General features: G+C 43.4%; 5 protein-coding genes and 1 long non-coding RNA gene across 6 annotated transcripts in view; 4 read left to right on the top strand and 2 right to left on the bottom strand.

Moving 5' to 3' along the window:
• Positions 1-13,696, top strand: part of col1a1b (collagen, type I, alpha 1b) — an 18,298-nt gene extending 4,602 nt beyond the window's left edge. The window contains exons 7-51 of the mRNA XM_083993949.1: positions 1-40; positions 174-227; positions 1,522-1,575; positions 1,791-1,844; positions 2,001-2,054; positions 2,156-2,209; positions 2,315-2,359; positions 2,462-2,515; positions 2,723-2,767; positions 2,941-2,994; positions 3,656-3,754; positions 3,862-3,906; positions 3,997-4,095; positions 4,191-4,244; positions 4,341-4,448; positions 4,727-4,780; positions 4,901-4,999; positions 5,126-5,179; positions 5,346-5,444; positions 5,657-5,710; positions 5,826-5,879; positions 6,001-6,054; positions 6,168-6,221; positions 6,386-6,430; positions 6,528-6,626; positions 7,624-7,731; positions 7,928-8,035; positions 8,142-8,195; positions 8,325-8,378; positions 8,505-8,612; positions 8,746-8,799; positions 8,903-8,956; positions 9,503-9,664; positions 9,771-9,878; positions 9,990-10,097; positions 10,632-10,685; positions 10,796-10,903; positions 11,026-11,079; positions 11,175-11,282; positions 11,373-11,426; positions 11,713-11,820; positions 11,918-12,200; positions 12,295-12,485; positions 12,706-12,948; positions 13,079-13,696. The exon at positions 1-40 is cut by the window's left edge and continues 5 nt beyond it. Of these exons, the coding sequence (XP_083850075.1) occupies positions 1-40; positions 174-227; positions 1,522-1,575; positions 1,791-1,844; positions 2,001-2,054; positions 2,156-2,209; positions 2,315-2,359; positions 2,462-2,515; positions 2,723-2,767; positions 2,941-2,994; positions 3,656-3,754; positions 3,862-3,906; positions 3,997-4,095; positions 4,191-4,244; positions 4,341-4,448; positions 4,727-4,780; positions 4,901-4,999; positions 5,126-5,179; positions 5,346-5,444; positions 5,657-5,710; positions 5,826-5,879; positions 6,001-6,054; positions 6,168-6,221; positions 6,386-6,430; positions 6,528-6,626; positions 7,624-7,731; positions 7,928-8,035; positions 8,142-8,195; positions 8,325-8,378; positions 8,505-8,612; positions 8,746-8,799; positions 8,903-8,956; positions 9,503-9,664; positions 9,771-9,878; positions 9,990-10,097; positions 10,632-10,685; positions 10,796-10,903; positions 11,026-11,079; positions 11,175-11,282; positions 11,373-11,426; positions 11,713-11,820; positions 11,918-12,200; positions 12,295-12,485; positions 12,706-12,948; positions 13,079-13,225 (3,847 nt within the window). The 3' untranslated portion in view covers positions 13,226-13,696. The remainder of the gene's footprint in view (positions 41-173; positions 228-1,521; positions 1,576-1,790; positions 1,845-2,000; positions 2,055-2,155; positions 2,210-2,314; positions 2,360-2,461; positions 2,516-2,722; positions 2,768-2,940; positions 2,995-3,655; positions 3,755-3,861; positions 3,907-3,996; positions 4,096-4,190; positions 4,245-4,340; positions 4,449-4,726; positions 4,781-4,900; positions 5,000-5,125; positions 5,180-5,345; positions 5,445-5,656; positions 5,711-5,825; positions 5,880-6,000; positions 6,055-6,167; positions 6,222-6,385; positions 6,431-6,527; positions 6,627-7,623; positions 7,732-7,927; positions 8,036-8,141; positions 8,196-8,324; positions 8,379-8,504; positions 8,613-8,745; positions 8,800-8,902; positions 8,957-9,502; positions 9,665-9,770; positions 9,879-9,989; positions 10,098-10,631; positions 10,686-10,795; positions 10,904-11,025; positions 11,080-11,174; positions 11,283-11,372; positions 11,427-11,712; positions 11,821-11,917; positions 12,201-12,294; positions 12,486-12,705; positions 12,949-13,078) is intronic.
• Positions 13,697-15,705: 2,009 nt separating this feature from the next.
• On the bottom strand, positions 15,706-20,705 carry sgca (sarcoglycan, alpha). Its single transcript, XM_083993850.1, has 11 exons — positions 20,622-20,705; positions 20,253-20,381; positions 19,981-20,132; positions 18,880-18,946; positions 18,564-18,762; positions 18,020-18,188; positions 17,301-17,512; positions 17,174-17,200; positions 16,813-16,989; positions 16,614-16,640; positions 15,706-15,722 (listed from the first exon to the last, which is right to left on the bottom strand). The coding sequence occupies exons 1-11, from the start codon at positions 20,656-20,658 to the stop codon at positions 15,716-15,718; spliced, it is 1,203 nt and encodes a 400-aa protein (XP_083849976.1). The 5' UTR covers positions 20,659-20,705; the 3' UTR covers positions 15,706-15,715.
• Positions 20,706-22,624: 1,919 nt separating this feature from the next.
• Positions 22,625-25,147, top strand: LOC311002285. Its single transcript, XR_014596237.1, has 5 exons — positions 22,625-22,863; positions 23,127-23,240; positions 23,463-23,551; positions 24,078-24,269; positions 24,689-25,147. It is a non-coding gene; the product is annotated as an uncharacterized lncRNA (long non-coding RNA).
• Positions 25,148-30,446: 5,299 nt separating this feature from the next.
• Positions 30,447-51,239, top strand: LOC311002293 (neurabin-2-like). The gene is made up of 11 exons (XM_083993614.1): positions 30,447-30,514; positions 30,773-32,295; positions 42,850-42,982; positions 44,290-44,410; positions 44,759-44,863; positions 46,815-46,947; positions 48,325-48,477; positions 48,587-48,640; positions 48,747-48,976; positions 49,084-49,180; positions 49,858-51,239. Exons 2-11 carry the CDS (start codon positions 30,892-30,894, stop codon positions 49,906-49,908), a joined length of 2,481 nt encoding a protein of 826 aa, XP_083849740.1. The 5' UTR covers positions 30,447-30,514; positions 30,773-30,891; the 3' UTR covers positions 49,909-51,239.
• A 254-nt stretch (positions 51,240-51,493) lies between these two features.
• Positions 51,494-56,698, bottom strand: prdm9 (PR domain containing 9). Its single transcript, XM_083993599.1, has 7 exons — positions 56,570-56,698; positions 56,088-56,195; positions 55,919-56,011; positions 54,972-55,249; positions 54,815-54,882; positions 53,902-54,092; positions 51,494-53,754 (listed from the first exon to the last, which is right to left on the bottom strand). The coding sequence occupies exons 2-7, from the start codon at positions 56,182-56,184 to the stop codon at positions 51,662-51,664; spliced, it is 2,820 nt and encodes a 939-aa protein (XP_083849725.1). The 5' UTR covers positions 56,185-56,195; positions 56,570-56,698; the 3' UTR covers positions 51,494-51,661.
• Positions 56,699-57,731: 1,033 nt separating this feature from the next.
• On the top strand, positions 57,732-64,498 carry fbxw10 (F-box and WD repeat domain containing 10; the record flags this gene model as incomplete). The annotated part of the gene is made up of 12 exons (XM_083994866.1): positions 57,732-58,275; positions 59,138-59,299; positions 59,700-59,830; positions 59,916-60,023; positions 60,109-60,215; positions 60,318-60,521; positions 60,623-60,744; positions 61,676-61,830; positions 61,959-62,101; positions 62,249-62,407; positions 63,451-63,749; positions 63,840-64,498. 12 exons carry the CDS (start codon positions 57,732-57,734, stop codon positions 64,496-64,498), a joined length of 2,793 nt encoding a protein of 930 aa, XP_083850992.1.
• Between the last annotated feature and the right edge of the window lie 4,205 nt (positions 64,499-68,703).

Below are 68,703 nucleotides of genomic sequence, written 5' to 3'. Positions count from 1 at the left end.
TATGGGTCCTCGTGGTCCTCCTGGACCCGCTGGCTCCTCTGTAAGTATCCCCTCATAAGTTATTATTAAACATAACAGTTCAGTGACTCATCTTGACACTGTAGTAAAAAATTGCAAAAAAAAAAAAAAAAAAGATGTTGTATTGATCTATTTTTCTTGTTGTCTTGTTTTAGGGTCCTCAGGGATTCACTGGACCCCCTGGAGAGCCTGGTGAGCCCGGTGCATCTGTGAGTATCCAAATCTTAATAGTGAATGTTTATCTTGGTTTGTCTGTGATGAAACTAATAGGTTTGGCAAAATAAAAAAAAAAATAAAAAAACAGTTAAAGCAATACTTACCTTTCTGGAACTTTTGCACATTTCTTTGTCTAAGTTAAAATGCTATTAATAATCTGATGATACATTAAAATGTAAGAGAAACCCAACAGGGTTAAAAACTCATCATTTTTTCATTCTCATATTATTCTGAGAAAAGTCTGACCAATAATATTATTCGGTCCGATTAATAATATTTGACGAACGACCGAACCTACTTAATATGTAATCACTTTGTGCACCCCTCTCCTCCTCTCCCCCCTCCCGACCAGGAAGAACGCTTATTGACAGAGCAGTAGCAGGAGGACATGAGCAGAGGAGACTAGAGTCACAACACACTAGAAAGAAGGTTTTTGGAAATAAATAGTTTTTTAAAAGACCAATAACTGCAGCCGCAGCTGGTCGCGGAGTTTCATGTCTGATATTGTAACGTTGATAGTGAGCAGCCCCGAGTGATACGTAAACACAAGTCACATCATGTGTATAAAAGATCCAGTGCTAACGGCTAGGGGGCTAGGCTACTGTTAGCTCCCTTAGCTCTGTGAGTTCTCAGCGGTCCGGACCCGGTTGAACTCCGGACCGGCGCGGCTCGACTCGGCTCGGTCTGGATTTATTTTCGCCCTGAACCAGCGCATCAGGTGGCGCTGGTCCGGCCGCCAGCCCGGCTCGTTGAGAACTGTAATCTGTAACAATCACTTCCCCTGTGTCTCCAGTAGCAGTAGGCTAACAACAGTTTATTATAAAACTCATCAGTCATCATCACTGAGTCCGTTTATACGGTTTAAAACTCCGGTGTTGTGTTTGTTTGTGTTGTTCCCGTTTCACTCGCGTTCCTGTTCTGTTTACCGTTGCCATGCCAACGCATGCAGCAGGGAGGGAGGGGGCTCGTGGAGATGCTGCAGGAGGGAGAGGTGGGTGGGACTTGTGAGGGAGGTGGAGCTGTTGATTTTCAAATGTTTGTGCTGTGCTGAGTGAAATGCCAGATCGGTAAGTATTGCTTTAACAAGGCACAACACTGTGCCCAGCTTTCACATCTCATTGGGAAACCACTTAAATCTGCATGATTGTTCTTCTTGTTTAGATCCAAAATATATTTTGCCATTACGCATGTTACTTCCTGTTGTCATCACAGACCCTCTGACATCACATACAGATAGGTCAGGATTGCTTTGGTGCTGATCCACTTAATTTTTTTTTATGTTTTTAGGGTCCCATGGGTCCTCGTGGTCCTTCTGGCCCCCTTGGAAAGAACGGAGATGATGTGAGTGACTTATTGATTATTTGATTCCTAATTGATCCTTGTTTATGAGGCATGTCATGATTGTTCATAACCGACAGAAAGACACAGCTACAACTGATCTTTACCACTTGATCAATGATTATATTTTCTTCTGGTGTCATTTAATGTATGAAAGAAGGATACATACTTCCTGACCCTCATCTCTTACTAACCTCCCCTCTTGTCTTCTTCAACAGGGTGAGCCCGGCAAACCTGGACGCCCTGGTGAGCGTGGAGCTGCCGGCCCTCAGGTAAGTGATTTCCACCGAGGGCAAAAGCTGGGTCTCAAAACTCATGCTCTCTGTCTTTACTGCCTGTTTGCAGAAAAAACTTCGTATTGAAAGTTGATACAGGAAAGTTGTGATGCAAAATCAGTTAATAACACATCCCTTGTTTTCCTCCCGCAGGGTGCTCGTGGATTCCCAGGAACCCCCGGACTCCCCGGAATCAAGGGACACAGAGTAAGTTTGGAGAGGAGCAATCAATACGAAAAAATAACATTTTCAGCTGCTGCCCAGTGGTGACTGGTCTTATTTATGATGCTTATTGATTCTGTCCACAGGGTTTCAGCGGTCTGGATGGAGCTAAGGGAGACGGCGGACCCGCTGGCCCCAAGGTGAGATAGCAGGATGTGCTCCTGTCTCCAAAGCAAGAATCTCATCGTATATCGCGCCAATATTTTAGCTTACAATCTCTATCTTCCTTCTGTATCCGTCAACAGGGAGAGGCTGGTGCCTCTGGTGAGAATGGTGTCCCCGGTGCCATGGTATGTTTTGTTTCATCTCAATTTGTAATACTTGCTTTGCAATACTATAAGTCGTCGTATTCCAGTTGTCTAATAAAGTTTTTTTTTCATTGTCTTCCCTAGGGTGCTCGTGGTCTCCCTGGTGAGAGAGGCCGCCCTGGACCTCCTGGCCCCGCTGTAAGTGATCTTATCCATTAACTGAAACACCTGCTTACTAGTTAAATAAAACAATAGACAGACTGGAGCATCTTCCTGTCTGTCTACTGTATACAGTAGTAGTCACAGGTTTGCTAAGGTTTGACTGGAGTTCATATTGTGAGTCATATGTTAATTCATTTTTTTCATATATGACTTTGATTGAATCTCCTCTCTCCTTCTCTGCAGGGTGCTCGTGGTAACGATGGCAACACTGGTGCAGCTGGACCTCCCGTAAGTATTTTATCTAGTTCTCCTCATTGTCAATCAGAGCACCTTCTTAAAGCTGGTCATTGACATTGTTGATTTGGTACCAGCCAGATATGGCTATAAATGGGATGATATTGGATGATTGGTTGTAAATTGACTGAATGTCGGTTGACATCATGTGTCTTTATGTTTTTTAGGGACCTACTGGATCTGCTGGTCCCGCTGGATTCCCTGGTGGTGCTGGTGCTAAGGTAAAAATCTCAAAATACACCTGACATGTTTCCTATTACATCAAAATAAACAGTTTAATTAGCTACAGGGTTTTTTCATCCGTAGACTACGTAGGTGCAGCAATACTAATCAACTCCGTGTGTAATTTGAGCAGTTATCACAGTACGCTGCATCACAAAACCTTTGAAGTTGCATGTATTTTAAACAATTGCCCCCTTACTTTATAGCCCACCTGACAAGTTCTCTCATAATCTTTCTCATTAGCAGGAGAGCTGGCTGTCCGTACACATTAAGCCCTGTCACCTTGCTTTTTTTAGTATCTGTAAAATCATCACTGGGGGAAACTTCCCTCAAACTAATGATGATGTCATGCTCCAAAGTCGGCCATGTTGTAAAACTGCATCATGTTTACTCCCAGGTGATTGCAACAGCCAGCAGATGGCATCAGTAGACCTTTAATAGCCCCCTCCCCCCCCCCCCCCCCCACACACACACACACAGACAAACAAACAGGTGTCAGTAAACAGGGACAATGTAGAACATGAAGTCTCCATATAATTCACTTGTATATCTAATGTCAGTAATCTCGGTGAAGGTGGATGTGTTATTGTATCTTTCTTTTCGTTAACGTATTCACAATATCAAAGTAGATTTCTGACACATTGCTGCTTCCCTCCACAGGGAGAGACTGGTGCTCAGGGAGGCCGTGGATCCGAGGGACCCCAGGGAGCCCGTGGTGAGCCTGGTAACCCAGGACCTGCTGGACCCGCTGGCGCTGCTGTGAGTAGCTCTTTTACACACTGTCCAATTAATAACAGATATATAGATATAGATATATATATAAAGAGTATTCATATAACACATGTAATGTTCTTCCTCTCTTTCAGGGTGCCCCCGGAACTGATGGTGCACCTGGTAACAAGGGTTCTCCTGTGAGTGTCATACACATTGACCACCCAAATCTTATTACTCCTAAATGCTGCATTTGAAGTTTTCTGACACCCCGATTCTCCATCCTACAGGGTGCTTCTGGTATTGCTGGTGCTCCTGGTTTCCCTGGACCCCGTGGTCCTGCTGGAGCTCAGGGAACTATTGGCGCCCCTGGTCCCAAGGGTAACAGTGTAAGTAGACAGTTGTGTGACTTTGTAGTTTTTGTGTCCACACATGTTGTTCTTCACTGACTGGTTAAATTAAATATGTGTGTTCCTGCCAACAGGGTGATATTGGCACTCCTGGTCCTAAGGGAGAGCCTGGTGCCAAGGGAGAGTCCGTAAGTTTCAGATATGTGTTATATGGTCATTAATTTTTTAAATTTTAAATGAAAGGCATTTGTTTTCAACTGCTTTTCCTTCCTTTCTTTTTCCAGGGCCCCGCTGGAGTTCAGGGACTTCCCGGCCCCTCTGGTGAGGAGGGAAAGAGAGGAGGCCGTGGAGAGCCCGGTGGTGCTGGAGCCCGTGGACCTCCCGGAGAGCGTGTATGTTTCTCCCTTTCTCACTTCAGCTAATTTGCATCAAAACCAAGTCACCTGTTTTAGATAATACTGGGAATAGCCATTTAGATTGTATTAAAATTATAGATCCATTCTCTGTGTAACTCAGATCAGATCTTCATGTTAAAGTCCTCTAATAGAGGCTCCCATGAAACTCTCTGCTCATTTACAGTATGTTAAATTCCCGGGGGGATTCGCCCCTGGAGTTGAGTATTTACACCACAGTTTGTGACATGGATGATGTGTCTGTTTTTTTCCATTAGGGTGCCCCTGGTGCTCGTGGTTTCCCTGGTGCTGATGGAGCTGCTGGTGGCAAGGTGACTTAGCCTTCCTCATGTCTTCTCATTCAGACACTATGATACATTAGAAAACCCATGATTGTTCTTAACAAAGATTGAAGTAGTTAAACTTAACCTACTTCCTCTTTTGTGCGACAGGGAGCCCCCGGTGAGCGTGGTGCCCCCGGCGCATTGGGAGCTCAGGGAGCCACTGGCGAGGGTGGAAGCCCCGGTGCTCCTGGCGTTCCCGGATCCAAGGTTAGTTCTTTAACATATTTTTTTCCCCTGTGCAACATGAAATTCTCTTAATTTTCTCACTCATCTTAAACTCCAAAGCAAAAATGAATGTGCTGAATCTTGAATATCATGGTCTTTTCTCCATAGGGAGTGACTGGTAGCCCTGGAAGCCCTGGCCCTGATGGCAAAGCTGGACCTTCTGTAAGTACCAATCACTAATAGAGTCAGATAATGTTCACTTTAATAACAGAACACATTATTCATTCATATACATCAAAGTCAAAAAATAATTTTAGTCATGATAACATGATAGGAGAGCCTGCTCTTCATATTTTCTCCATTCTCATTGTTTTCCCGTAATCTTTAGGGCGCTTCTGGACAAGATGGCCGCTCTGGACCTCCTGGCCCCACTGGAGCCAGAGGCCTGCCCGGAGTTATGGGATTCCCCGGACCCAAGGGAGCCGCTGTGAGTTAACTGAGCGCCTACACACATTTTTATAATTATAAATACAAAAAGACGAGATCAGGCCAGAGTCATCATCAAGTAATTTCTTTTTAAACCTTACGCATACCATTAACAAAAGTCTATAAAGTGCAAAATGGAGATATAAACTAAATAAAGTATTGATGTGAAGCAAAATCTTTAAGTAGCAAATGTAAATGTGCTCTTTTGAACAGGGTGATGGTGGCAAGCCTGGTGAGAGAGGCCCTGCTGGTGCTACTGGAGCTGTTGTAAGTACTTGTATACAGACATGAAACTCCAAACCACCGTTTTCTATAATAAAAATTCCTGTAAAAAAGCTAAAAAGCCGTTGATAAAAGGCTTGGATAATGTTTTTGTTCACAGGGTGCCCCTGGTAAAGATGGTGACATTGGTGCTACTGGACCTTCTGGCGCCGCTGTAAGTATCTCATCTGCTTTACTTAACCACATAATACAACTGATATTTCCAAGAGTATTTTTAACTTTCACTTTGCCTGTTTCAAGGTTTCTCATTTTTAAGTTTGCTTCTTTTTGTTCAGGGACCTGCTGGAGAGAAGGGAGAGCAGGGACCTGCTGGTCCTCCTGGATTCCAGGTGGGTTTCTCATCACCTTGAGCCCTGTTTTTGGTTTGGCTGATATTTTTTCAAGCTGTGTTGCAATTCTGCTCATTAAACTTATTGAATTTTCTTCCTTTTCATTTGTGCAGGGTCTTCCTGGACCCCAAGGTAGCACTGGTGAGACTGGCAAGCCTGGTGAGCAGGTAAGAGTCACAAGGAATCAGCTGTGTAACCTAACTTACCAACTTCTTCTTACTAACTAACAAGTGTTTTTTGTTTGTTTGTTTGTTTTTCTTTGTTGCACATCATATCGATGCAGTACATCAGAACTCATGGTAATCATTTCCCTGTTTCTTTTTTTCTCCAGGGAGTTCCCGGAGAGGCTGGACCCCATGGCCCATCTGGATCAAGAGTGAGTATCTCTTGCATTTTAGAAAAAAAATATTGAGCCTCATTCCTGGTCTTTACCTGAAAGTGTCGTCACTGATGCATCGTCCTCTGTCCTTCAGGGCGACAGAGGTTTCCCTGGTGAGCGCGGAGCTCCTGGCGTTGTTGGACCCACTGGAGCCCGTGGAGCCGCCGGCCCTGCTGGTAGTGATGGAGCTAAGGTAGATTCATTTTTTAAAAAGCACTGATCTTGAATATAAAATCTCACTTCTCAGTCAAGTCCGTTTTATTTATATAGCGTCAGTTCGCTACAGAAGATATTTCAAGGTCGAGACCTTCTCTTAATAATAGCATTTGTAGATACCCAGAAGATCCCACCAACAGCACCTGCAGCAGTGGTGAGGAAAAACTTGTTTTTAAGAGGCAGAAACCTCAAACAGTAGATAGAGATAGCGAGAGAGAGATGCAACAAGTACAGGAAATATCTAATAGCAATAATAAATTGCAGCAGGCAGGAGACAGGATGAGGCAGTAGAAGGTGGTCCACAGTTGCAGATCTGGACTCTCTAGCTCTGAAGATTGGAGGATAAATTACAGGAGGAGAGAAGGTGGGGGAAGTTGGGATAAAAAAAAAAGAAAGGCACACAGCCTGGGTGTTCATGTGTTTGAGAGAGAAAACAACTGTAACAACAATAAGCTAAAATTGCCTTAATATGATCATATGTCCTGGATTTGGTGACTGTTCTAGCTGCAGCCTTCTGAACCACTTGAACACATTTAATCAGCACATGTGACAGGTGATAAAACAAAACAATACAACAAATGAGTCTAGATGAAACAAGGATTTCAGCATCAGTCAAATCCTCTGTATGTTTCCCTTTTTGCCATGATAAAACACAGACAAGAGGTTGCTGCAGAACAGTGGCGTCCTCAGAACCAAACCTAGAGGGCAGGTTCTGCCATGCAGCTTTAGAGATAATGAACCATGAATTGGGCTCAAACATCTGCTCAATTATCCTTAATTATCATCCTTACTCTCATTCTCCTTTATTATAAAACAAAGATCAATGTTGTGGATTCACTTGTTGTCAAATCGGATCAGGTTTATTCACCAAAATGCAGAACTTGACAGTGTTGTCCACTGGGACGTATTCACTTTACAGCCTGTTTGATTCTACCAGTAGATGATGATGTGATTGTTTTTGTTTTTGTGTACAGGGAGAGGCCGGTGCTGGTGGTGCCCCCGGTGGTATTGGAGCCCCTGGTATGCAGGGAATGCCTGGTGAGCGCGGAGCTGGTGGTCTGCCCGGAACCAAGGGAGAGAGAGTACGTATCACTGTTGTTATTCATGATTATCAAGGCAAAAACAAATAGGAAATGGATTGATTTAGTGGGAATTAAGGGAGAGGCGCTGTCTCATTGTTACAGCCACAGTTAGTAGTTGCAGTAGTTGAATTTTTGTGACTAAGTAAAGGTTTGGTTAAACTTTAATGTGACTTTAATAACCCTTTTCTCCTCTCAGGGTGATGGTGGTGGCAAGGGAGTTGATGGTGCCCCTGGTAAGGATGGCGTGCGTGGTATGACCGGTTCTATTGGAGTGCCTGGACCTCCTGGTGCTCAGGGTGAGAAGGTGAGACCGGACACTACACTGTTGTGTACAAAATACTAGAGATCCAGGTTCACGGTGGTTTTTGTCTTGTCCTTGTCTGCTCACCTGTCCTCCTTCATCTTTTTAGGGTGAGGGCGGCCCCGTTGGAGTCTCTGGACCCACTGGTCCTCGTGGTTCCCCTGTAAGTGCTTTTCCCAACACACACCTACATGAAAACCAGAAAAGAAACACAAAAAAATATACAAAATACTGCTAAACAGAGCACAGTGAACATCTCCTTTAAGGTTCTACTTCATTATTTCTCCAACAGGGTGAGCGTGGAGAGGGTGGACCTTCCGGACCTGCCGGATTTGCTGGACCTCCTGTAAGTCCTTCAATAATTGGAGAACTTTTAAAAAAATACAAAAACAACATGAACACGCCCGCCCAGGTGAGATAAGAGTTGACTCAAGAAGGCCTGTGTTGACTTGTGTCCTCTCTTGTCCCTCAGGGTGCTGATGGTCAGCCTGGTGCCAAGGGAGAGACTGGTGACTCTGGACCCAAGGGAGACGCTGGTGCTCCTGGACCCGGCGGACCTGTTGGAGCTTCTGGACCTCAGGTAGGCCCCACATGTCGGATGAAATACACCCTGCTGTGATATTGAGTTTTTTTTTACCAGTGGTGATGAAATTGATCAGATAGCAGTTCCTCTTTAACTTCCTTGTTTTTTTTTCTCTCTCTCCTGTCATCAGGGACCTGCTGGTCCTCCTGGAAGCAAAGGTGCTCGTGGTGGTGCTGGATCTCCTGTGAGTATCCTATCGTTGTGTAAGGGTTTGCAGAATTTGGTGACGTTGTTGTTGTTTGGAGTTTTATTTTATGATCGCTTTTGTTTGTGTGTTTATTTGTTAGGGTGCTACTGGTTTCCCCGGACCCGCTGGCAGAGTTGGACCCCCTGGCCCTGCTGTGAGTATCATCATGACCAGTTAGAATAAACCGATATACATTCTTACTTTCTGTCTGTTTGTGTGTAGTAGTAGTAGTAGTAGTAGTAGTAGCAGACACACAAAATCATAATTAATTTCCTAGATCATATTGTGGCCAGTTTTAGGCATGTGATTTGGTCTCCTGAGGAAGCTATCTAAAGCTTATTATAGTAGGAGCCATTTGACATACATTAGACATACACTTGACGTTTAACATACAATGTATACTATACACATTTTACATGCACTTGACACTTACATACATTTAACATACTATATATAATACAACATACAGGATGTGCATTTATGTATATGAGTTCAGCAGTTGTTCCTTTAGATGGCATTTAAACATGGTGATGAACTGTTTCCCCGGCACACTATACTCATACTGGTTCCTACTAGTTTGTGTTTTTTTTTTTTTTTTTACCTATAATAAGGTGTTTATGTCTGGTATTGTGGGGCTGGGTGAATATAATGGTCTTCCCTGGAGTTTGACTCAATGCGTCGACTCTTCTTGTGATTCAAGGGAGCCTCTGGACCTCCTGGAGCCGTTGGCCCCGTCGGCAAAGATGGACAAAGAGGAGGCCGTGGTGAGACCGGCCCTGCTGGTCGCCCTGGTGAGGCTGGTGCTGCAGGAGCCCCAGGACCTGGCGGAGAGAAGGGATCTCTTGGTTCTGATGGCCCCCCTGTAAGTGCTCACTATTATTATTACAGAGGTGTTTGACAAATTGTTTTTTAAAAGTACTACAGTGAACTAATTGCTCACTAACTGACTGCCATATCCTTCTGTGCAGGGTGCCCCTGGTACTTCTGGACCCCAAGGTATGACTGGAGGACGTGGTCAGGTCGGTCTCCCCGGACAGCGTGGAGAGCGTGGTTTCTCTGGTCTGCCTGGAACATCTGTGAGTATTTTCTGAAAACAACACAAACGAAATCAACAAACATCATGGGGTTTCAAACGCAGTCTTGGACGTCCACTGTTCCTGAACCTCCCTGCTCTTCTGTTTCTTTAGGGTGAGCCCGGAAAGCAGGGACCTGGCGGACCTCTTGGTGAGCGTGGACCCCCCGGACCTTCTGGACCCCCTGGCATGTCTGGCGCCCCCGGAGAGGCTGGTCGTGAGGTACGCCACCTGGCTCCTCTGCAATATTTGTTGCAGAGGATCTTCTTTTTAGGGTCTTTTAGTGTCACTCTGCACTTTATAGATTCTTATCAGTACTTATTTATCCACCATATTTATTGTAGGCCTAAGTACTATTGTTATTTTCTTTTCTTTCTTGGTTGCAATCACAAGGCACAGTAAAAATGTACGGTATGAGCAGTCAAGAAAATCAAATAGGGTTCCCAGACTTTATAGAATTGGTCTGTTTTTAAATGTAATATGCATGCAAGATATTCTAATGGCACTAGATCAAACACTACTCCTTGCCAGCCTTTAACAGTTGGTACCTTTTCGTGATATGTCATGTTAGCGTACTGTTTTTATGTCTTGTTTATTTATGGAATGCAGCTGTTGGTGGCGTTGATTGTCCAAGACAAATTTCCCTTCCGGGGACAATAAAGTTTATATTGATATTGATTGATTGAATATGTAGAGTAGCTTCTCAATAATATTGCTGCTAACCATGCTAAAGTTATGATGATTGATCTGCCACAGGGATCTCAAGGTCACGATGGTGCCCCTGGTCGCGACGGAGCTTCTGGCCCCAAGGTAAGCCGCTCCTTCTGCTCTCATTTTTTAATTGTTTAATTTTTTGGTAGAAATAGAAATGATACAGTTAAGCTGCTGAGCATCTCTCACTGGAGATCTGTCCCCTATAGGGAGATCGTGGTGAGTCTGGCAATGCTGGATCCCCTGGTGCCCCTGGTGCTCCTGGACCCCCTGGCGGTGTCGGCCCCTCTGGAAAGACTGGTGACCGTGGAGAGGGTGTAAGATTCTCCCCCCCCCACACATACACACACACACACACTGCTGAAAAGTGTACACCTGAAAGATTGCTACCTTTCTGATGAGATGACTGTCTGATTTTCCCACTCTCTCTTTCCTCTAGGGCCCTGCTGGTCCCTCTGGTTCCTCTGGCCCTGCTGGTGTCCGTGGTCCTGCTGTACGTTCATCATCCCAACAAAAGAGATAATAGATATTAGCATCACTTTTTATCATAAGTAGATGGCATCATGACCTTCTGCTGCCTTTGTTCAGGGCCCCGCTGGTGCCAAGGGAGACAGAGGAGAGGCTGGTGAGGCTGGAGATAGAGGACACAAGGGACACAGAGGATTCTCTGGCATGTCGGGTCTGCCCGGACCTGCTGTAAGTAGCCGGTTCCAGCTGATAAGCAAGCAAAGGTTGGAAGATCCATCAAACATTTGATCTTACTGTAATATCTTCATTCACCTCCAGGGAGGTGCTGGAGAGAGAGGACCCGCTGGTTCCTCTGGACCCGCTGGACCTAGAGTAAGTACAACTTCTCACAGAATTGGTTGTTATCACTCAAAGCTTAATAATTCTCTACTTGAAGAGCCAGCGACTTAAAACAGCTGTGCAGAGCTCATGGCTGCTAATCCAGAACACACACAATAGTATACACAATGATGAGATAATACACTGTGATGATGCATGATGAACAGAATTAGTCGTGTTATAGTTTTGACATGTGCACGATGTTAATGAAATGAGGAGATTAACTGTTATGAGCTGATGTTTTCTTTCATTGAGTGATCATGTGGCTGTTTCTATACAGGGACCTTCCGGATCTAACGGTGCCGCCGGTAAGGACGGCATGAACGGTCTGCCCGGACCCATCGGACCCCCTGGACCTCGCGGTCGCAATGGAGAGATGGGACCTTCTGTAAGTTGCACTACTTTCTCAATAACACCCGTGTACTTGTGAATTCAGACACCTTGAATGTAGTTGTTGAATGGAAACCCCTGGCGTTTCCAAACAGGGTCCTCCCGGACCTCCCGGACCCCCAGGACCCCCCGGACCTCCCGGCGGTGGATTCGAGTTCGTCAGCCAGCCACTCCAGGAGAAGGCCCCCGATCCCTACCGTGGCGGCCACTACCGCGCCGACGACCCCAACATGATGCGCGATCGCGACATGGAGGTTGACACCACCCTCAAGACCCTGACCCAGAGGGTCGAGAAGATCCGCAGCCCCGACGGTACCCAGAAGAGCCCCGCCCGCATGTGCCGTGACCTGAGGATGTGCCACCCCGAGTGGAAGAGCGGTGAGTGCAGATCGGACACCTGCTGGAGCCGGTCGATGGAGTATAACACCAGGATGAGCGCTGACAGAAACCGTTATGTGTTCCTCCATTACAGGCACTTACTGGGTTGACCCCAACCAGGGATCTGCTCTGGACGCCATCAAGGTCCAATGCAACATGGAGACTGGTGAGACTTGCATCCACCCCAGCCAGACCAGCGTCCCCATGAAGAACTGGTACCGCAGCAAGAACATCAGAGAGAAGAAGCACGTCTGGTTCAGCGAGTCCATGACCGGTGGATTCCAGGTGAGAAGACGTTTATTTTCAAATCATTTTAAAATCCAAAATACAATTTCAATTCAGAATATACAGCAGTCATGATCTTGTAAAAAAAATAAAAAAAAGAGTCAAAAAGAAAAAACAGCTCTCCTCACCCACTCATAGACTGCAGGATATGTACAGCACTGTTGAGCCAGTGACAGTAAAAAAAACCTGTGCATCCTTCTCTTCTCCTCCACCAATGCAGTTCCAGTATGGCAGCGATGGAGCTGATGCCGAGGATGTCAACATCCAGATGACCTTCATGCGCCTGATGTCCAACCAGGCCTCTCAGAACATCACATACCACTGCAAGAACAGCGTTGCCTACATGGACTCCGCCACCGGCAACCTGAAGAAGGCCCTGCTTCTCCAGGGATCCAACGACGTCGAGATCAGAGCCGAGGGCAACAGCCGCTTCACATACAGCGTCAGCGAGGATGGCTGCACGGTGAGTTTACCTAAAATTCATCACTTCCTTAGAGAAGCGATATTTTGATCGTTGATTTTGATAGTTGTTGTTTTTTGGGGGGATTTTTTGAGCAATTTGTAATCTTTTCTTTTTTTCTTCACCTCCATAGTCACACACTGGCACATGGGGCAAGACAGTCATCGACTACAAGACATCAAAAACATCTCGCCTGCCCATCATTGACATTGCTCCTATGGATGTTGGTGCACCTGATCAGGAATTTGGCGTCGAAGTTGGCCCCGTTTGCTTCTTGTAAAAAAGAAAGAAATATGGACATGACATTGTTGTTTTTTTTCTAGCAGTCATCTCTAAATCCTTTTTTTTTTCTATGCATTCAAAACTCATTCGGCCGCCATCCATTGGCCCACATGCTTAAAACCACTCTACTGAAGACGGTGTTTGTGTTTTTTTTCCAATCATGAGAAGTTTTTGGGACTGCTACTACAACCGAAAACCAACCACAAGGACACTTTAAAAAGAATCTTTTGTTTCCACTGGCAACAAGAAAATAATATATATACTTGTGTAAAATTTCCCCCTGGAGATTGAGAAAAAAAAAGATCCACACTCGCAATGAAACACAGGTGACTTTTGCCATTTTCTACCACTGCGGAAGGACATTGAAAACAACAAATGATATGTACCATTTTTCTGGTGTTAAATAAATTGTAAAAAGTGTGAAGTGTCTTCTTGTTCTAAATTCATAATCGAAAAAAAAAAAAAACACCTGAATGTTGCTCAGACGAACGTCACCAGCAAATGAGCAATTCCAAGAAGCTCACTTTCATTGCAATACGTAGATGGCTACCTCATAACAAGAAGTCACCCCTGAAATTTTTCTTAAAGGAAAAGGGTATATTTTACACAACAAGTCTATTGAGGGGGGCAGGGGTTAGAAACATTCAAAGGTGCTATTACCAACTCATTGAGGTCCAGTTATTGGTGTTTGATGGTGAGACCATCACTGTCATACTGTAATTACTGCCACTAATGCCTGCAGAACCTTTGGTGCTACTAAATTGACTCATTGTCTTGTTGTCTATGCAGTGCAAATGTTTTCTTCTTAAGTGTTGGTTTGATGACAGAGGAACTCTGCAAAGGTGATCTCTGCAGATGTAATGCATGCAATCATGTCTTTGTAGATAAACAACAAAAAAGCAAGTAACTCTGATTCAATATCATTTCCCTGCCCCTGTGTTCAGTGTTGACCTTTTCTGTCTGTTTTGCCCCTGTGGAAAACTCACTAAAAAAAAAAAAACCAAACGGAAAAAAACAGCACACATCTCCCATCCTGTTGTTTATGTTGTTTGTTGATGTCTTTTTCGCGAAGGGTTTCTTAAAAAAGAATTTGAAGCAGACCCACTTTCATGGTTTAAAAGAGAGATTCTGTACTTATTTTGTACATGTATAATAAATTGAGATGTTTTTAATTATTTTGGGTGCTGAAATAAAGCATGTGAAGTGGTCTACTCAGTGGCGGAGTTTTCACTGTCCTGTTTTGCAACTGTTGTGAAACTGAAATCAGGTGGCAGGAGCTGGAAAGTACTCAACACACTTAGGCTACATTTCACATTTTTCACCCCACACTTACATTTTCCAACTCATGTATTGAAACAGAGATTAAGTAAGTTCAGAAACCAACTGTTCCACAACAGTTGCACTTACTGTTTCTATCAAGCAGCAGTGAAAACAAGGCCAATTTACAAGTCTCCAGCCAGGCTGTTGTTACTCTGTTTATTCATAATTGGTGCAAATTATTAATTCAATTTGCTATTTAGTTCAATTTATTTAGAATACAGGCCTAAATGTAACTGACAGACAAATTATTAACAGACCATCTAACCATTGCAGTTTCCATGTCTTGTTTTCATGTCTACACAGGGATCTGAAGTTGAATATGCAATAAGCATTTTACCGTTTGCAGGAGAGGAGATGTGTGTCAAACCCAAACACTCCCAAAACAAATTAAGTTACACCAGCGACCCCTTCTGGACATCTAGTGCAACAACAACCACCACTTTCAAGTGACAATACAGTAGCCTACATACAGACGTACAATACATAAGGAGCTTGATCAAACATGACCAGGAAACTACTGTTGGATGTTTGACCTTCTGACCTTCACAAAGATGTGACACTCTGAGAAAAGAGTGAACTTTCATTTTCACAATCTCTAGAGGCCTGAGGAGGAAAACTTAGTCCATATGTGATGACGAAAAAGAAAAGGTAAGTGAAACTTAAAAAAAAAAAAAACACACAGTTTATTAAACTAAAAATGTTTTTCATTGAATTTACGAGTCAGATCAACTGTGAGAGAGAAACACAGATAGAGCAAACACAAATGTAGTCATATATGTGAGTGTATGTCACAGATGCCCTCTGTAAATTGTTGCAATTGGAGCTGTACTCTGAAGTTAAAAAATAGAGGTTTGGCATAAATTGGCACATAAAGGTTTTGATTTGAACCAGTCTTTATATACTGCCTGTCTTATACAGTATGAACCTAAGACACCTTAGGTTTTGTTAATGGACACAAGAGTGAGAACGTGGCTTTTGATTTTTGGTTTTATTTGTAGTGAAAGATGGCGCAATACAGAAAATCAAAAAATGGTATACAAGCAACTTTGGAAACAGCACACACTTAATAAATATGAAGGAAACCTAGAGAAACAAAAACACATTCTTCACTGCAAATACACAGAGCTATACACTGAGAGCAAGAAGGACACTTTGTGCATTGTTGTTCTTATTTCCTGCAAAAAGAGACAATGCAATTAGTGTATGCTGATGATATATATATGTATATACATATTTATATACAGTCTGTGCAAAGGTTTGGACAGTTTTAGGCAGGTGTGGAAGAAATGCTTTCAAAAATGGAAGTATTAATAGAAAACACAATAATAACAGGGCGTGCCGCATAAGACATATTGCACATATAAATCAATGAACAAAATGCATTGAATGAACAGAAGAGAAATCTAAATCAAATCAATATTTTGTGTCACCACCCTTTATTCACATTTTTGAAAGCCTTCTCACAGCATATTTTCACACCTGGCTAAAAGGTTTGCAGTACACTGTATTTACTATATATAGACAGTGGCATGCAAAAGTTTAGCACCCCTGGTCAAGATTTCTGTTAATGTAAACAGTTCAGCAAGTGGAACATGAAATGGTTTACAGAAGGCATAAAGTTAAACATTAAACACTCTTTTGCAATATATTAAGCAACATCAGTGTTTTATTTTGAGACTTGAGCTCTCAGATAACTTTGACCAATGTATCAGACAAGCTATTTACACTGTTTCCAAAGGGAAGGTACTACTAGGTACTCATTTTGCAGGGTGCCCAAACCTTTGTTGAGGGCCCTTTTCCTTTTCTGTCATTTTGAATAATAATAGAAAAATACATAAATTGTTTAAAAAAATAAAAATACATATATTGTTTAAAATGTAAAGGGAATGTGTCATCTGTAACTTTATGCCTTTTGGAGATCATTTCATCTTCCACTTGCTGAACTGTTCACATTAACAGAAATTTTGACCAAGGATGCCCAAACTTTTGCATGCCACTGTACTGTAGATATACTGTATATAGTACAGTATATGGATAGACCAGTGTGCTTGCATGGGCGTGTTTACCTGGGGAGGGTGTCACTGTAGGGATCGCTATGACAAGAAGAAACAAGAAAAAAAAAAATCAGGATTGTGTTAGTTTGCATGACTCCCAGTAACAACAACAGAAATGGGGATGATGACATTAATAACAGATCTGTGAAGAGATGGTGAGAATCAGCAGGTATGTGTGTGTGTGTGTGTGTGTGTGGGGGGGGGGTCTTACTGCTGGGCCATGATGAGCGGGATGCTGGGGCTCTCAGAGTGCGGCGGAGTGCGCTCCAGAGTGCGGCTGTTGAACATGGGCAGCGTGGACAGAGGTGGAGGAGCGCCTCGGCTGCCAGCCATGCTCCTCAGTTCATCGGTGTTGTCGTGGATAGTGTAGTGGTGGTACAGCTGGATCCTGCCGCACACAAACACATCACATACAGTTTGTTTTGTCTTTTTACAACTGCCTCTCCATGAGTTTATCATATTAGATCAACAAGACTCAAATCGTCTGAAACTGTTGGTTGTTTGTCTTTATCCATTAAAAAGACCAGAAAAACACTGTGAAAGACAACAGTGAAAAACAAAAATGTACTTACTGGTTTGTCCTTGCATTCCTTTTTGCACTATAAAGAAAAAAAAGAACCATGTGTTATGCAGGACAAATGTAATTTAGCAAATCAATCCTTTGTGGAAAATAATGTTTCCTCCTCAGCAGATACATACAGTCCCTCTCGTCGGCCGTACATGATGTAGGCCAGCAGGATGCACAGGATGATGGCGAGGATCAGGGGCACGATCACTGTCACGATGTAGTCCGGGTAGTAGTCTCTACCCGGGGGAGACTCGGGGGGGTCGTAGAAGTCATCTCCGGCCTCCAGTATCCCCGAGCCCACTGTGGGAGGAGGTGGAGTGGGCTTCTTCTTTGTCAGATCAAACTACAGGGAGAGAGAGAATATTTATTATTAATATTATTATTATCATCATCATTTAATATGAACTCAGTGTTTTTCTATATTTTTCATTATATATGACAACTTGCAACTGCCTAATGACAACCAATCTGTATATAACCCAATCTACAGAGAGAGACAGCACACACACACACATGCATAGGGCATATAAACGTATATTTACTTTTTATTTTTATTTTTTATTTTTTGTTTTATTTGTATATATTTGATTCTGTGAGTTGTATTTGTTTTGTTTCATTGATTCTTAATGCTTTGGCAATATAGTTCTCGTAACATTCATGCCAATAGCAAATTTGAATTGAATTGAATAGAGAGAGAGAGAGGTGTCTCTTCCTGTGGGATATAGATGATGATTAGACTGTGTGTGTGTGTGTGTGTGTGTGTGTGTGTGTGTGTGTGTGTGTGTGTGTGTGTGTGTGTGTGTGTGTGTGTGTGTGTGTGTGTGTGTGTGTGTCCTGTGTGGACCCTCACCAGCTCCGTCTTGCACCAGGTGATGCAGTTACTGGGAATCCTGCAGAAGTTACACCCTCCAGGGACCTTGACTCTGGCCCCTGCTGTGCACTGCCTCTGGTGCTCCGGGTCCATCACCTTCTGGAGACACTCTGAGAAGTACTTGTCAGAGCCAACCTTCACGTACACACTGACACACAACACATTTTCACGAGCGTTATTATACTATTTATCCAATCCTACACCTTAGACAGGGCTCCAGACTCATTTGTTTTCCTATAGGAGCACAAGCAGAAAATTTAGGGGTGACCACCGTTAATCGACTTGAAAAGCAAATATTCACATTTACTTTTTATTCATGGTCCTTACACACATTGACCTGCCACCTGTAATGACAGATTTCAGATTTTTGAGCTGCTCCTTCAGTGTTTCACCCCCCAAAAAAAGAAAAAGAAGAAAAAGAAAAAGAAAAGAAGGGAAATTTACTCGTTGCAGTATGTGCAAGATGAAAAATGTACAGTCTGGAGCCCTGTTAAACGATGACTGCAGATGTCTCTTAGTTTACCCTTCAAAGTGTCCTGCGATGGGGAGGGGAACTCTGCCGCCCCGGTCCAGGGCGTTAGTCATATTAACAATTTCCAGTTCCTGTGTTTCCCACAGTTTCTGTAAGTCCTGCTTTATCTCATCCTGGACAGTAGAGGGCAGCACCCTCTCAATCTCCCTCAGAGGGACGAAGAACTCGGCCTGGTAGGGCAACATCCTCTCTGTGACAGGCCACATGTTACAGTAACAGCACTTTATAGTTATTCATCCTTCAGATATCCTCATTCATCATCATCATCATCATCATCATCATCATCATGTTAAACACACATACATACCTGAAGTGATTTTGATGACAAGGATGTGTCTGGCAGTTTCATAGCTCCGCTTGTTGACGGCATAGATCTGTCACAAAAACCACAAGAGTCCAATCACTTTCTAATCTGCTCTCAGATATTATTATTAGTATTTCACTATTGGTTTGTGATGCATGTACACTGACTTCCCATCAACCTGCCTTGTGCACCTCATGGATGACTGAGTTTTACTACATTTCCCAGAATGCTTTGCTTAACCCTCTGGAATCCTGAGTGAATACACAATAAGTCTTTTTGAGCTGAGAAAAACAACTGAAAGTGCTGCCGTGAGACTTTCAAACACTATTTGATTTGTATTCTTTGCCTGCAAAACTATATAAAAAAATATTTTTTAAAGAAATAATTATCAATATTTATAGTGATTCATTGATTTTCAATGAAAGAAGCACAAGAAGTAGATCAAATAAAACCTGTTTTATGTACAACTTTGAACCTTTCTATGATAATATAAAAAAATTCATGTGTTTTTTGTACCTTGCAATTCGACACTATATGAAAAATGACAATGAGAAGACAGATTAAGCTGAGTGGGCAATATTATATCATCACATACAATAAAAGGACAATTTAAAAGATGCAGAAATGGCTCAATTTAATGTCTAGTTGGCAAAAAATTAGCCAAAGCTGGAAAATGTTGCAGTTTTGTCAATATGCTGAGTCTCATTTTAAATGAGACGTATGACCATAATATGTGGTTACAACCAAACGCAGCATGTTTCCAAAGCTTTAATACATTCTCTTTGATTGAGACTAAAGGGACTCCAGAGACATTTTTCTCTTTTCTTCTTCTTCAAAGATATGTTTCCCCCTGAATTTTTAATGTTGGGTTCAAAATAGCAGCTCCAGAGAGAAACTCAAGCTTTTGTCTCAGAGGGTTCAACACCAGAAACTGACATTTGACACTGATGCTTCAGATAGCTGCATATTTTTCCAGATTCGCCTCCACTAAAGAGAAATCTCATCTGTGTTGTGGCCAATTATTTACAGACAGAAAACTGTTATCATATATTACAACTAAACAGCAAACAGAAATGCAATATGCAGCAATTGATGACTTCATACCTCAATAATACTTTTTCCTGGAGATATGGGCGTGCCGTAGAGGAAGCCGTTATCATAGGGATGCCTTTGGGTGAAGCGTAGCCACTCTGGGAGGTCTGGGTAACCCTGCTTGTTGCACTTAAAAATCATGGGATCATCATACAAGTGCCCAGCTTTTAAAGATACAAAAACAAGAGCAGAGGAATGGAAACACACAGTAAGACATTTTATAACTTGTAATTATTGTTTAATAATGGGAAAAAAAGGGGTGAATTAATGGTTCGGGTTCTTACGGTAGAGTTTTGACAGAGGTTCAAAGTCGTTCTGGAAAGTCTCCCTCAACAGCTCATATGTAAATAACTTCCCAACAGGAATGGTAACTTTGATCTCTCCATTGGCCCCAAACACACTGACAGCACAAACTGAGTAGAGGAGTAGAAAAATGTATAATATATGGGTAATATACAATATAAATCCTTAAACTTCACTTTTAAAATGTGACAACACTCAGCCCCTCAGTTTACACAGTCCTTGACAGCTGACTAAACTCAGGACCAAAGATTTCCACTAAAAGTAAAAGACCTGACGTTACAACAAGAATAAGGCCAACCGGTCAACTTCATACTAAGCCAAAAGATTATGATTATGATTATTAAACTTGCCTGTAAAGAAGAATACCCAGCTCCTGCAGCCTGCCATCTTGTTTTGGCTTTTGATTGACAGAGCCAAGCGGAGAGGAGCTTGGTCACAGCTAAAGACGCGTCCAGGCTATTTTTGCTTCACCCACCTAATAACATCCGGGAGGGGTGTCTATGAGTCTGTGAATGTGAGGCTCTGTGGGATTATTCCTCCTCTGGCTATGTTATCCTGCATTACATTTATATGAAGGCTGTAATTACTTGACAAACTCACATTTTTACAGAAAAAAACATACAAAAAGCTACACTGTAAGAAATGTCCGTAGAAATTACGGTAAAAAACTGTCAAATAGCAACAGTAAAATACCGTAAAATCAAAAATAGTATATCACTGTAGTAAATACACTGAATTACCGTAAATCAAGATACAGTAAATAACTTTAAATTTTACGGTCTTACTAAGTAGAAAATATGGAATTTTACTGTGAATGTTGTAAAAAGTTCGCAAAATTCACGGTAAAATACCATAATGTCACAAGCGTGTAATTACCGTAAAATTGACGGTATCATTCTGTCTGAATTACAGATTTTGCTGGTGTTTACGTTTAAATTTACGGTACACAACCATTAAATCATACCATCATTTCTATAGAAAGTAGAATGTTAAAAAGTATGGTATCAGGACAGGCTGTGGTCACGTGGGCATTGTTCGGGTCGATGTGAAGCACTTAAAGCAATACTTACCTTTCTGGAACTTTTGCACATTTCTTTGTCTAAGTTAAAATGCTATTAATAATCTGATGATACATTAAAATGTAAGAGAAACCCAACAGGGTTAAAAACGCATCATTTTTTCATTCTCATATAATTCTGAGAAAAGTCTGACCAATAATATTATTCGGTCCGATTAATAAGATTTGAAGAGCGACCGAACCTACTTAATATGTAATCACTTTGTGCACCCCTCTCCTCCTCTCCCCCCTCCCGACCAGGAAGAACGCTTATTGACAGAGCAGAGGAGACTAGAGTCACAACACACTAGAAAGAAGGTTTTTGGAAATAAATAGTTTTTTAAAAGACCAATAACTGCAGCCGCAGCTGGTCGCGGAGTTTCATGTCTGATATTGTAACGTTGATAGTGATCAGCCCCGAGTGATACGTAAACACAGCAAGTCACATGTGTCTATAAAGCATCCAGTGCTAACGGCTAGGGGGCTAGGCTACTGTTAGCTCTGTGAGTTCTCATCGGTCCGGACCCGGTTGAACTCCGGACCGGCGCGGCTCGACTCGGCTCGGTCTGGATTTATTTTCGGCCTGAACCAGCGCATCAGGTGGCGCTGGTCCGGCCGCCAGCCCGGCTCGTTGAGAACTGTAATCTGTAACAATCACTTCCCCTGCGTCTCCAGTAGCAGTAGGCTAACAACAGTTTATTATAAAACTCATCAGTCATCATCACCGAGTCCGTTTATACGGTTTAAAACTCCGGTGTTGTGTTTGTTTGTGTTGTTCTCGTTTCACTCGCGTTCCTGTTCTGTTTACCGTTGCCATGCCAACGCATGCAGCAGGGAGGGAGGGGGCTCGTGGAGATGCGGCAGGAGCGAGAGGTGGGTGGGACTTGTGAGGGAGGTGGAGCTGTTGATTTTCAAATGTTTGTGCTGTGCTGAGTGAAATGCCAGATCGGTAAGTATTGCTTTAATGCAATAGAAAAACTACATGTTGTCAAAACAGAATTAAGATAAGATTAAGATACTAAGTCAAAATAACATGTAATAGCCTATATGTAACATATATTTCAGAATAAATGTGCAAAAGAGTTTAGACATAAATATATATTTTTTTAAAATACAAACATCTCTATTGTACAAACATGTAGTCTCCATAACATACCTACACACAGTAAAAAAAAAAAAGAAAGAAAAAAGGAAAAAAAGAAGAAGCTTGAGTCAGCTCTGGCTTGGGTGACCTACAGGTGACCCAGCAGTAACCATAGTAACCCATTTGTTGGGTCAACGGTTGGTTTGCTGCGCGCCACCAAGATCCGTTATTTTTGGCCGGAGCGCCGTTACAACCTGGTTACAACCAAGCTGCTCTGTTGTCAGCCAAAGACGACATAAGTAAAGTGGATTAATTTTATTTTTGATGGAAATGCCCCAGCTTCAGTCTGCAAAAAAGTCTGACTGCTTCAGCAACGAGTGTCGGTGGATCGGACTGGACTTTCTCAGGTTGGATCGATACCAACTGTCCGTGGAAAAGCTACAGATGAACTGTAAGTATTTAAAAATGAGCATGGTTTGTGTTACTTTGGCCGTTTAGCACATGAGCTAGGCTAACGCTAACGATGGCTAGGCTAACGCTAACGACCGTTATGCTAATACAGCTAACGGTCTATTGTTATGCTAATAACGATAACGGTCGTTATGCTAACGATAACGGTGGATCGTTAAGCTAATAACGCTGACTACTATAGCATGAGACTAGCGTGAGAGACAGGACCTGAGAGTAACCAGAGTTTTTGTGTTTTCTAATCAGAGTAAAGTATGTGGAAGCTAACGTTAGCACATGGAGATAGACGGTCTGAAGAGGAGCCTTGCTCTCATGGAGGTGCAGAAGTTCCTAAGGGAGGCCAACATCATTACTGTTAAGGTAAAGTTATGTGTTACTGTGTTTGTGTGGAAGAGGGAAAATACACCGGCCTAAAACTGCCCTGTTCAGATATCCATGTAGCTACTTCTGTCCATTATCATTATTACTGAAGTGTTACATGAGTTCATTTTGTGTTCAACATATACTATATTTGTACAGAACCATCCCATCCTTAGTTGTACACATTTTTAACACTACAAAATCATTTTACCTTCTCCTCAGCATGGTGCAGCTGGAGAATGCAAGGCAGCCTACTTTGCAGGAATGTGGCATGGCCAGTACATCTTCAGCGTTATCAACACTCAGCTTCAGTGAGTACATTTAAATTGATAGGCTTCTGAACTGGTGCTGCCATTAGCCTAAATGTTTTTGTTTCTTCATACCTGTCAAATATTTACATGGCCACATCAATAATTATGTCTCCCATTTATGTCTACTACCCTATTATCTGGAGTTCCTTAAGGATAAATCCTCGGAACTATCCTTAAAAAAAAACATAAAAATCACTGATTTAATGTCAAATCCAAAGGATTGTGTGTTTTCAGCTGTAGCCTCCACAGTTTCTCCCTCAATCTCTCTCAATCTATTAGATCTGCTAAATCTGTTAACTGTTTTAAGCGCCTCCTGAAATCATATTTATTGGTTGGCCTTTCTATTAGATTTTTTAAACCTACTCTTCATTCACCATTTTTTTTTTCTGTTCCAACTTCTTTTATTAATGTTTTGTTTGTTGTTGTTGTTGCTGCAGGAAGCACTTTGCAACAGTGTGCTATATAATAATAATTATCATTATCATTAACAATGTTTTCTTTGTTGTCTTTCTTTGTCTGGTTGCAGAGAGGTTCATGCCAGTCCACAGTAAACACCTGATTGAAGACTGCTGGTGAATTTTCAAGCAGGAATGATGACAACACCTGCCCAAAGTTTCTTCAACATTGTACCATGTCTGTATGAGACTCTGTCCCACCTGTCTTCAGTCAAGTCTGGACCCAATGACTCAAACACCAGTCTTGTCAAGGCTAATTAGAGGTAAGCAATGGTTTATGTCAGTGTAGCAAATGAGTAGATGCAAGCACAACTCAAACTTCACTCAATCGATCTCCCACAAATGCACGGTGCCAACAGCTTCATACAAACATACAGTAGAAAAAAAATCAGTATTACGGACAGGATTCAGGATTTTGGCTGCAATTCGACAAGGGTGAAACAAATACTGATGATCATTTAGTCCTGAAAAGTGACAGTTTCTACCTTTTACACTAATACAATAAAATAAATGAAATACTCCTGATGACCTGCAAAACTATATTCCAGAGTGCTGGTTTCATTCTATGTATAGCTCATTGGAGCTCATTTTAACAACAGAAGGCTGAATTTATCTCTGTAGGCACCATGCTCAGGCACTGCATCAATCTAACCTTTGCTTTGTTTCTGTTTTCTGGCTGCAGAGAGGATCATGCCAGTCTACAGTGGACACCAAATGGACAATATATGAGTCTTCAAGCAGAACTGGTGACTGCTGGATGCTTTAAGTTCCAGTTTCTTGAACACCATGTATATGTTAAGAGCCCTCTTCAGCCAAGTCTGGACTCAGTGACTCATTAGTGTTGATCAACACAGGGCAAGTGGCTCCTTTTTTCATTATGTTTATTTCTTCTATCATGGACTATCCTTCTTCATATGTATGGACACACACTGTCTTTTCAAGATGTCAACACTGCCTTGTGAGTATACTGGACAAGTTCTGTTTTTCACAGAGAATGTGTATATGCAAAGAGAGGTTCTTAAAGTTTATCAATTATAGTCTGTACTTTGGTTTACAATGGGCTTAAAGGACAATTCCAGGCGAATTCAACTCGGGGGTGTATTTTCCTATCATTTTAGGTCTAGAAGAAGGAATCTGAAGATTTTCAGTTTAACTCATTGGCTGCCATTGACGTCTATAGACGTCAATCTAATTACAACCGTTCACTGCCATTGACGTCGATAGACGTCAATTGCGTTTTTCAACGGGAAGGGCTGGAGGAAGGTCTGGCGGAGCTTGTCCATCAATATCAGGCTTGTAAACTAGTGTAAAGATGTGTAGCGGCCTGTAGGGGGCAGCAGTGCCCTCTTTGGATGAGAGATCAGCATGTATTACGGTATGAGAAGAAGAAGCGAGATGACAAGAGATATGCTAAAGAAACTTATGCACGGAGCGTATGTGTTCCGCACGTCGGCACATTATGTACCGTGTGTGTCGCGGTAGTTCGGAGAGGAAGAGGGTCGCGATCGTGAGAAAATGACGGAGATCATTGAAAAAGACACCGACGACCGACACCGACGCTGGACACCGGCGATCAAGCCGGGCCGAGCGGCCGGTGAGAGAGTCAGCAGCTGACGGTGTCACCACAGACCAGAGCCCAGCTCAACTGACGGCTCGGTGGACGTGACCCGAGCGATTCCGTCCGGATCAACCAGGAGCAGCAGAGACCCGTCCCCACGCTCCAGAAAGACATGAAGGTAATAATATAATACATCAATGGTAAAAATAATAAAATAAACTAACTTGCTAGCGAGCTAACTTTTACTGCTTAGAGAAGGGCGGATCGCTTTGATCGGAAAGGTTAAAAAAAAAAAAAAAACTCCACATCACACTTGACTACATCTAAGAGATGTATTTTTATGGTAATTCTATATATTTCTATAATTTACAGGTGGTGGATCGAGCAGTGGTCGACCATGGGGCAGAGGTCATGTGACAGCTACAAACGTACAAAAAAGTTAATGCATTTTTACTGATATTTGTAAATAAATTATTATTTTGCCATCAAAAGTCCTTTCTCAGTGTTGTTTTTGTTGTTTTATAGAAGGAAAACACTGTTCAGATGTGTGAGGTGTCACTAAAGCAAAAAATATCAACGTCAAAGTCACTGTTCTGCTTGACATGTTTCTTTCCACAAAAAGCTCGTTTTCTCAGTGTTTTGGTCAAAAACTGCTGTTTTTGGCGAAACCAGCCTATGTTCTACTGCTGTTTACAAAAGAACGGAAAAAGGTAGAAACAAACTTTTTTTTTCCTATTGAACAAAGAGAGTCTACTTTTCTCTTGGTAGTTTCGGTGTTTATATAGTCATAGAACACAATATTCTGTGGGTCTTATAAGATCGTTCAAAATGCTCTAAAATGGCTGGCAGTATGGGGCTCTCTGCTCTGAAAATGGCTGGCAGCCAATGAGTTAATCGCTCCCGTTTTGCAGTAGTTGCGTCTGTCCCCGCATCGCCACGGCCGCGATGAATGGGAGTGGATGTAAGTTCCGCTGTTTAGGCTGTTTCCAGCCCTCAAAGCCGCAAATTTTCCCCACAGACAGCGTCAGATGGCTACTCAAACATGCACCGAGAAGTTTATTTAAGCAAGCAAGCCGACATGTTTGTAAAACTAGATCTAATTCAAAGTCTCCCGGAGTCTCGCGCGAGACCCAGTTGCCGTGCTCGGTGTGTTCAGGTGCAGTAGGAAAGCTACAGTTTGTGTCATAAACACAGGAATATCAACTCTTTACTTGCTTCAAGTAAAAAAAAACTTCTCAGCGCATGTTTGAGTAGCCACCTGACGCTGTCTGTGGAAAAAAATGTACACTTGAAGCAAGTCAAGAGTTGATATTCCTGTGTTTATGACACAAACGATAGCTCCAACTGCACCTGAATACACCAGCACTGCAACTTCGGGCTCGCGCAAGACTCTGGGAGACTTTGAATTAGATCTAGTTTTACAAACATGTCGGCTTGCTTGAAGTAAATAAACTTCTCGGTGCATGTTTGAGTCTCCATCTTACGCTGTCTGTGGAAAAAAATTGCGGCTTTGAGGGATGGAAACAGCCTAAACAGCGGAACTTACATCCACTCCCATTCATTGCTGCCGTGGCGATGCGGGGACAGACGCAACTACCGCAAAACAGGAGCGATTAAACTGAAAATCTTAAGATTCCTTCTTTTAGACCTAAAATGATAGGAAAATACACCCCCGAGTTGAATTCGCCTGGAATTGTCCTTTAATTGGTTATTTCCTTAATAATTTACCATTTGCATTTTCTGACTGTAAAATCTACGCCAACAAACTGTAATTCCATTATGTGTTGTACCGTATTTTTTACGGTGAAATTCTGGCAACCACAGCTGCCAGTATTTTACCGTGAATTTTGCAATAAAATACCGTACTATATCTTACAGTTTTACCGTGTTTTTTCACTGATGGACTGTAATTAGGTTTACAGTATATCCGTTATTTTTAAAAGAATTTACCGTAAACAGGTTTATATTATAACTGTTATTTTTACAGCAAATTACCGTAAACAAATAACAGTTCTCTACTGTGAAATTTACGGTTGCCAAAACAGCATACCGTAATGTGTAATACATTGTGACCGTATTTTCTACGGTAAAATTCTGGCAACCACAGCTGCCAGTATTTTACCGTAAATTCTACGGAATTTTTTTTACAGTGTACTAAAACATGATGCTTTGTTGTAGGATAAACCACCAATTTAGTAATAAGTTATTAATCCTGATAATGGTTTGAGTCATTTTCTTACCATGTTTGAATACCATAAACTTCATCATTTACTTTTCTCAAATGTGATAATTTGCTGCTTCCTCTTCAAATTAGTTGACTGTAACTGAAATTTATCCTAAATAATGTTGAGGTTTATGTTGCAAACAGAATGAAGATTGTGAAGGTGTCACTCTGGGTAGATTTTATGATTATGATTTTTTTTCTGGACTTTCATAAACCAATAAAACCTTCAAGAATATAACAAGGATGATGATTAAAATAATGATAATGGAAAAAACAGTCACCAATTGCAGTTTATTAGGCCTAGTTGAAAAAAAAAAGCCAATCAATTAATAATAACAATAAAATCTGTGATAGTATGACATTGGTACTTGAAATAATTGATGTATTTTTCTCATTATACAAACTTTTACTGAGATTATGTTTTCAGTGTGAGACTTTTACTTGCAACAAAGCATTTTAACTGTATGAGATTCAGCATTTACTCAAATAAAGCACCTGATTCCTTCTGTCACCACTGGAACTGCATTAGAGGGAATCATCATGGGTAACATGTTGTGTATGCAGATATCAGATGTCCTAACTTCCTAACATTTACTGTAAATATATCTTAGTCTTATACATAAAAATCATTTTTTTTTTTTTTTTAATTGACTTTATAAACTCTCAGTCAGTGGCTCACTTTCTAAAGTCACAGTTACAGTGTAATGATGGGAAAAGCTAGATGGCACTACTGCCCTACTGAGAGGAGGTGAACATCCTGTCTGACAGCACCTATAGGCCCTGTTCTGTCTTTCAGACCAGACCCTGAACTACTGTGTGATACAGTGGGTTGTGCGATAAAAGAGACAGTGGTTGACAGTTTGGTAAACATGAAACGAGTCGGTCTCTCGATATGGTTGTGTGTGTGCGTGTGAACCAGCTGCAGCTGCAGGAAGGAGGGGGTTCAGGCAGCGTCCTTGGGGCTTCATATTAGTTTTAAGAACCGAGGCGGCCGTGGGTAGGTAGACCGAGGACCTGATGTGGTGTCAACTAAAATAAAATAAGAAAAAAGACGCTTTGTCTAGGTTCAGTGATGATAACACTGGCTTTGCTGTGACTGCCAGCACAGATGCAGAATGCGGGAAGCAACAATGTGGCTGCAAAATAACGGATGTGTTATTGGACAAGGAGGTTTGACGTGAGTCAGTGAAGCGTCACTGGGTCCTAGTGCGCGTCTTCTCTCTGGACTGGACCACTACGGTTTTCTATGGGGGGCTCCCAGGCTTTGCTTTTCTCCCCCTTTTTCTTTTAAGATACTGGTAAGTAAGTGGTAAAACCCTATGGGTAAAACCTTTGATGTGATTGAAAAGAAAAAGGAAAATCTTTGTAGGATATTGTAATTAATTCTGTTGGGAAAATAGTTTTGTAGGACGTGTTAGCATTATGCTAACATTTGAAATTGTGTTGTTTACGTAGCATTACTGTTTACATTTACTGTTAGCTAACCACTACCATTAGCTAACTAAACAGAAGTAAACTGTTGATACCGGTAAAGTAGTTTTTTTTTTCCTGAAATATTATCCACCACTTTAATTTTCCCATCGTTTTAGCCTCTCATTTAACTACTTTAGCTTTTTTTCTTCCTTGTAACATGAAGCTAACTAACTTGATTTTTAAGTTAAGCTAACAGTTAGCCCATTTGATCCACTCAAATTCCATTCACCTTCCATTACCTTTGTTCAAAGACGGTTTGTTATCTTTACTTGTAAGTTAGCTAATGGTTGACAGTTTTAAAAGTATAACTTTTAAGCTTTTCAGGACTCTGACATCAGATTTCAACTGTCTCAGGTGTACACATTTTTACATAACAATTTAATCTGTCTATCCATTGCTGTTTCCAGCCAGCTTTTTCAATTGCAATAATTTGTTGAGCCTTTTCAACATTTCTTCTTTTACTGTTATCCCTTTATTTTTATTTTATTTTTATCACTTTTCCCCATTAATAGTACCCAGCTTCTCCTGATTGCTCCATCTTTTCCCAAATTACAATAGGCTGGTGATCTACTCAAAATGTAGATAGATAGATAGATAGATAGATAGATAGATAGATAGATAGATAGATAGATAGACAGACAGACAGACAGACAGACAGACAGACAGACACTTTATTAAAGACACATCCCAAAAAGAGGTCCATAGCACCATACAGGATAGTAACATAAGTAATATACAATAAAAAACAAATCAGAAGCATATATAAATTCCAACCTTTTAAACATCAATTTGATCAATTAAGTACTCGTTAAAACAAACTGTTGAGACTTTCCTGGTGGTTTCCAGATAACTGCACTGCTGAAAGACCTCCTGGCATTTAAAGTGGGGGGTCTAGACTAAAAGCCTGAGGCCACTTTAACCACCAGAGGTCTGGTTTTGGAGCCAGCCCACAGTAGCAACAAGTGCTTTTAGTTGGGGAGTCATTGCATGATTTACTGCATGTTGGAGGTGAAACACCCATCAGTCACTCACTACAACATTGCCTTATGGCTAATGCACTTGTGCTGCCTGAGGATAATGAATTAGTGTGGGCTGTGAGCCTGTCATCAGTCACTGTTGCCGGTCTGGCACTAGGACCCAGCAGCCGCCTCCTCCATGCAGCAGCACTCTGCCGCTACGAGAGGAGGACCAGAAATCTGCAGCTCACAGAATGAAGAGATCAAAATGATGCTGTCTGTAAAAAGGGATTAAACGTAAGCAATCTGTCGTCAGCTGCGGCAAATCCGCGGTCATCACTGTTCTACTTTTCCGTGCAAATGTTTTTTAATGACTGATGCAAATTATCTGTGTAGGTTTGGGTTTTTCATTGTGTGACTGCAAGCGAGCTAATGACAGATGCATCGTGCACACTTTCTCCGTAGCATTGGACGAGAATTGCAGCGGATGCAAGCAGGCCTTTAATGCGATCTGTTGTTTTTGTTTCTCCCCCCTCTTCCATCTGCCGGTTTTAGTCTGGGCGCCACCTCGCTACCATCGGCTGCTGCTGGTGGAGAAAACAGATTTGCCACCGGGGGTTGAGAAGGGAGACATGCCGTCGCTGAGCAGCATCCACTGCGACGCTTGACTGACCATGATGAAGACCGAATCCACATCCAAGAGCACCGGCTCTGGCTCTACGCTCAGGAGCCCATCCCCGCACAGGAACGCGTACGAGGCGGGGATGCAGGCCCTGAAGCCCGTCAAAGACAATGCTGCGAACGGGGACATGCAGGAGGGCCCCCGGGGGCGCAGGTACGGCTCCAACGTGCACCGTATCAAAAACATGTTCCAGCAGATGCAGACCGTACCCCCGGCGGCCGATGCGGAAGGAGAGGAAGCCGTCGACAAGAACGCCGACAAATCGGTGCGGCTCTCGCTCCCCAGAGCCGGGAGCCTGAACGAAAACGTGGACCACAGCGCGCTGCTGAAGCTCGGCTCCACCGTGTCCGAGCGCGTCAGCAAGTTCGACACGAAATCAGAAAACGGGCACCCGCGGGCATCGTCGCCCAGCTACTCCAAGCTGCAGGAGACGCGCCGCATCTTCGAGCAGCAACAGGAGAGGCTGCAGCAGCAGCAGCAGCAGTTGCAGGAGAAGCAGCAGCAGGAGAAGCAGCAGCAGCAGCAGCAACAGCAGGAGAAGCTGGCCACCACCAGAGTCCTCCTGAAGACAGACAAGGCCTCAGGCTTCCAGGACGGCAGGTTGGACGTTGTGGCTCGTTTCAATGGCAGCACAGAGTCCCTGGACAGCCTGGACACCAGCGAGGCCGTGTCCCCCACGGTCAGCCAGCTCAGTGCTGTGTTTGAACGGGCAGCCGAGCTCCGGAACAACCTCCACCGCCTCTCTTCTACCCCACCGCTCCCCTCTCGAGGGGTCAGCGCCAAGGTGGGTGTGTTGAACTCCAAAATAATCACAAAGAGGGTTAGTGCCTTTGCAGCAGGCAGCCAGGAGGAAGAGCTAAGCAATCAGAAGGGCGAGGAGAGCCCCATCGGGCGGGTGACTCCCCCATCTGAGAGCATCAACGGGGGCCGAGCTGCCACGGCTGCTGAACTTTCCAGTAATGTAGGAGAGCCGGACGAGCAGAGAGAAAAGACTGTCTCAGATGCAGGCGTTAAGGCCAAAGCTGAGGACCGCTCTGGGGCCATCGAGTCCAGCAGCAGCACATCATCACTGCAAGGTGACACCCACACCTCGGTGGAGAACGGAGAAGCCGCCGGGGAGAAGCAGAGCTTTGCAAAGGGAGGCGACACGGCGAGGGATGCAGCAGAGGAGGAGGACAGAACTCTGAGAGACGACCAGTCGGGCCGTGACTCTGTGGATATCAGTACCTACAGCGCGGTCGGGGAGGACTTCGGAGGGAGCCAGGTGGACGAGGAAGAGGACGAAATCGATGACCGCTACGAGCCAGAGTCCAGCTGTGTGGAGATCGAAGGGCTGCCCACCGAGGAGAGCCCGCCTGCTGCCAGGAAGATCCGCTTCAGCACGGATCCCATCAAGGTGAGGAGGATATAAAAAAACAGAATTAATATTAATGAATGCAGGTAGAACATGGAGACCTCCTTAATTACACCAAGGTGCTGAATCTGCTTGGGAGGGATGTCTGTATTCTAGGTGGGGGGGTGTTGTTGAACCTGACCTTAAAGCTTATCTACTGCCGTACAGTCGGCCAGTGTCCCTGTCAGCTGTTTTAATGAACTCACTCAGCTTCTGCCGGTGTCAGGATGATGCTGACATTTTGATTTTTTTTTTTTTTTTTTTACCCTGTTTCAACACGGGGCTTTGCACACACACACCGCTAACACCCTCCCCTTCCACAACAGCAGCTAATGGTTGATCCTGCATTCCTACTGTGCAGCTGACATGGGCCCCTAAAGAGCTGCAATGTAGATACTTATCTGAAATGTGGTGGGAGCTGCTCCTGTAAATGATTGCACACACTGAACACACAAAAGGCCTGGATAATTAGCCTTGTTTGTTTTAGAAAAAGTGAATCCTCTGTCATGGCCAATGAAACGTCATGGACAGTCAGTGTTAGCTGAGAGAGGAAGCGAGAAAAGAAACCGTGATCTTCTCTTGGACCAGCGAGATGAGAGAGGAGGAGAGACATGGAGAAGGAGGATGAGGAGGAGGAGGTAGAGTTGATTTAAAGTGTCTCTCTGTGTCTGGGGGTGGTGTAATGATCCGGAGAAGAGCATCGGATCCTCTGCAGCTCAGTCTCGCCGCTCTGCTCTTCTGCTCCTCTCTGCCTTGAGGTCTGAGGCGTACAGAGCCTCTGCCTGCTGAAGCGAGGCCCTGACACTGTACATCACAAACACATTCCCTCCTCACACAGAAAACGAGCCATTTCAGTGACTAAGGGCTCCTGTCCCGCATCAGGACCAGGCAAGTCGAAAGTTGCTCTTGCTCTCCTCTCATGGCTGCACATCGGTGTCCTTAAACCCTGATATTTCAAAAATAACGCACAAACGCTCATAAAATAAACATTTATAGCGATATACTTAAAAGAAATTGATCAGAATTAGATGAGTAGCTTGATGCCACTCTCATGCCTCAGTAGTAAATGGGCCACAACCTGCAGCGGTTAGGTTAGCATGCTAGTGTAGCAGAAACTCTGGCATCAGGAGAAACAGGTCACCTGGCTCTGTCCAGTATACCTAAATCAACTCTCCAGCACCTCTCTAATGCTCAAAGCATGTTTCCGAAAATGTTGTACTGCTCCTTTAATATCTAACTATCATAACTAAGATGACAGTGACAGTGGAACGTATGGAGCGCCTGAAACTTGATTTCAAATGGTCTAAAACATTTCTGACCAAACAGCTTTAGGGATTATTATTATAAGTTATTACGTAGGTTTGTTTTGAACATACTAAAACTTTTAACAGTAAACATGACATGAAATCAGTAAAAAGTAAACACCACTGACAGTTCAAGCGACCGGCCTGTGGCCTGTGTTTTTCATAATCTACTGAGAAATGTTGCAGAACATAAGATGAAGATTTTCAGACAATGTGACAATGCAACACAATGTGGGTTGCGAAATATTAGTTGAGTGTTGCAGATGATTTTTTGTGGAAGGAAATGTATTCAACACATTTGCTGTCAAGGTGTCAAGGGCAAACACAAAGTGTCTTGCTAAGACATACTGTAAACATACCCCAGCAAGGATCTTACCTTAAGTATGTCTACTACTGGATAACGTCTAGAAATAAAGAAACACAAATACATGAATTAAAAAAAAATTAGAGCTGTAGCCTAAAAAACAGACAGAAATGAGATACAGACTTATCTGTGATTAGCTATTGTTGAGCTCTAATAGCCACACAATCTAGAGGAAACAAACTGTCTCCCCTCCTGCTGCAAATCCCATTTAAATCAGGCCTGAGCTTAGCATGCCTATCATGCAAGTGTAAGCGGGAGAAACAGATTTCTGTCACATTATTTCATCCTTGTGAGATCAAAGATGGATATCAGGAGGAAGCGTCATGTATGGCGCGATAAAGAAGTCATAAAAACCCCAGAATTTGGTTGTGACCCTACAGCCGTCATCGGAGAATAACCTCCTACTGTGTCCTTTCACACTGTATCATTGTGGCCTTTGTTATGGAGATTGATGCAGGGGTGGATGAGAGTAAAAAGAGTTGAGGGGGGGGGAGGTGGGGGGTTAGTCGGGTGAGGGGTTGTTGAGGTCAAATGGGAGGGGCGTTATTATGCAGCCCAAATGTCATGCGACTGTAAAACTGCCAGCTCTTAAGTCACAGTGTCAGTTGGTTTCTCTTCCAAACAGGAAGTGCCCATTTTTAGTGCATATTTCCCTCCTCTGTGCAGCTTCTGGCCGCAGTTACGTCTTGTTGTGGCGATGGCGGTTGGATGTCTGGGCGCATGTCTTTCTTTGTCCCCGTTTTACACTGAACACTCCTCTCTCTCTCTCTCTCCCGTCTGTCTGTCTCTCTGTCTGTCTGTCCTCTCAAAACTGGCAAAAAATAGCAGTTCTGCTTCGGGTAGAGTTCACACTAGAGCCTTTGTTTGCTCCTCCTGACACTCTTCCTCTCGCTCCTTCTTTTCTCCTTTTTTCGCTCTTTGTCACCAGTCTCCTACTGTTAGTAAAAATAGCAGCATTGTTATCGTCACAGACTTGCCTCGCTTTTCAGGGGCAGCCTCCTTAGTTGAACACAGGAAGCTGCTTCTCATGTCTTATTTATTTGTTTCTGCATGTTTGTTTTGGCTTCTTCATTTTTTTTTTATCCTTCAGTATCGGGTCTACTGTAGTTCATGATGTAGTCTGCTCCGCTGGCATGTTGTGATTTTTAATTATTTATCCCATTGTTGGTGGCGAGCATTTAAAAAAAAAAAGAAGAAGGAAAAAAAGTAGAAGATAATCCACTGGATTTGCACACTGTGTTTCCTCCAAACCAAAAATAATCTGATTTATTTTTCATGCAGCAGAATCACCTTGCTCTCGCATCACCTAGCCTACTCTAACACTTTTTTTTTTTTTTTTTACCCCCCCCTCCCTGAATCAGCACCACAACACACACACATTACACACACTTTGTCGTGGGTTTCTGCTGCCTACACAGCTCTGAACAGCAGCCCTGCCAGCCGGCTCAAAGAACACCTATGATTTTCTTCCTCCCTATGTCATTAGCACAAACAATGGCTGCGCTCATGTTGTAATAAACCGAGGCTGTTGAAATTTGATAGAGACGCAGAAGGAAGTATTGCAATTTTTTTTTTTAAAGGCTGCCATCGCAATGCCCACAAAATGCAACCTTTGGTGGTTTTGTGTTCACCGTTCAGGTCAGCCAATGAGGGATCGCCTGGGGAGAGGCAATACATCACCATATGTCAAGGTATCCTCAAACTGTCTATTACTTAGACTCAGTGGGCCTGCAGTATTTCATACAGTGCATTACTCACAGCCAGGAGGGGTGGGAGAGCAGACAGATTATCAGCAAGGTCACTCTGTCCCACTTCTCAGTCCTGCAGTGGTGGTGGGTTGCAAGCGAGTTTTTTTTAACGTGATGTGCCCACTCGCTCAGGTTACTGCGACAAGCCACGTTATGCAATGTGTTGCTCATGATGTCTGAGTGCTGTTGTGTCTTGTCTAACCTGCCATCATGTTGTCAAGCCAGGGGAAAAAAACAACAACAGCAGCAGACGCTGGTTACAGTGATCTGTGAGGCTGCGCCTGTACAGTATGAGAGGTTTATACATCTTTCCTGCCAGTTAGGATAACACTTTGTTGATCCAACCAAAGGAGAGCATAAAGGATAAGACTGATATTCTACATGTTTCTTACTGTCAACAAATCCTATGCATAGATAAAAACAAAAAACATGTGCATCTGAATTCAGAGATGCTATACTTTCTCCATTTGTTGGGGACTACTTTCACATGTGGATTAATTCAAATCTGATGCTTAAAATAGACCAAAATTGCTGTATATCTATGGAATAAACACATTAAGAGAATATCTAGGCAATTGAATCGAGTCAACTGGACTTAGTTTTTGTCTTTTGAAGACGTTTAGCCCCTTATCCAAGTGGCTAGCCAGTCCAGTCCACATGAACTGATGAAGCCACTTGGATAAGGGGCGAAACATCTTCAAAGTCCTGTCAACTTGATTCAATTGACCATATTCACAGCGTCGCCATCTTTCCTTACGTCATCACTCGGCGTGGGTAAACAAACCGTATAACTGCTGCGTCCCTGGCTGCAAGCCGTACAAACGTCAGGAGTCTGATAAACTGCTTTCCTCTCATCGCTTCCCAGTTGATACAGATTTAAGGAAGGCATGGGTTGTAAAAGTCCAAAGGGACACCGGGCCATATTTCAAATTAAAACGACATTTGAGTTAAACTGATTTGAATTAAGTTAGCCGGCATTAGCTGCAACTGCTAACGTTAACATTATGTGACGGCGTTGAATCTTCCCACCCAGAGTGACGACGTAAGCAAAGATGGCGACGCTGTGAATATGGCTGATTGCCTAGAGATGCTTTTGACCTGGACAAATGAGAACTTGCACAGCCATGGAAAGAGAATATATAATATGTTTACTGTAAAGTGACCACTTAATATGATATTAAGTATAATGCAAGTAAAGAATATTCAAAAATTCATACAGTAATACTTAATGTGCAAATTAAAAAAATATATCGTTAAGTCTCTGTATCTGTCCACATATATTATAATACCATTCAGTCCTCTGTTGGTGACCTTATTCCCGTGCTGCCGTGTCTCTCCCCGGAGTCAGCGCTAAGCCTAAACATGACTGCTGACCATGGGCTGGCCTGCCAAAATAAGATGGGCTCTGGTGCCATGTAACCGTTACTATGACAAAGCCACCATATCCATTTTGTTGGCTGGGGGCGGCAGTAGCCAGGGCCACATCCCTGTTTTCAGTCTGCGTGTTGCACATCTGGGATCCAGATTACAGCCCCCCCCCCCCCCCCCCCCCCCCCCCCTCTCCCAATTTAAGGAGGATTACCAATAATTACCTGCTACTTCTGGGCATGTTTGACCCAGTGATGTCATGTTACTCCAAACAGGAGAGGCGCTTCTTTTTTTTTTTACGGCGTCGCCTAAATTTGACAGCTCGATGAAGCGTCACTTTTGTTGTTAGTTGCTTGCTTGTCTTTTTATTTTAATGCTCTTTATTTTCACTATGTGAATGGAAATCTTATGTACAAAGGGCGGGCATAATAAGCTATTGCTTCAGCTTACATCTTTTGGTTGCATGTATTACTGACCAATCTATGCATTTTGTCAGTCTCTTCTTTTTTTTTAATCGACCAAATGAATAAATAAATAAACTTAACTAACTAAACTCAAGCATTGCGACCCTCAGATGACACATATACACTGAACAGCAGGAGCAGCCATTTCACAGATCTCACGTTTTGTGCGGCATAATCACCTTAATTCACTTTGGCATTTAAAAGCAGCAGCTCACATGCCCGAAAAAACAACAACAACAAAAAAAAACTGTTTAAATAATTTGCGAAAAGAGTATGGCCTATTAAAACGATGATGGAAAGTTGGGTGCTAGAGAGTGTGGATAGACGGAGTGGAAACACACTATTTCTGTTGTGAAAAAAAAAACCCAATGGCACAACCTCCACACGTTCTATTGGCTGAATCCAAAATTAGATCTGTTTTTGGAGAGTTAAAGAGGGAAAGAAACACTGTTGACATGCTGCTGTGGGCTGTGGGGGGGAGGAGGAGGAGGGGGAGGGGGCACGGGGACGGACCTGCTAGTTACACTACCGCAGCGTTACCCAATTACATCGTGCCCGGAGGGCGATCAAGATGGAAAACCAACGCAGCAGCAGCAGCAGAGCACACAGGCCTCCAGAGCAGCTCTATCATTTAGTCATCCCTCTGTCACGGCAACTACATTATAAAATGGTAGTTGTCACTTCCTTGCTGTTTTTTTTAATACCCTTTATAGTCCCAAGTGGGTGCTCTTTATAGACACAAACACAATCTGTTAGCTGGTGAGTGGCTGGAGCTGGAGCTGCCCACAGAGCTTTTGTAGGACATCCCAGGCGGCTGGTAGCAGAGGGAGGGAGGAAGGGAGTTTCCTGGCCATCTGTTAGCTCCTCTGACCTACTATCTGCCACAACTGGAACAGTGTCCTTCTCGACCCCTCCCTTCCTCCTCTCTTCCCCCCCCCCCCCCCCTCCGCCACCCTGCCTTTAATCCCAGTGTTTGTCTTCCAAAGATAGCCACCTCACCGGTCCGAGGAGCTCATCGACTGCTCTACATGCTTAACGTGAGTGAGGTTGGTGGTGGGGTAAGAGGTTGCATCATGCAGGATCTCATTAGTCTGTCTGCCCTGTGTGGGGATCATTGTCCAATAAGGGGGAGGCGAAGGGGGGGAGGGAGAAAATCCCCCCCCCAGGAAGCGAAAGTGTTAATTCTGTGTCAGTGAGGCAAGATTGTAGCCTAGCCCTGCTGCATCATGGCGACACTGCACATGAACTCGCTCAAAGCCACGGGTCACATCACATCACACACCCAGTATTTGGCTTTTTTTTTTCTTTCTTTCTCTTTTTCTCCTCCCAGTGCCACGTTATGGGATGCTCAACTTCCTCATTTGATCCTCTGCATTATCGTTGGGCCCTAAAACGAGGGCACCACACGCCACCAGCTGTGGCCTCTTGATCTTTAAACTCAAGGAGCGAACCTGTGCTGCAGTGAGCACGCAGGCTGGGGAGTGCACTGTTGTTGTTGTTGTTGTTGTTGTTGTTGTTGTTGTTGTTGTTGTCATTATGCGCTTTGTTACTTACAGTGCGATGCAAACCGTGCATTTTGTTGTGCCTGTGTAATCCACATTCTGCTAATCCCTCTAAATACAAAGGTAACCTAAATCAAAAGCCATTAGACGTCAATGCAGCTCCCATGCTATCTGTCATCTGCAGCAGGGTGAGCTTCAATTTGATCACTTGAAACTGAAACTGTGATTTAAATAATAAACAGTAAGGCTGGAATTAATCTGTCAATATGTTTTCTGATTAATTGTATAAAAACAGAGGTGAAGGATCCAGGTCTAACTCTTCAAATTGATTGTTTTTTTTGAACAACAGCATAAAAGGAAAAGATATTCTATTTACAGATGAGGTGAAGTCCTAACATTTGATAAGATGGTAACATTTTTGTTTGATAAACTACTAATCGATGGACATTACAACTGTCAAAGGAATAGTTAAGCATTTTGGGAAATGCACCCTTTGGCTTTCTGGCCTAAAAGGGATGGTTGCATAAAAACTGGAAGTCAGGGAAACGGTTAGCCTCTCTCTGTCCGAGGGCAACAAAACTTCCCTAAAAGCACATCTGAAGCTCGCTAATTAACACATTATACTGTGTATTGTTTGTATAGTCTGTGCACAAACCAGAGCCTGGATATAATATTTGTATTATGGAGGCTAATATGTGCTGGAATTGGATTTGATTTCTTTTTTAACAGGGGCCAGTCTGCCTGTTTCCAGTCTGTATGCTAAGCTAAGCTAAATAGCTGCTGCAGGTAGCATCATATGTACATACAGGGGTGAAGGTTATCAATCTCAATAATAATAACTTTATTTATATAGCACCTTTAAAAACACAAGTTTACAAAGTGCTAAACAAAATGACATAAGAGACAAGTCACATATGCCATAAGCAAAAGCAACACATGCAATACGAGAAGCCAACAACAATTTGAGACCATGAGGACTCAAATTAAAACGCAGGATGCAGTTGATTAGATAAAATAAATAAAAAGGGGGTTATACATGATACAAAGAGATAAGATGAGATACAATAAGATAAGAAAAGATGGGATACAAGAACATCTGAGTAAAACTGTGATAGAAAGATGATAGAAAGAAGGGATGACAAGCAGCCTACATTTTTGAGTTTGATCATTTTAGTAGTTTTTAAAAGTGTATTCAAGGTAAAAGACATTCACTTTGACTGCAAATGTGAACTCTTGGATGGATTTTAATATTTAAGTGCGAGGAAAACGAGCCCTGTCATCTTTTGTGCGAACAGACAGCGATGATGAGATAGCGATAGCGATGTGGCTCAGGGTGATGATAACATTTTAGACTCTATTCTTATGGGCGAGGAAGGCTTAAAGGTAGAGGCAGGAGCTTGTACAGTGTTCAATGATGCATGAAAATACAATGATACTGAATAAATCTGAGAGAGGAGGGGCCGGTTACATTTCAAAGGCACTGTCAAAACTGACAGGCTCTTCACTGTGGGGGTTGCCAGGGAGACGAGGCCCAATATGACTGAGGGGTAGGCTACACCGAACTATACGAGATGCTACTTAAGCCAAACTAGACAAGTGAGAGATGCACTTAATAAAAGTAAACAAAGAAAGCAGCAGACGGCACAAAGGACGATGGAGAGAGAAGACTAGAAATGAAATGAAATGCACTGAAAAACGAGTGAAAGGAGAAAAGAGAAGAGAAGGTCCAGCACTGAATTAGTGTGGCTAGTGGACCATGCGAGGTGGTGCATGCATAATCACCTTGGAAGACTGAAAAGTGAGGCTTTTAAAGATTCAGCGTACTCTCTCTCCCTCTCTGTCTCTCTTTCTTCGTTTATGTGTGTGTGTGTGTGTGTGTGTGTGTGTGAGGCCTGTGAACAGCAGCTGCAGAAGGCCCTCCATTAGCATGCTGGAGGTGGTTATGTAAACTGTCATGCTGTTAGAGACCAGAGTGAATGTGGGAAGCCGGGGCCCTTGGAAAACAGAGGCCTCTGTCTGTCTGTCTTCACGGGAGCGACTTCAGCGGCGGTCGTGATTGATTTTCTCTCAGTGCGTTTTGATGCGCACATCACCGCCGTGAAATGAAGTGGCTCCGAGGGCTCTGGGCGAAAACGCTCGATAAGTTTTTATCGCGTTATGTCTGCATTAAAAGTTGTGGTGAGTTCTTATCAAACAATGAATCCGACTCGTCTATCTATCTATCTCAGCTGCACGGCCTCCGAGCTCATGCTGCCCATGCATAATTGAAGAGTTACTTCTTGATTGAATAAATCATATCCACTTTTCTGTTTGTATTGGCTTTAAGCAGAGGAATACCTCAGGAAGTAAACTGAATCACCGGATTTAAACTGTACTGCTACTTACTCATGCAAATACGCTGTAAAAATATAATCATCTTTACTTAAACCGCAGTCTGCGAGGTTTCTATGTAAGTGGATTTGCATTTTGCTCTCTCACCTGTTGATACACACACACACACAAGCGGTTCAACATTTACCAGGCTCCCCACAGTGCACAGGAAGTCACGTGTTTTTCTGTTTTCAGTAGCAGTTTCTATATTTGGAAGCGAGGCAAGAAGAACGGGGTACTAGTAGGACAAAACATTGATAAGTCTCCATGGCTGCAAAGAAAAGAAAGAAAGAGGCACCTACAGAAACGTGAACGTCAGCGCTAAAGCACGACAGGCAGGGAGGGGCGGCCGTCACAAGAGAAGAAATAGATTGGCATGTTTTTGAGAAATATGTTTTGTTTACTGGCTGAGATTTAAATGGAAAAAGTTGATAGTTACCACTCTTGTATCTTTACAGTGTTTATATGGAGCTACTGTAAAGGGACAGTGTAGCTTGGTTTAGTACAAAGAATGACAGCTAAGTGAAACAACCAACTTGGCTCTGTTTAATTATAACCTCTCCATAAAACCACAAGTTCACATTCTCACTTTTGAATAGATCCACATTAAGTGTTTCCCCTGTTTCCCGTCTTTGTGCTAAGCTAGCTGTCCCCTGGCTCTACCTTTATATTTAAAGGGATAGTTCAACATTTTGACAAATTGTCCCATTGCCATAATCCCTATAGTCTTAGCAGTAGGTTCGTTACCTTTAATTGTCGGTGCAAGCTATTTTAAGAACGGCGGATAAATGGAATATCTAATCTAATCATAATCCCTATAGTCTTAGCAGTAGGTTCGTTACCTTTAATTGTCGGTGCAAGCTATTTTAAGAACGGCGGATAAATGGAATATGGAACGTGATGAGACGGAGTTGTTTTAGAGGTAAATTCATGCAAAACCGCTGATGCACGTTCCCGTCGGGGGCAGTTTTTTGGCAAGCAGTCTTTGCATTTGCCTTGAAAACAACTCTGTCTCGTAACGTTACGTTATTATCTCATAGTGTGGTGAATGTGCAGGAATGTGCAGGTCACAACTTGTCCACCAGAGCGTTTTGGAGTTGTTGGATTGTGTATTTGATGAGTTTGATGAGGGGAACCAAGAAATCCCATTAGCCTCCGTAGCGTAGCTCTGAGCAACTCGCAGCTCTGCTCTGCCGTTCTAAAAATAGCTTGCACCGACAATTAAAGGTAACGAATTTACTCCTAAAACTATAGGGATTATGGCAATGGGCCAATTTGCCAAAATGTTGAACAATCCCTTTAGTGGATGGACATGAGTCTCACAAACGAGTCTCTGCTTTAAATTATACAACAAAATCCCAGTGCTTTTTCACAGCGCGTCTGCCTTTCTGTGTTCTAATTCTCAGTCTGACCCTGCGTCTCTGTTCCCTCCCTCAGGTATTCGCCACCTACCCCAACGAGGATTACGACAGGCGTAATGAAGACGTGGATCCCATGGCGGCGTCTGCAGAGTACGAGCTGGAGAAGAGGGTGGAGAGGCTGGACCTGTTCCCCGTGGAGCTGGAGAAAGGTACTCACCGTTACGAGAGCTGCACTCCCCCCTCAGTATTGATCCAGATTCTCATGTACAAAGCCAGGCACAGAAAAAAAATGGGTATAGTCAGAAAAAAGTATTTATTTTAACCTAGTTGTGGCAGTGTTGTTTGCACTGTTTTAGGACACAATACAAGAAAATTCACATTCTTTTAAAGGCATTTGAAAAGCAATTTTGGTTTATTGAGTAAGAAAGCCTTCGCTGTTCACACGCTGGAATCTTCCCAGCTTCCTCTTTCCCACAAGGCAAAGAAAGTGCAATGACATTAGCCCCCATCTCTCCCCAGTGAGCCACACTTCCAACATCCCTTCAACATTATGGTGCATTAATATATTTATAGAAGACTATATTTAGAGTTGTGTACAGGGCAGGTTACGCGGGATACCATATGTGACCACATTCAACTGATTTGCTGCAGAGTGCACTAGTGTCTACATTAATTTAGTCATGGAAAAACCAACAACAAACGAAACAACAGCTTGGCTCTTGTTATCAGTTCAGAAGTGTGAAGACAGAAACAACGCTCACAAATGAGGACACTATCTCAGCACATCACACCTCTGGCAGCAAATATTGGTGTCATCACAGATTCTGATCAAACTTTCAAAACGCGTATGATGAAGGCGCTTTTATTACAACTATTAATCAATGCTACGCTCATAAGGAAAACCTGCTATCATGCTATCAGCGGTGAAACCCACAAAGACACGTTTCCTGTTAGTCTGGGGATTTTTTAAAGATCCTACATCTACTACTTCAGAAATGTTTGATGTGGATTTTCCCCTCAATATACGTATGTGTTCATTTAAAATGTTTGATTGGTTTAATTGCCTTTTCTTTTCTTCTAAGCTGTGGTTTATAGATGAAAGGGCCTAATCAAATGTCCTAATTTGACAGTTTGGTATTTAATTGCAGCGTATGTGGATTATTCTCAGAAAGATCAGTAGATCAGGTAGTTATGTTCATCTGACAATCACGTAAAGGACTACTAGACTGCTATGGGGCTGTGTTTTTGTGAGATGTGAGGTAATGAAGAAGACTAATAGAAAGCAACCTTTGATGTAAACAATACACGATTGTAAAACAGTCCAAAAAGTTGGCATTGTATTTATGAGGAAGGAAATGCATTGTCAGATGTCAGCCAAACATCTAAATCTCAAGGCTGCTGGCATTCCTCACATTTGACTCACATGACAGTAAAACAGTTAAACCAAAACCTGTAAAACATGAGTTACAACAATAGCGTGGTTACATCTATTCTGGTATCACCTACTTCCCCACAGACGGTGACGGCCTGGGCATCAGTATCATCGGGATGGGTGCAGGGGCCGACATGGGCCTGGAGAAGCTGGGCATCTTCGTGAAGACAGTCACAGACGGAGGAGCGGCGCACAGGGACACCAGGTACGTTGTCCGTCCTCCTCGTTTCCTCATCCGGCGAGGAGGACGCACTTCGCAGCTGAAACAGCCAATTTCAGACTCTCTCTTCAAACTGACGAGGCCTTTCGCCTTGTACGCCATCTGTCAACCCGACAGTAGCTATTTCCAGGAGTGGATGCCTCATTGTCTCGTTTTTGATACCTGCCAACTGCAAATAGGTCTCGCTGCCAAGCACGAGGATGTAAAAAATTGAGTTTTGCTTGCGTGGGCTTAAGTATAAAGATGATGTACACAAGCCAGAGTTGAATTGTTCCTATAAATCCTCAGCCTCTCTCTCTCTCTCTCTCTCTCTCTCTTTACCGTCTCCTCCAGAATCCAGGTGAATGATCTCATCGTGGAGGTCGACGGCACCAGTTTGGTGGGCGTCACCCAGAGCTTTGCCGCCTCTGTACTCAGGAACACCTCAGGAACCGTCAAGTAAGAGTCGCTCTAACTGTCATTTCACACTCACTCTCACACCGAGGAACACACATTATCTAAACGCTGGTGTTGTCATGGCATCGCCGCTCTGATAATATTCTGGATATCTCAAATGCTATATTATGAATTTGTGTCAGATGTTGTACATTCATGGAGGACAAATCATTCTGACTTACGTGTCACTGTTTCCAACGATCTTTAAAGGGATAGTTCAACATTTTGGCAAATTGGCCCATTGCCATAATCCCTATAGTTTTAGGAGTAGGTTTGTTACCTTTAATTGTCGGTGCAAGCTATTTTTAGAATGGCGGAGCAGAGCTGTGAGCGGCTCAGAGCTATGCTACGGAGGCTAATGGGATTTCTTGGTTTCACTCATCAAACTAATAAAATACACAATCCAACAACTCCAAAACGCTCTGGTGGACAAGTTGTGACCTTCACATTCACCACGCTATGAGATAATAACGCAACGTTACGAGACAGAGTCATTTTCGAGGTAAATTCATGCAAAACCGCTGATGCGCGTTCCTGTCAGGGGCAGTTTTTCGGCAAGCAGTCTCTTCATTAGCCTCGAAAACAACAATAGCGTTGTAGCATGCTATGACTATAGGGATTATGGCAATGGGCCAATTTGCCGAAATGTTGAACTATCCCTTTAAATTTTCCTCTCAAAATTTTTATTTGACAAAAAAAAAAAAGCTACAAAACCCAAGATAACCCCACCAGCCTCAGCTGTACTTTGTTTAATGTTGAGTAGCAAATGTCTTTGGACATTTATTTGAACAGAATCCATGCTGCAGTTGCCTTGGCCTTTCTCTAGGTCTCTAGCTGACACAGCTCAGAGCGTCATTTCAGTTCACTATCACCACACCTCACTGTGACACACAGCATTCTTGCTGGAGGAGATGGTTTCCTCTTGATATATAGTCATAGCCAGCCCCACGCGCGGCACTGACGTCTACCACATCCTGCCCATTCAACTCACCAGACTGTAGATTTCTATCTCGAGAGTCTCCAAGGGTCATGATTATACCCTTCAGTTTTGAAAAAAAAAGCTCCTTCTGGAGACATCCTGAATGAGGTCCAGAGACTCGACAGAAAACCTTGGTTATCAAATACAGTTTGAATCAAAAGTATCATTTTGAAATGCCAGGGGGCTATTTGTAGTTTGGCACTGACTGTTCCTTTTGTGCTTCCTTTTTGTCGTCCAAGCTCATTCATAATTCAGGCTTTAGTGGTCAGCGTCGTCGGGGTAATTGTTAGTGTTGTGTGACTTGTGAAGATCAGAGACCTCCATAGATAGCTCATACATTATGGATCCGCTGCAGTGGTGGCGAAGGGCACTAGAGCTCAGACCTATTCATAAAAAGAAAACAAACAAAAAAACGCCATGGAGACAAATAGAAGGAGGGGAGTGGGGCAGGAAGTGTGTTTGAGAACGTTTAATTACCCGTTAGTGCAGCAGAAATTGAAAGGCTGCAGCGGCTGGCTTAACAACCGTTTGTGGCTCCATCATGATCCACTGTTCTTTTTCCATGTTTACTGTCTTGTAATTGGACAAAGATTTGTGTGAGCCTGCATCAGGAAGCATATAGCCTCTGTAATGAACTGTACAATGAGCTAAAGCAGTGGACCAACAGCACAGACACTGCCTTTGTTCACGCATAAACAGGAAGCCATTTGCTGTCATCAGAGAGCAAGCACATTCCTTACTGCATTTATACATAGAATATAACTCTACGCACTAGTGTATTATATATGAAAAACACTCTCACCGTCCTTGTGGAAACACTGTTTGGCTCCTCTGTGGTCAGGAGGAAAAAAAAAACCTCATCATGTATTATTTATCACGCACGCACAGTATCATACAGTATCTGAGTGTGGTTTGGGGTTTGGCGGTTTGCGAGAGGCGATGTTTAAACCGGACGGGTGAATTTCTAAAACGCAGGTTTGTGATCGGGCGAGAGAAGCCGGGCGAGCAGAGCGAAGTGGCCCAGCTCATCCAGCAGACCCTGGAGCAGGAGCGCTGGCAGAGGGAGATGATGGAGCAGCGCTACAACCAGTACATGGACGAACAGGAGGTCAGTCTGAGGATCCCAACGACCAAACCACTTGTTTCTTTCCGTCATTCTCGAAAAGGTCGTGGCGCAATGTCTGCACATGGAGCGAGGGTGCAGTGCTTACTAATCCATTTTCCCACATCCCCTCCCCCACCCATTCCATGCACACATGTGTTAGTGCCATGAAAAACATTTTTTTTTGAGAATTCAATGTAATATTTATGTGTATGATCTCTAAATGTTGACCATACCGTACCATACCAACTTGATTTATAAAGCACTTTAAAAACCCAGTGGACCAAAGTGCTGTACAAAATTAAACACAAAAATATACAATCGGAATAAGACATAAAATATACATAAAACAAAACAGAATAAAAACAATAAAAATAAAATAGATGAAAATAACACGATATAAAACCAATAAAACAATTTAAAGCACAGCACATAAATATATATAAAAAAAGTAAATGTGTACAATAAGATCAGCCTGTAAAACACAGAATATGTGTAGCACGATGTTACACTGCTGAGTTGTTGTCTTGTCAGTATCTAGCTGGGATCAATCTCAGTTATGTAAAATATTTTAAGTAATAATGTGAAAAATTGGGACTCTCGCAGCGGAAACATCCTCAACAAGGCCTCAGTAACTAATGTGACCTTATGAACTCGCTCAGGCACAAAATACTGTCTCCAAATGAAAAACGAGGCTGGTTTTTGCAATCATCCGTTGGTCCTGGACGTCCTTGTTTCCCCCCCCCCAGGATTATGAAATTCATCTGAGTACCATCGTCAGCAGAAGTAACTCTGTCTGGTGTGGCTGTGTTGTGTTGTGTTGTGTTGTGTTGTGTTGTGTTGTGTTGTGTTGTGTTGTGTTGTGTTGTGTGTGCGCCTCTGGCCCGAAGCCACTCTGTTGTTGTGTCCAGCGTGTAGTATCAGTCTGATTAAACGATAAGCTCAGCTCCAGAAAATGGGGACAAATCAGGACGACTCGAATGTTGTGATCTGGGACGTCCTTTTGTTTTGTTGATTTGGTGATTTTGTTTTTATCTCTGTGTTAATTTGACACAAACGAAGCAAAAAAAAAGTCTCTAGTTTCATTAAAACAACAAGAGGAAGTTGCCTCATTCATGGTGGGTGGTTCTTGAAAAGCATTAGGTTGTATAATGGAGAGTCTCTGCTCTTTTGAGTTTGGCACCATCTAGTGTCGGTTCAGTGTCATTGTCAACAGCTAAGCACTTGTTTCATTGTTTTTTTTTTCCTATTTTCCTTACTGTTCTACTCCAACATTTAACAATAAGATGAAAAGGATTTTTTGTTATTTCTCTCAGAAATCCACTTTACCTCCCAGAAAACCACAGGAAACAATAACCAAAAAAATCAATCTGGTCCCCGCAGGGAGCTGAATATGGCACAGATGAGGAGGAGGACGAGGACGAGGAGGCCAGCCCGCCGTATCCCAGCGCCATCGAGGTGTTTGACCTGGCGGAGAACGAGGACATGTCGCCCCTGGAGACGGACCCTGAGAAACTGGCCCATAAATACAAAGAGGTGAGCGGTTCATCTGCGTAACTGTGTAGTCAGTAGTCACAGTTAATTTCCTCTGATGTGTCCAATGCTTACAGATGTATTTAAAACTCTCTCTCTCTCTCCTGTGAAGCTCCAGATAAAGCACGCTGTGACCCAGGCCGAGATCCAGCAGCTGAAAAGAAAGGTGAGGTGTTGTTGAATAACCGATATGTGAGATAAGAGTCACCACTTGTCCTGAAGGAGGAAGGGGTTATTGATTGTTCTCCACCGCTCCACTTGTGTGTGTCCAGCTGCACCACGCGGAGCAGGAGAAGCAGCGCTGGCGTATGGATAAAGCTCAGCTGGAGCAGACCCTGCACGAGAACAAGGAGCGCATGGAGAAGCTGGAGGGCTACTGGATGGAGGCGCAGAGCCTGTGCCAGGCCGTGGACGAGCACCTGAAGGAGACGCAGTCGCAGTATCAGGCCCTGGAGCGCAAGTACAGCAAAGCCAAACGCCTGATCAAGGAATATCAGCAGAAGTAAGTTTTTTTTCAGCGTGCGATGTATTCCATTTGAGCTAAAACACACAGCCCCTGACACACTCAAACACACCATCATCATTATCATCTGCTGCTGTTGCCCACAGGGAGATCGAGTACCTGAAGAAGGAGACGCAGCGTTGTGCACAAGAAGGGGTTGAGGCCTCTCTTCTCAAAGAGGAGTCAGGACAACTCCAAGAACAGGTACGGAAGGAGACCTTTAGGAGTTTTAACCTGCTTCGCTCCGTCCGTCAGATATAGTCAACGGATGGACAGCAGCACAGTTAATAATTAATGTTCAAATACAAAACGTGGATGGATTAAAGCAGCGGGAAATGATGACGAGTGACTTTAGCAGCACATCAGTTCTTCTCAGCTGCTCTGACATGTGCAGGAGGGGGAATTAGAGCGTTTATTTCTTCAAGTCATTATGCTATTAACTTAAATTATATATTATCAACCAAAGGTTCTCATATTGACTTTAATTACATAGCTTAAGAAATGTATAGGCTATTAACTATTAAACAGTTTTACACTGAATTTAGCTGCGGCTTGAAGAGGTAACGGTTTTTCTTTTTCAGGGCTCATTAGAACAAATTTGGCAGTCAACAACTTCTTAAGTCAGCCTAGTGGCATTTATACAAGGCTTAAAATAGTTTTCAATGAAGCTTCAGTAATAAAAGCTGAACCTCAGAGGACCATATTTAGTCAGTGTGTTGTATTAGTTATTAAAAGCAAAAACGTGACTCACACTGAATGTGATAACATGAGCAAAAAGTATTTGAGTTTGCCAACAATGTGAGAAAACGTCACATGTATTGTGTAACTCAGACTGTAAGATAATTAAACAAGTTGTAACTGTGTTCCTCTCTCCTCTTCAGGTGGCTGACCTGGAGTGCAGGGTCGAGGAGCTGAAATCTGAACCTTTATAAAAATACATTTAAAAAAGAAGCCTTTTTTTTCTGTTTTGCATCAGAAAGCAGAACTTTGCCAGATGAAGTAGAAGAAGATAGTGTTATTGTTCTTGGAATGAACTGCAGGGTATTTCTTGATTCCAACCTGAGCTTGGTTTCTGGTCGCATACTGTAAATGTGTCCTCAGGCTTTGTATTTCAGCCACTTAACCCTTTTAACTATATTTTTTCTGTTTAACATTTACGGGAACACGAGGGACGGTTTTATCACCACAAACACAGACTCTGTCGAGCTCTAGATGTACTGTTCCTTTTCTTTTCTTTTTTTTTTTTTTTAACTTTCAGAGTTCAGTATTTAATCCCTTAATTTGTGGTTTTGTGACAGACCAGGCTGTTGCTTTTAATTGCCAAAAAACAAATTCCTCTCTTTCTTTTTTGCCTAGTTTTGTGACCTTTATTTTCTGAGTTTGTACAGACGTGATACTGTGTGGTTTAACAATCAGTTTGGTTTGTAAAAATTTTTATTATGTGTATAACATTTAACATAATATAAACTAATGAGATTGAGGGTTGTTGTATATTTATGTGATGAAGGTGTGTAAATTGGACGGAGATTGCACTGAAGAAGACATCACACATGGTGCTTCACTGGAACGGAGGACGGAGAGACGGGAACGGGTCTTGAGGTGTCTTTTAGAAATTGTACAAACAGTAACCCAACCTTCGTAGGGGTCTTGTCACTTAACCCTGAGAAACCACCTGCTGCCTACCTTTCAGAAGTGTTTGTGTATTTTTTACACATTAAGACTCACTAATGAGCAACCAATCCTTTGGTTTCAACCCCTCGCTTCTTTCAAAGAAAAAAACAAACAAACAAAACAAAAAAAATTACCACAGAGACAAGCCTCCACAACTGCTGTGCCACAAAAATGAAAATGGATCCCCCCTCCTCTCCCCCTCTCAAAAATGGATGTTGTCAAGGACTTGTGTAACTGGTATTAGTTAGGACTACTGATATAAAGAAACCTTAGTGGACTGGGATGTTTTAAAGAAGCCGTTACAAGCAGCAAAGTTACAGATTTGAAAAAAAAAAGCTCGTCTCTAACCAGCAGCTGCACTTGACACCGCTGTGTGTAGCACATGGAAAAACACTGCCGGGTTTCTACCTGTTTCAAATGACGCACAGTTTAACATGAAATTCAGTCTACTTGTGTCAACTGTCATACCAGTATGTTTGTATAGTTCAGGTAATACTGAAATATTTTACTTAATATTTATAATATAGTCAAGGTGGAAATATGAGCTAACAAGGACAAAAACTGACAAAATCAATGCAAAAAGCGACGTTCAATAGACAAAGTTATACTGTGTCATGTAAAAAAAAATTTAAAGTAGTAGATCTGGATGACATTGAAAAAAAAACAGGCATGGTTATGAGTATTTTCATAATATTAAGGCTTGTACAGTGCACATGCTTTGCATTGTATGTTTTGTGGAATAAATGGTCAACAGTGACGGTTACGCTGGTTGTGTTTATTTCAGAACAAGTGTGAAACACATTTGTGAGACTGTATCTCCTGTTACATGTTGTGTTATTTGTATTTGAAGGACTTAACCTCTTTCACATAAGACAGAAAATAGATTTTTTAAACAGAAAAATTATATTGTTTGAAAAGCTTCATCTATAAACTATGTTCATTAACTTTCTGTACAGGACATTCAAAACTTCTCTGCAGCTGCTCCACAGCCGAGTCCTAACAATGGCGATGTGATTACAAGTGCATCTTCTGATGGTGCCTCCTGAGGTGATAGTTGCGTGAAAAGCTTTTTCCGCACTGGGTGCATTTGAACATCCTCTGTCCCAGGTGAAGCAGCTGATGAGCTTTGAGGCTCTGTGGGCGGCTGAAGCTCTTGCAGCACTCGGGGCAGCTGTAGGGCCTCACGCCCGTGTGCTTCCTCTCGTGTCGCTTCAGGTCTCCCGACTGCCTGAAGCTCTCCCCGCAGTGGGTGCACAGGTAGGGCTTCTCCCCCGTGTGGGTCCTGAGGTGCACGTTGAGCTGCCCGTTGTACGAGAAGCTCTTGCTGCAGTGGGGGCAGCTGTACGGCTTCTCCCCCGTGTGGATGCGTTGGTGCTGCTTCAAGCCGTAGTGATTGGTGAAGCCTTTCCCGCAGTCGGTGCACAGGTACAGGACCTTCACCTGCTCGTAGCAAGCGTGGGATTTGAAAGCTTTGGCGCTGGCGCAGCTCTTCCCGCAGCGGGGGCACGCGTACTCCTTCTCCCCATCCTCTTTCTCCAGCTGATCCACCAGGCTGTGCGAGTCGCAGTGGGACAGAAACTCGACGGGGTGGTGCCTCTTGATGTGCTTGATCAGGTAGCTGTTCATGGTGAAGGAGAACTGGCAGAAGGAGCACGGGAACAGTTCCGACGTGCAGTGATACTTGAGGCAGGTGTTGCTCTTCTGATGCTGTTTCAGGTTCCCAGACGTGGTGAAGACTTTATCGCAGCGGTCGCAGTTGTAAGACTTTGCGCTGGCGTGCACCGTCTGCTCGTGTCTCCTCAGGAAACCAGACATGTTAAAGGTCGCCCCGCACTGCCCACACTCAAAGTTTCTCAAAGTGCACTTGTGTGCTTTCAGGTCATCTGGGTTTCCGTATGTTCGTTTGCAGCGATTGCAGCTAAACCATTTGTACTTTTTCAGCTTTCCGTTTTTGGCAGCAGGCGCCTCTGGTTCGGCGCGGCCCGAGCCGGGCGACGGCTTCTTGCATACGTCGGCCCTTCGTTTCGGAGCGATGAGTTTGGTTATGGCGGAGATTCTTGATCTGGCTCCGAGTCTCTGAGGCCTCCGTGAGGGAAGCCTCTGGACGGATTCAACGGTTTCGGCCTCTGACGGTTGTGGAATGAAGTCGGGATCGTGGCTTTGGTCGTCATCGGCGGCCTCTGGCTCACCGCCTTGATTGTCCACAGCGGTGTCCTCCGAGTGCTGCTCACTGATGTGCTGCTGAAGCGTGTCCACTGAGGAGAAAGTCAGTGAGCACTCGGCACAGCTAAAGGGCATGGTGTTCGCTTCATCGGGAGCCTCGGCTTCCCCTTCTTTCCTTTTATCCTCTTTTTGGTGACGCCGCAGGTGTCTGGTCAGGTCGTTGTACTGGCCAAAACACTTCTGACACACCGTGCAGACGTACGGACGTAGCCTCTCGTGGACAGTCACCTTATGCTTTTTGAGGGAAGCCTCGTTTGTGAAACTCTTTCCACAGTCCGAACAATCGAACTGGGATGTTTCTGCTTCTCCTGCAGACGTGTTCTCTGTTGGAGTTACATCCATAGCTTCTTGTACATTCTCACTTGCATTGACGTCCTGTGCTTCGTTCGTTACAGCTGGATCCTCTGTGGTTAAAAGTTCGGAGCCCTGTGCCAAGCTCTCACTCTCCTCACTTAAGATTTTCTCTTGATCAGGTGCTTTTGGACCAGCCTGCTTTCTGTGAACCAGCTGGTGTCTGATTAAGCCAGATGCCTGGCTGAAAGTCCGTCTGCACTGTGGGCAGCAGTAGGGGCGCTTGTTTGAGTGGACACACAGTCTGTGCCTCCTGAGGTGAGGCATTTGCTTGAAAGTCTTCCCACAATCGCCGCACGTTTTGTCCTCGACGGGATCCACAGACAACGCCACCAGGGACGAGACGGAGTGACCAGAGTCGGCATTGGAAGTGGGATTTTCTGCTTCAGCCATCTCTACTGCAGGCGCTATGAGGTCCCCTGCAGGCTGTGAGTGGAAGTGTTCAGCGTGTCTCTGGAGAAAGGCCTCTGTAGTGAAGGTCAGCTGACAGTGGGAGCACAGGAAGATCTCAGACTCTGCAGCTGGATTACTCTCTATAAGCAGGAAGAGAGGGGGAAAAATGCCGTTATTATTATTTTTTGCATTGTGACTGTAAAATTACACTAATGTTAGTAAAGAAAATAACAACACAGTATACAGATAATATTTTGTGACTGGTGAAACTGGTGTAAGGGGTTTACCTTCTGGATTCAGCCTCATAAACCACATCTGGGTCCAGGCTTCACTAAACTGGTTGAGGAGTTTGCTGCTGGGCCAAACCATGAGCTCATCTCCAGGCTGGATGGTGCGACAGCAGTGAAAAAGGATGCTGCCTTTGTACTGGACGGCCAGCAGGTTAGTCTCCTCTTCATTACGGGCACAGTTGACATATCTGTGTACGCGGAAAGAGAATTGTGAGAGATTGTGAGGTTAACTATGAAACACCAAGACGCACAAAACATTGACATAAGACGATATTCTGTACACGCAAAGTTTGCACATGTAATGCTGAAATGACTGCCCACAGTTGCCCACAGTTTCTTTCATTTTACACTGCCCGTCCAAAAAAAAAAGTCACCACTTGGATTTAACTAAGCTAATAGGTCAGAGCCTCCCATTGGATAATTACTGCATGGATGATTATGTTTCAGCTGGCAACAACTTATTTAACCCTAACTGACACAGTCTCATTTCTTCAACAACCATGTGGACGACACATCCTGTGGTCGTGGAAAAGATTATTAGCATTCATCAAGCAAATAAAACATCCAAGGAGATTGCTGAAACTAATAAAATTGGGTTAAGAACCGTTCAACGCATTATTAAAAACTGGAAGGATAGTGGGGAACCATTATCTTCAAGGAAGAAATGTGGTCCAATGTGACCAGAGAGTCCAGACCTTCACCCCATTGAGAGTCTTTGAAAAATTAATGCAACTCTGGACAGAAATAAATGTTGTGACATTGCAGAAGCTTATTGAAACGATGCCACAGCGAATACGTGCCGTAATCAAAGCTAAAGGCGGTCCAACAAAATATTAGAGTGTGTGACTTTTTTTTTGGACAGGCAGTGGTATAAGTCTTCTAAATAACAAAAATAACTTAAATACTTCACCTCAACCAGTTTGAGTGTGTTTCTCTGCCACCATCAATATACTCGTACTCCTGCTCTCCTTTACAAATCTGCAGAAAATGAGAATATTGTCAAGACCACACATAGCTATACACAAAACAAGAAATGAGAATAAGTCTCTCTGGATTTCTGAGCTCACCTCCCAGGAGAACGCACTGGCCATGGCATTTTCGCTTGTGGTCACTTCCCCCTCATATGGTCCGAAATGCATTCCTGGAGACACTATTGGTCCGTGATTTATGACTCCGACGCCGGCCCTGGGAATACTAGACCTGCCGATCATCAGACCATAGGGCAGAGTGAGGAGGGCCCTCTGGGGGACATCGATGCTCGTCGGAAAGTCGAGAACAAAGGATGGGCCTCCAATGTTCGAAGGGTCATTCTGGTCCTGGAACAGAGTCAGACACTCCTCGCAATCTGGAAAACAGAAGGATACAGTTAACAATCATTATATCTGTCAATATGAGGCCGCTAATTATCTTATAAAGATACATGCTTATATCATGCGTGCATTAATACTCCTGGAACAATTTAACTCCATAGACATACGTCTGTAACATGACTTATGTGCAAATTTCACCGGAAGAAAGCTTTGGGTGTTTGGTGATGACAAATGCTGTGCAGTGCTGATATTATAGCAACATGTGTACGGCAAACTAACTGTAAATAATTCAACTATATGACAACGCTTCCAGTATTACAGGAAAAAGCATGGCAGGATTTTACTGTTACTGGCTGTTCAATCTATTTCATTTTGAACCAAATTGAATTAATTTGCTGCTATTTCTCTTTTAATAACTGATTGAAGCTCTTATCTGCGACCAGACTCTATTATTCAATGCATTTCAGTCTCTGTCCGCAAATAATGTATGAGGCTGGCCTAGGATGCTGTGGATATAGGCTACACTCAGCTGCCAATTTATCAAGTCTACACGGCTAATATTGCAACTCTGCCCTCATGAAGACTATGCTGTTGCAGGGAATCAACAGCTCATAAGCAACTCAATCACAATGCTTTCTTCTAGGCAGGTTCAGCTGCATTAGTTTCAGCCAGGTGCAAATAATTGAGGAGATACAACATCTTACAAAAGCTATCTTCAGCTTCTGGGGTTTCTCCATCTCCCTCGGTGTCCAGGTCCTTCTGGATTGGTGTCTCTGCTGACTCTAGGACAGATATCACTGGAAGAAGGCAAACCATGTGTTAGAAATCATTGAGTGTACACAGTGTATGTAACACAGAGAGGAGACTAAATACCTGTCTGTGTGTTGCTCTCAGGTGCTAAACACTCCTCTGTTACAACCACCTCCTCCGTGGTCTCAATCCACTCCACGCCATTGCTCCTGTCCGACATGAGTGCAGACTCTGTGGAAGAGGTTAATGAAATCATTAGCCATCGTATTAAAGGCTGCTGCGTAACACAGATAAATACAACATACTAAAAAAAATAAAAGTAAATAACAGCTAGCGTTAGCATGGCAGCCCTACTCGAGAAACTCTAGCATCGACTAGCAGTTTAGCTAGCTGACATATATTTCACAGAGACGGTGAAAAAAACATAATTCAGATTTAAATCAGCACAAAAAGTGCAGTCGTTAGTTTGTAATATTTAAAAGCACAGCTATCTAGCAAACCCATCTGTCACAGAATCACTGGCAACAAACATTTAGCCTATGTTACAGTACAAAACATTCCCGGTTAGTTTTTCTACATCAAAACAAATTAATTTGTGCACTTACGTGAATCACGGCTGTTTTATCCGTCGGACTAGTTTGTTTAGTACCGTTCAAAGCCGTTGGTTTTAGCCGGTAACATATGGTCTCGGGCTCAGAGAGAGCCAACTAAACTAAACGAGATCATTGACGCTTACCCGGAAGTAAATAAATCTCTCCTTCAGCGCAATGGTCAGCATTTCCGTTGTCTTCCAAAATAAAAGTCGGAGAATAAGCGAAACATTTTAGCTCTCTTTGTCTAATATCGCGCTTTTACACGGATTCCAGCAAGATTAAGACTTTTATCATTAAAACAAGAAATATACTACAGCAAAACAACTACATTTACCAGAACTTCTATTATAGAGTTATATAATGAGTGCTGTAGCTGAACAAGCTATCAGCGCCGCTGGTGTAGTGGTATCATGCAAGATTCCCATTCTTGCGACCCGGGTTCGATTCCCGGGCGGCGCACTGATTTTTTTTTTTCCTCCCTCATTTTTGTGCATTGAGCTAAAGAACACATTTGAGGCACTTTCTATCCGTCATACCATAGTATAATAATATAATCTATCTAATAAAGTAATTCGTATTCGTATTCGTATTCCTATCTATCTATCTATCTATCTATCTATCTATCTATCTATCTATCTATCTATCTATCTATCTATCTATCTATCTATCTATGACACCTCTAGTACAGAAAAAAGCATGGCAGCAGGATTTTAATGTTACTGACTGTTTCATTATTACCTAGCCTGTTTTTTTTTTAAACCAAAATGAATGATTATTTCCATAGTTCTGTCAAAACAAAGTCTTACCTACAAAATTATCAAATTAAAATTCAATTTAAAACTAATTATACAACTTTTGCATGGAAAAGAAGCTGCAATAAAATAAAAAATACTCAAAGTCCACTGTTGTCTCGCCAGATCCTTCCTTTAATAGTAGCCTAAGAAAGTCCTGGGGGGATATAACCATGGATGTATTATATTACTGTAAGGATATGACACATTTTATCAGTTGACATAAATAGATATACATCCATGCATTTCCCTGCTGGTGTTGTTGCTTGGTTACCCGCTGAGTGATGCCTGTTTGTGGAGCTCAAGGAACAAAAACAACATCTGTTGCCTGGCAACGACGCAGCCGGCCGAAAGCACCACAAACCTCCTCAAAAAACGTCGAAATGAAGTCGGTTAAATTTAATAGCAGCAGTGCGTCGTCTGCGTGCGGGCTGAGCAGCAGTGAACCACCGGCGGAGGGATGCGTGAGCATGTGCGGGATGTGTCCGTCGTGCGTGTTTGCCCCCAAACCACCGGGCTTCACGCGGTGTGTGTGGAGGGTGTCGGATGAGTTCAGGAGGAGATTCCTGGTGGAGCTGCTGTTGCGCTGCAGAAACGTCCAAGTGCTCGAAAACATCCAGAGCGTGCTGGGGGTCACCTCGTGGAGTCTGTTCACGTACGCCAGGTCACGAGGCCCCACGTCGCCTCTGGAGTACAGGTGCAGCAGGCGGCGCAGCACGGACCGGGACCGGGATCTGGGTGGGAAACAACCACTCGGCATGGACCTGAATGAGATCTGGAGCTGGTTCAGCAGCAGCCCAGACTGGATGAAGTCACGATATCTTTGTCGTCTCTTCTTACTCTGTGACCCGGAGCTTTTACGCATGGTGTCCAACCTGACCAGCGTGCTGCTGGTCAGACAGAGACGAGGGTTTCTGCAGTTTGACTGTAAGATCACAACACATTCAAATGTCTTAACTTTTGTGACCTTTATATCAAACACACCATTTACTGTGCCCTTTGAATATTAAAGCAGAAGTAAGTGATATATTTGTGTTAATATAAGTCTTAAATAGTTATATCTTCCGACAGCAATCACTTACATAGAGTGTTTGGACCGAAACACGGGTCTGTCAGTCACTCTGCTCTGCTCTGAGCCGAGGAGAAAACATTTATCGTATCCTACAGTTTTTATCCAATGAGGAGAGAGAACGGCATGCAGGGCTGTGTGTGTGCAGCCAAGGGACGCAGTGAATGTGGTGACGTAGGGACGAGGACTGTTATGGTGCGTTCAAGGCAGCCCGTAACTCGTGTTTTTCCGACCTGTGAAGTTGTACCAGTTCGATCTCGTATGAGTTCACGGGTCGGAAGTTACGAGTGGCCGTTATAGTGCACTTTCACCGGTAAAACAGGTCGGAAAAACACGAGTGGGTTGCCTGGAAAGCTACAAAGTCGTAAGTTGTGACTTGAAGCTGTAATTTACGGTTTCAAAAGCCTGCCTGGAACGCAGCATTAGCCAAAACGACCGGATCGCTTACTTCTGCTTTAAACTGTGCCAACTCAATTTGCAGCCATGAAGGACATATGATCACATAAGATAAGACAGTCCTTTATTCGACCCACAATGGGGAAATTTACGGCAAAGAAATGTATAGCTTAGATAATATAGCAATGGCAGTAAAAAGAAAGAAAGAAAGCAGTGTTTGTAATAGTATAAGTATAAGAAGAAAAAAAATATCTTTGCATTATTGAAGCATTTCATTTGACTCTTTATTATCATCATCATGAGTTAATTTCTTGTCCTTTTCAGTGGGAAGCTGCAACTCTGGTCAGTTTGACCAGCACACTGGTGAAGACTCAGAGGACCCGGCTCTCATGGTGGTGCCAGGATCCTCAAAGTCTCTGTCTGGAGTGAGTCGATACAGAGACTTCATTGCCTGTCTACCTGTCAACCTGTCCAAGAGGATACTGGGTAGGTCCACACATAGGTAACACCAGTAACTCGCTGTGTCCTTGGTACAATTCACTTGGTTTCATATTATCCTGTTGTATATTATTTTATGCAATATAAAACATAGGATATGTTGAAAGTTAGTATGAAGCAAACCCCACCAGGCCGTTAGCACCATGGGGATGTCACAGTATTACCCAGGAATGTGTGGATAACCGCTGGATATGTGAACAACAAAGACCTGCCAAGCAGCTTTTTTCGGCCGTCTGCTCTGACTGTGACCTCTGTCTGCTGGTTCAATGACATCTCACTGAGAGAAAGATTACACACACAACACATCACGAGAGAGTGCCGACAAGTCCATTTTACATTCAGGATCTTTATCAATAACAAAAACATGTGTGTGTGTGTCTCCTGACAGGGCTGTTGGAGGAACACACTTTACGATGCTGCCAGAAGGTTTGTCGGTACTGGCAGCACCTCGCAAAAGAAACCATGGAGGAATTCAAGTTCAGGAAAAAGTTCCAGGAGCAAATTCAAACGATAATGAATGTAGGACGTTTTTGTATGTTTACACGAGTTAAAAAAATATACTGTAAGTGCAAGACTGTAACATTTATATTTTATTCTCTTCCAGAAATGCAAAAGTATGAACAAAGTCAGTCCTACTTACTCCAGCATCGTTGAAGTCCCTGTTCCCATAAAGGAAGATGAGATAGCGAACATTCATTCCAACGTCCAGAAGGTTAACAAATCAAAACCTTTGAAATCCATCAATCCATCCATTAATGAGTTTGTCAATATTGATTACGCTTTCTTTGGTTTGACAGGTCATGCCGTTTGAAGCTGCTTATGCCAAAATCAAAACCAAAACCGTACAAATGAAGGAGAGAAATGTTTATTGTGGTGCATATTTTACGAAAACGCTGCTGAACAAGTTAGTTCGTTTCTTTTCTACACCCTACAGATTGGCATTAAAACCATCAAATCATGCTATCGATGAAACTCACGTGTGTGTTTGTGTGTTTGCATGTGACAGAGAAGACCCTCACAGGGTGGTGGACTACCAAGGCCAGTCATACTTGGCCCTGGGCTCCAAGGACCGAGCCGTACATCTGTTCTACGTGGCGTCAGAAACAAAGCCTGTGTCGGTGATGAGAGGCCACGTCGGCAGCATCCGGGCCGTGCTGCTCTGTGAGGACCGACACCTGATCATAACCACCGGCTGTGACGCCAGCATCAGGTCGCTCAGACTGAGGAGTTTAGGGTTTATCGTACAGATGATGATGATGATGATGAATGATGAAGTAGATTTGATGGTTTGTTTTGTTGTTAATCTGGCAGGTGCTGGTGTATGAAGACAGACAAGTGTGTGATGGAGCTGTATGGTCACACCGGCACCGTCAACTGCCTGGACGTCCACGGTGACAGACTTGTCTCAGGCTCTAAAGACGGTTTTGTAAAAGGTAAACAGCATCCGACAGATGTTTATAGTCTTCCAGATGTTGAATTACTAATCTACTAGCAAACACATGCAAATGTATGGCTGTCTTTACTCTACAGGCCTTGACGCCCAATTCCGATTTGTTGCCTATATCCGATTTTTTTGACTGTCTATTTACATGTTCTATCAGAAGTGACCCATATCTGATATCTGCATTTACACCTGCTTTTCTTGCGTGAAACAACCCGCTGAAGAGGAAATAAACTAGTGATTTTTTTTTTAAAGATGGGAGATCAAATTTATATGAAAATAAGAAAAAAAAAAAAAAAAACGGAAAATGATCACTATAATTCCTGTTACAGCTGGCCACAGCTGGCCATGGTAGTCCTGGTAGTCCATGCATTGCCAGGAAAGATCTGATCTGTCTCTTCAGACTACAGACACATTGGCATATATCCGATTTGTATCTTATTTAATTCCACATATAACAGGGACCTGAATCCGATCTGACAATATCCGTTTCGATGCGCATTTGTCCCGTTTACACAATCATGTTACAGATACGATCTGTGCCACTTGAGAGGAAAAAAATCGGAATTGGGCCACTTGAACCTTGCAGTGTAAAGACAGCCATAATGCTGCAGTGTTTCCTAGTAAAGGCCAACTCATCCTCATAGCTGGAACATGGGATAAGTGGTTCTTGGTTTTACTGAGCCAAATGCGCTTCTTACCAAATATAAACATCTTGCGGAGATAAAAATATTCTTTCCAGCCCAAATCCACAGACACACTTATAATGTAGAGGAGTAAAAAGCTGCTCTAGAAAGTTAGATGTGGCAGGATTTTCAAAGATAGCTGATAAATTTGAGATTCACAGTTTGCTCTTTAGGCTTTTGTAGCTATTTGTGCTTTCATCTTGAAGTGAAGTCAACTTAACTTCACCACGCTGCCAGTGTGGAATCTACACACAGGGACTCAATTGGAGGATTTTCACTTCAAGCACCCGAGCTCCGTCAGGTGTGTGAAGATCAACGCGACCATGGTGTGCAGCAGCTGCGACCGAGGCCTCGTCAAAATCTGGGACATGGAGAAGGCGTCGCTGCTCAGGGTGAGAGTGTTAATCATCCGTGGGGAACTCTCTCCCTCTGCATCTACACAAAGTTGCTGTGTCTTACACACTTGATGATATTTCATTGTTTTTGTCTTTTTTGCAAAAATGCGCCACTTTCCCTTTAGGCGATTGATGGCCACAAGAAGTCAGTGAAGTGTCTGTTCTTTGACGAGTGGCACCTTCTGTCTGGGGACTTGAACGGTCAGGTCATGGCCTGGAGCCTCAGCAGTCATGCTAAAGAGTGTCTGATGACCTTCAGCCACCCAAAGTAAACAACAAAACCTCTGGAGCTGATATTGAAAATATTTCTTTTTTCCCCTTTTTTTCCCCTGCTGCCTGTCTGTGATAAATGAGACAACTAAAAGAGAAATCCGTACTGTATGAAAATTAGAAACCTGAATAACCTTCTCTGCAGGGAGGTCAGGTCTCTGACCCTCGTCTGCCTGCGTGTCGTCACCGGCTGCATGGACGGGAAGATCCGAATATTTAACTTCCTCACCGGAGACTGTTTGAAAGACATCACGGCAGAGGCTGAAGCAGGCCGTTTAATGACGCTGCACTTCCATGACAACAGGTGAGTCTGACACATGTTTAAATCATGTACACTTAAAGGGATAGTTCAACATTTTGGCAAATTTGCCTATTGCCATAATCTCTATAGTCATAGCAGTAGGTTCATTACCTTTAATTGTCGGTGCAAGCTGTTTTTAGATTGGCAGGGCAGAGACGCGAGCTGCTCAGCTGACACAGTGGAGGCGCACGGTACTTTCACCTTTCTCTCATCAAACTCATCAAATACACAATCCAACAACTCCAAAATGCTCTCGTGGACAAGTTGTGACCTGCACATTCACCACGCTATGAAATAATTATATATATTATAATATGACATAATAATATATATATGACACATGAAGCAAATACTCTGAACTACTTGCGTTTTTGAAATCATCTGGAATGTAGTTCCGGCTTTGCATTTGCCTCGAAAACAACTCCATCTCGTAATGTTACATTATTATTTCATAGCGTGGTGAATGTGCAGGTCACAACTTGTCCACCAGAGTGTTTTGGAGTTGTTGGATTGTGTATTTGATGAGTTTGATGAGGGACAGGGGACCTGTACCGTTCACCTCCATTGTGTTCACTGAGCAGCTCACGTCTCTGCCCTGCGTATCTCAAAACAACATGCACCGATAATTAAAGGTAATGAACCTACCCCTAAGACAATAGGGATTATGGCAATAGGCGACTTTTCCAAAATGTTGAACTATCCATTTAAGCCCCAAATTATTCATACCCCTGTCAAATACAAGGAAGTTTTAATTTTTTTCAGTTACAGATAAGTATTTTGACTCAGATTTGACATGAATAGGACATGCAGGAAGTCTGGACTCATGACCAATTAATTTAAGTAAAGTGCTTTCTTGCATGTCCTATTTATGTCAAATTTGAGGTGAAATACTAATCTGCAACTGAAAGAATTAAGAAATTCCTTGTATTTGACAGGGGTGTGAATAATTTTGGGTTTATGTGTATACTATTATTTCTATAAAATAATATTATATCAGTTCAAGTTTACATTTCTGTCTTGTATATTTTCTCTCTACCTGTATTCAGTATATTAGTGAACTCGACATCCAGCGTGAAGCTGCTCCAGTTTGCCAAAGTGTTCTGGGAAGGCACAGAGGCGACAGCGGGAGGCCAGGGCGATGTGGTGGCTCAGGATGCTTTGGTTTCTGAGAAATCTGCAACTTCAGTCAGAAAGTTTCCCTGCGCGTCTTTCGGGGCAGATCAGAAGGCACAGGTGGCTTCACCCAGCCGAAAGATGCACAGCTGTGAGAGCAAGAAGCCAGAGAGAGCGGAGCTGCGGTACCACACCCACTTCCTGTTTACCCCCACTAAATGTCACACAGCAGGTAAGCATGCACAGATGTGTGTCAAAAGTAGAAATGTTGTAAGATCAGATCAGTGTGACCCCAGAGCAAACATTTGCTTCTTGGTGTCAGGGCGCCGCGAGGCCGCCGAACGGTTGCTGCTTAGCGAGAGGGCAACGTGTGAGCGGATGAAGAAGAGGGGCCCTCATCATCCTCCGACGCGCGACTCCATCCTCCTCAGAGTCGGCGCCATCCAGAGGGCGCAGCGCGTGGATGAAGTCAGCGCCAACATGGAGTGCAACGCCAGGCTGCGGGACACCTGGGGTCCTCCTCGCACGCCTCCGGATCCTCTGCGCCCTGACGCCCCGAGAAACAGCCCCCACACTCAGACAGTATGTCCGCCGCAGCACACACACCACAGGAGGGCCAAGACCTGTGTCCCCATTCTCAAGAGAGGCGCCAGTCAGAATGTGACAAACGCAGACGTCACCGCTGCTGCTGACACCACGAGGAGACACCACCACCACCGCTGCTTAGTTTCTAGAGAAACACAGCCCAGTGCACGCAGGGCGATCCAGACGGCAGGCGCCAAAGAGAGGCCACAGGCTCCTGAGTCCATGCTGACGAGATCCCTACCCAATCTAAAGTATGACATAAAAACTGGCGCCGGCCTCCCAAAACTTAATTCTTTTGGACCAGGTCAGAGAGCGGGGCTGGTTCAGGCCGGGCGACAAAGGCCGAGCCGAGAGGGAGCTCATTCAGGGACGTCCAATAGGAAAACCGCCCAATAGACACGTCACATGAGTATCAACAGATGATTTCTTTGTTTTTCAATGAAACTCTATCACCTCTGCACCGTTTACATCTTTGTTTAGGCATTTCAAAGGTTTAGAAAAATCTCCACTAGGGGTCAGTATTGTATCATCTCATGGTGACCTAGAGTTACTACAGCTTTGAAGCTTTAGATTTGATTTGATACAGGATCTACATTTGAATTGTTGTTCTTTATATCACTTTTTAGATTTTGGATTCTAGATTTCTTTACATCTCTGAAGCTGAATCTATTTCTGTTTCCATGTAGAATCCATTAGATGTTACTGATGGGAGGGGAAAAGGTGGTCAATCTTAAGTTGTTTTTTGCCATGCTATTCTTTACAAAGTAGTTTTCTTTAATAGTCTGATTGCATGGAGTCTTGTCACAAGATCAAAAGCAACATTTTCATGGTTTTTTTGAACATTAAAAAACAGCCTTTCGCCACATTGTTGATTCATTCCTGCAATTAATTCTACAAAAATGCTTTTTCAAGCATGTATGCTGATATTCCAGCAGTTATAATGAGCAGTTGCTTCAACTTAACACCTGCTGTGCAGACTAAATTGGTTTTGTTTTTTTCTTACGGAGCATATTCTCATCTCCTGATTTTCCCCCAGTTAATGAACCATCCCTGAAAAACACTCAATCTTCTTCATCACTGCAGCAAAAATAACAAATCTCTGTGGATCTTTTTTTTTTTTTTACTGGTGCCATACTTCAAACAAGATGTGATGTGAAGTCATCAGTGTGAGGAGTTTGTCTCGTCCACGGTGACCTTTCACCCTGCCACCTCCCCTCTAGCCCTGCTGCCTCGAGGGCATCATTAGGGTGAGGAGGTTGAAGACCGGGGAAGGGAAGGTCCTCTGCTTTGATGGCAGCAGCACAACAGCTGGGCATCCCTGAATAACAAAGGATTATGAGGAGAACTGACCGGGCAAGACGTCCCACTTTGGAGAATGTCTGCTTTCAGGAGCACTCTGCTGCTAATTTGATTTGGTCTGCAGAAAACTGGGGATAATGGTGTCTCCCCCCGCTCTTCTTTCTCCTGTGGCACTGTGACGTAGGAGGACAATGCAGTCCCCTCCTGTCCCCCCCCAAGCTTAGCTCGGCTTCAGCAGGCAGCGCAGTCTTGTCCAGGAGCAGCAGAGCCGCGGGGGGGGATAATGAGCGTAAAATCAAAGCAAAGTTAGAAAAGGGAAAGTCTTCATGGAGGAATGCCCTGAGACCTTCTGCTCCCTGGACCAGGCCCTAGGGTTGGTCGGGGAGGAGGAGGAGGGTACAGGTTTATTTATGCATGAGGAGAAGCTGGAAAGAAATGACAGTTAAGTTAACCCCCGTCACAGTGAAAGTGAAGGGTTGGAGGTTGGGGAGAAGGCAACAAAAGGCGACTCTTTAGCTGACCTTCAGTCTACATGGATCTCCATCTCCAAAGGCACATATTTGCATCATAGTTCATTTGTCAAATTAATTTTTCAATCTCTGTCATGCTGTGTCGGCAGCAGGCTCAAACTCCTACCTTGGTCTGGACCAGCACCGTCTCTCCAGGCCAGGTCAGTCCAAGCCAGTCATGGTTGCAGAATATGATTAACCAAATGTTGATCTGCATTATTTTTTTGTATTTGCATGGCGCGCAGACGGGTGGCTGACTTACCCCGGAGCTGTTCAGATATATCACACCATCGCCAGGTCTAACGAGTCGGGCATCAGATGCAAAGGCGCAGTGAATATGTAAATGGAAGCCGCTCTCGAGGGGGAAACTGACTCATGGTGAGAGCAGAGGCTTAACCTCCTCATTGGAGAAAACATACTTTGGTCACACTCTGAAAAGCAGCCACTGTATCTGACCGACTCCGAAACTGAAGCTTGGCTTATACGCAGGGGATCATAATAGGACAAGCTCAAGGCCCGGTAGATCAGCCACATCAACACATGGGAGTGACAAGTGCCCCCTGATCTTAAGACAGCTTTAAAGGCCAGGCCACACGGGCAGCGAAAAAAACGTCCCCCTGTCAGGATCAAGCATGAGCCGGGCTGGAAACAAGACTCATTCGACTCTCTGACCTCATTTGCAGATAAAGATCGTGAGCGCATGGGGATACAGCCACGACGAAGGGAGGCAATTAACAGGAACATCATTACCGAGATATGGAACTGATTAACATCCACGTCCAAGCCAAGCCAAATAGATAAGAGGGAATGTGATTGCTCATTGATTGGGTCTCAGTGGTGCCTCTGCAGCGGGCAGCTTCTTGTTTTCAGGAGTTGGACCACGCTCTCGTTTCAAGGGCCCTTGATTGAGCCAAAAAAAGAGTGGAGTGAAACCACTGTGACCACACATCAGGAAGATGATCAAAGAGGCTGATTCTGGCTCCTGGCCCCTCGTGTACAACACTAAAACCCCATCCCTCCCCTTCCCTGAAAGGATGATTGTGAAAAGTTGTTACTCACACATGGCTCAGAGCAAACACACCGATACAGGCTGAAGAGGTGACGGCCAAATTAGTCGAGGTTGATCTCACTGCTTCACTCCACATAAAGAGGCATTGTGTGTAATTGGACTGTAAAGGTACGAAGTGTTTTTCTATTCCCGTCATCCTTGATTTTGTTTGTGTTTATCTCATTAGGTTTGAACGTTTTTTTTGTTTTCATTTATGAATTGACTGATTGTACTGAGTTGACTGAGACACCATCTATTATTTTTTCCATCTGCAAGACCTGTTCTGCACAAAAGACCCACACACAAAAACAAACAAATCTAGACACACCGGTGCTTTAAACACCAGAGGCAATGGCATGTATTACGAATGAAGTTGGATGTCCACTGGTGCAGTGCTGCTGTGTCGGTCCTCGGCCACTGGGGGGCGCACCATCACTGCTAATGCACGTGTCCAGACTTGAATGTTGCAACCAATTATGAACGATTCAAGTCTCATCTGGTCTGTGTTTCTGAGTGACAGCTCCCAGAGTTAACACTAAGATCATGTCGACTGCTGTCATAATTACTTAGAAACAATCTTGTTATTGATTTAGATTTATGGGGGGAAAAAAACTATGGCTGTGCATTATTTCTTTATATTACAGTTACCAAATGGTCGTAAAATATATATAAGAGCGGAATTTCAATGCAACGTCTGAAACCACTTTAAACACAGGCTTTACAGTCAGTGTGAATATTTCTTGGCGCTTCATGGCACGTCAGGGTGACTGTGTTTGAGTGCGTCACTATTAAACAAGAGCGATGGGTGTCATGGATCGACTTGTGTTCTCAATGGCCTCCAGTCTTCACAGAGCAGCTCCAGACACATGCAGGCGACAGTGTTAAGTGTCATAATTTCGCTATTTTCTCAGACATAAATACAGAGACGTAAAAAGCCAAAGGTCAACTGCATAAAACTTCCCTATTTAGAGGTCAGTAGACTCATATCGTCTGAGGCACCTTTGGAACAAGAAGGCAATTCACAGAGGGGAAAAAAAGTTATGGCGAACGCCATCTGACTCTACTTCCTGCCACAAAATGAACAGAAAATTAATTGTAACACGGGACTCCAAAGGTCTTCATGCACCACGGAAGAAGAACAAAACACTAAAGTGAGCACAGAGCTGCAGTGGAGGATTAGAGGACTTATGTTGGAGGTAATTGAACTTTTACTGGATACCAAACTGAAGAGGCATTATTTGAAAAATGGTGCCACCACCATTATTTCTATTATCAATAACTCCTGCAAAGTACAGCAAATGGTGACGGGCTTCTCCTTAAAGGGACAACGAGGAGTTTTGGAAAAGCGAAGTGTTTTCACACTACATTTATGAGCCTCCGCGCGCACCGTAAAATTCTTTTGACCGGCGCAAGACGGACTCATGTTTTCATTCATCAAGAATTAAAGTCAGAGGTTCAAAGAGGTTCACATACCGTCGGAGTTCCGACCATAAACGGCGATTCAGCTGCGTTATTCTCATGACTCGTTGCGAAACCGAAAGTAAAAAACGCTGGTCGGCTCGACCAGCATCTCCGCCACCACTAATAATAACAAAATAACAATAGAGACAGAACAATATATTTATCGAAAATGGGCCCATTAACAAGTGTGGGTAGCGGAGATTCATCCACATTAACGTGAGACTTTTTTATAACCGAATAGAAACTCCTCGTTGTCCCTTTAAAGCTAATGGACGTCTTTATCA

Source organism: Trachurus trachurus (genome assembly GCF_905171665.1).
Source record: "Trachurus trachurus genome assembly, chromosome: 19".
Lineage (NCBI taxonomy): Eukaryota > Metazoa > Chordata > Actinopteri > Carangiformes > Carangidae > Trachurus > Trachurus trachurus.
This window is presented reverse-complemented; position numbering and strand designations above follow the sequence as displayed.

What these genes read in the sequence shown, in the direction of transcription:
- sgca (XM_083993850.1), bottom strand. Translation starts at nt 20,658, where the DNA reads ATGGCAGGCTGCAGGAGCTGGGTATTCTTCTTTACAG. An exon ending in ATCGCAGGACACTTTGAAGG is followed by an intron (nt 18,189 to 18,563) that starts GTAAACTAAGAG and finishes GTTGTGTGTCAG; the next exon opens with TGTGTACGTGAAGGTTGGCT. An exon ending in CCTGGTGCAAGACGGAGCTG is followed by an intron (nt 17,513 to 18,019) that starts GTGAGGGTCCAC and finishes CTCTCCCTGTAG; the next exon opens with TTTGATCTGACAAAGAAGAA.
- LOC311002293 (XM_083993614.1), top strand. Translation starts at nt 30,892, where the DNA reads ATGATGAAGACCGAATCCACATCCAAGAGCACCGGCTCTGGCTCTACG. An exon ending in GCGGCGCACAGGGACACCAG is followed by an intron (nt 44,411 to 44,758) that starts GTACGTTGTCCG and finishes CGTCTCCTCCAG; the next exon opens with AATCCAGGTGAATGATCTCA. An exon ending in AACACCTCAGGAACCGTCAA is followed by an intron (nt 44,864 to 46,814) that starts GTAAGAGTCGCT and finishes TCTAAAACGCAG; the next exon opens with GTTTGTGATCGGGCGAGAGA.
- prdm9 (XM_083993599.1), bottom strand. Translation starts at nt 56,184, where the DNA reads ATGTCGGACAGGAGCAATGGCGTGGAGTGGATTGAGACCACGGAGGAG. An exon ending in AGAAGCTGAAGATAGCTTTT is followed by an intron (nt 55,250 to 55,918) that starts GTAAGATGTTGT and finishes TCTGTTTTCCAG; the next exon opens with ATTGCGAGGAGTGTCTGACT. An exon ending in CCAGTGCGTTCTCCTGGGAG is followed by an intron (nt 54,883 to 54,971) that starts GTGAGCTCAGAA and finishes CATTTTCTGCAG; the next exon opens with ATTTGTAAAGGAGAGCAGGA.